At 42.8% G+C, this 72,089-nt stretch overlaps 6 pseudogenes; all 6 read left to right on the top strand.

The window, feature by feature from the left end:
• Positions 1-2,684: 2,684 nt before the first annotated feature.
• On the top strand, positions 2,685-3,819 carry LOC133101247 (E3 ubiquitin-protein ligase KCMF1-like; annotated as a pseudogene).
• Positions 3,820-11,655: 7,836 nt separating this feature from the next.
• On the top strand, positions 11,656-12,790 carry LOC133101251 (E3 ubiquitin-protein ligase KCMF1-like; annotated as a pseudogene).
• A 28,126-nt stretch (positions 12,791-40,916) lies between these two features.
• LOC133101718 (E3 ubiquitin-protein ligase KCMF1-like) lies at positions 40,917-42,051 on the top strand (annotated as a pseudogene).
• An 8,341-nt stretch (positions 42,052-50,392) lies between these two features.
• Positions 50,393-51,794, top strand: LOC133101717 (E3 ubiquitin-protein ligase KCMF1-like; annotated as a pseudogene).
• Positions 51,795-60,411: 8,617 nt separating this feature from the next.
• LOC133101206 (E3 ubiquitin-protein ligase KCMF1-like) lies at positions 60,412-61,545 on the top strand (annotated as a pseudogene).
• An 8,349-nt stretch (positions 61,546-69,894) lies between these two features.
• LOC133101716 (E3 ubiquitin-protein ligase KCMF1-like) lies at positions 69,895-71,296 on the top strand (annotated as a pseudogene).
• Positions 71,297-72,089: the final 793 nt, after the last annotated feature.

Raw genomic sequence — 72,089 nt, 5'->3', positions numbered from 1 at the left:
GAGAAAATATTTCAAATGGATCAGAGGACAAAGGATTAATCTCCAAAACATATAAAAAGCTCATGCAGCTCAATAGTAAAAAAAAAAAGAAAACCACCCCAGCAAAAAATGGGCAGAAGAGCTAAATACACATTTTTTGAAAGAAGACATACAGATGGCCAAGAAGCACATGAAAAGCTGCCCAACACCACTAATTGTTAGAGAAAAGCAAATCGAAACTACAATGAGGTATCACCTCACACCAGTTACAATGGGTATCATCAGAAAATCTACAAACAACAAATGATGGAGAGGGTGTGGAGAAAAGGGAACCCTCTTGCACTGTTGGTTGGAATGTAAATTGATACAGCCACTATGGAGAACAGTATGGAGCTTCCTTAAAAGACTAAAAATAGAATTACCATATGACCCAGCAATACCACTAGTGGGCATATAACCTGAGAATACCATAATTCAAAAAGACACATGCACCCCAGTATTCCTTGCAGCACTACTTACAATAGCCAGGTCATGGAAGCAACCTAAATGCCCATCAACAGACGAATAGTTAAAGAAGATGTGGTACATATGTACAATGGGCTATTACTCAGCCTTAAAAAGAACGAAATTGTGTCATTTGTAGACAAGTGGATGGATCTAGAGACTGTCATACAGAGTGAAGTAAGCCAGAAAGAGAAAAACAATTATGGTATATTAACACATGTATGTGGAACCTAGAAAAATGGTACAGAAGAACGGGTTTGCAGGGCAGAAATAGTGACACAGATGTACAGGAAAAAAGTATGGACAAAAAGAGGGGAAAGTGGCACGAGGGTGGAGGTGGTGTGATGAATTGAGAGACTGACATTGACATATATACACACATATGTATAAATTGGATAACTAATATAATCCTGCTGCATTAAAAAAATTTAAAATTCAAAACTTCAAAAAAAATAATTAAAATTAAAATTAATGTGACTGTTTGAAACAAACAAACAAACAAAAAAACAACCTCAGGAAGACGGTTCTAGGCAGGCTCTCTTTCAATGTGGGTCTGCATAAATGAGGAAAGTGGAGCTGCACTGCAAAAAACCATCGGGACTCCAATTCATTTTGGGAATTCATGCCAGATGTCTCTCATCTTGAAGCAGCGATTAGACTGTAGGACCATCCCGAAATACACTAGAGATTGACCCTGAGCATTGCTACGCATTTGGAACATCCAATGTCACCTAGGTCTACCGGGGGCATTCAGACGATTATGCAATGCAGCAGACGCAGAACACGCCAAGTCCAAAAGTTGCTGCGTGGAAGGGTGAAGTGTGTCCCAAGGGTCATTTTAGCTACTCTGAAGAGATAGGGAAAAATGTCGTGGAATGATTTTGTAATTGGGAAGACTAGGAAGGGCAGTGGTTTCCTCGTTTGAAAACTAGATAGTGGCGGCCACAAGGCTGCATGATGTTGCCTATCTTTTTTGCACTTCTAGGAATGACTCCGTGACGAAAAATGAGTTTTCTCATAAGAAGCCAGAGATCTCCACTGCTTCCTAGGAGTTCATCCTAAGGCGCACCTTACCTATATTGCGAAGTCAATGTGACCCATAGCCTCAAGATAAACCCCAGTGTTTCCCATCAGCAAAGTTTGGTGTGCAGCTGCCTCCAGGATCCTTGAGTGCATCGAGTGTTTTAAGTCCTCTATGCCTTTTCGGAGATTTAAGACAGTGGCATATGAATTCACTTCCGAGGGAGAACGTGTGTCCTGTGGGTCCCTTGTGCATCTTCCAAGCAACATAACGCGAAACAGACTTTAGGATGAACTCTTTCTACGCAGAGGGAAGGGCAATTAATTACTTTCTTGCTTGCATAGCTACCTTTCTACAGCTTAAACCAGTCCCGGGGACAGGGTTCTAGCCAGTCTTGTGTTGAACGTGGCTCTCCATTTGTGAGGACCTCTAAACTCCACTGAAACAATCCCTGTGACTAAAGTACATCCTGGGAACTCATACCAGTCATCACTGTAGCATGGCGGGAAGGTCGACTCTAGGCCCAGCCTGAAAAACAGTACAGAGGTGGTAGTGAGGGGGCGGCCGCCAGGCCGAGGGCGGTTTCGGGCGGTCTCCGGCACCCGGCGCCCGACCGCTGCCTGCTTGTGGGTGCGCGCAGATGACGTGCCCCGAGTCGCTGCGGCCGCGCCGCTCCCACAGTTCCCTCCCGCCCAGGGCACCAGGCGTCTGGGCCCGACGCGGCCAGCGAGAGGCGGGGCTGCAGAGCAGGCGGGGGAATGAGGTGGAGGAGGAGGACGAAGAGGAGGAGAAGGCGGAAGTTGGAGCCCGGGGAGAGTGGCGGTTGGTGGGCCGGGTGTAGGGAGGAGCGGGATTTACGGAGCGCGGCGCCACAACCTGGAACCGGCGGGCCCGAGAGTGACCGAGTCAAGGCATGTGCCAGCGGAACCGCGGCGTCGGACCGCCTCCTGGAGGAGCTCGGCCCCGTCCAGGCCCGGCCTCATTCCCAGCCCGCGCTTCCTCCTGCCGCGGCCGCCGCGCTGCCGCCGGCGCCGTAGCGCTCTGCTGCCCACCCCGTCCCCGCGGCCGAGCCCTGGATTCCAGTGGAAGAAGGCCATCCCACGAGTGCAGGACCAGGACCCCGCGGGGGACACTGCAGCCTGCGCTCGTTAGGGCCCCCGCCGCCACCCTCTGAAATAGGATGTCCCGACATGACGGTGTCAGCTGTGATGCATGTTTCAAGGGAAATTTTCAAGGTCACAGCTATAAGTGTTTAATATGCAACGGTTACGATTTTTGTGCATCTTGTTATGAAAGTGGTGCAACAAGAACAAGGCATACAACTGACCATCCAATTCACTGCATGTTAACAAGGGTAGATGTTGATTTGTACTATGGTTCCTAAGCTTTCTCTGTAGAGCAGCCACAGGCTTTTACTTGTCCCTATTGTGGAAAAATTGGCTATACGGAGACATCTCTTCAAGAACATGCAGAAACATCAACAGAAGTGATGTATACAGTATTTGCAGCATTACCTGGAGGCAGTCCTAATCATGTCACGGATGACCCTGCAGCTCGTCTTACTCTTGAACACAGAGCCCCTAGAGATTTAGATGAATCGAGTGGTGTTCGACATATACATAGAATGAATGCTTCACCTTGGCTGGGGATTGGGAGGTCCTGGTGTACGTAGATCAAACATTCATTCCACTAGCAGTTCTACTGGCAGGCTTTCTTCTTCTCGGACTTCATATTCTCCAAGCAATAGGGAAGCCATTGATCCTATAGGTGAGCTTTGATCCCAGTTATCAGGAGTGAGACGTTCCGCAGGGGGACAGCTTAATTCCTCTGGCCCTTCCGCTTCGCAGTTACAACAACTGCAGATACAGCTGCAGCTAGAATGGCAGCACGCCCGGGCAGCACGGCCACAACTGGACACTGCACGCAACGCAACCCGGCATACTAACACAAGGAGTGTCACCACTACAATCACACATTCCACAGAAACAAACAACACAACTAACACAGAAAGCAGTCAGCAAACTATCCAGAATTCCCAGTTTCTTCTAAAAAGGTTGAACGATCCTAAATTGTCTGAAACAGTGCACCAGTCCGTAGAAAGTGAGTGCACAGACCGCACCCTCTTTATTCAAGAGCGCCTTCGATCAACTTTATTTCGTGAAGAGAGCTCGTCCTCAGACGAGAATGAACGGGGTGAATTGGCAGATTTTGGTGCTTTGGGCTGTGTAGATATTATGCCTTTAGATGTTGCTTTAGAAAACCTAAATTTAAAAGAGAGTACTATAGGAAATGAACCTCCACCACCTCCTCTTTGATGACACCCCAATTCACAGACCATGTCCTCTGTGCTGTATTTCCCAATGAATGTGGACAACAACTATCTTGGGTTTGATTGGTGATTGTAATTTCAGGTCTGTCACTCTTGTTTTATTGTGTACATTCAAAAGGAAGAGCGAAAATCTATATGATAATCCTTTCCACTTAACTAATTTTTACCTCTAGCTGGAAAATATAGGTAGCAGTGCAGGGTGATCTCTGCTTCCTGTACCTTGACATGCAAAAGCTTCTGCTAATACTCCACAATCAAACTGAAGAGGAAAATTGAAATATCTAATGAAGCTGCTGTGTGTGATTATGAATATTAATCGATAAAAACTGTTGGGATGGTTTACCTTAAAAAAAAAAAAAAAAAAAAGTCTACCTATATACCGGTAACACTCCGAGGCATTTGGGTGATCCAAAGTCTCCTAGGCCTGAATAGGTCATTACATGCATAATGCTATTCACCACACGCAGAAAGCCCAGCCTCAAACGTGTCATCGTGGAAGGTCCCAGTGTGTCCCAAATGTCTCCAGTAGTCAGGAAGAGAGTGCCTGTAAATGACCTGTGGGATCAAATTGGTAACTGGAGAATGTCAGGAAAGCCCACGTTTCCCCCTTTGGAAAGCGACATGGTTTTGGCCTCCAAGGTGTCTCTAACACACACTGCCCATCTATTCGTCACTCTACAAATATTTATGCGAGGAACAGTGAGATTTGCGTAAAGAAACCACGTGCTTTCGATTTCTTTCTTGGAGCTCATCCCACAGCATTCTGTAGCTAATGTGCCAACCAAATGTGACCTCTAGTTTAGAGGTAAGGTGCACATTTTCCCATCACAAAAGATAGGGTGCAACAGTTTCCAGGAAACCTTAGTCAATGGACTGCTTTAGCTCCAGTATTCCTCACAGTGCTTAGGACTCTCGCGTGTGTACTTTTCCCGTGGAAGTACACTGTGGCCCAAAAGCCATCTTAGCACCATCCGGGGAAACACATCTCTGGGAACCGCCCTTTCTGTTCAGTTTGAAGGGCTAGGAGCAGCTTGCTTAATTCAATGGCTTGCATTCCTCAGCTTTCAAACAACCTCAGGAAGACAATTCTTGGTAGGCTTTCTTTCAATGTGGGTGTGCCAAAGTGAGGAAACCTGAGCTGCAATGTAAAAACACCGGGTCTCCAATTCATTTTGAGAACTCATGACAGACGTCTCTCTAACTGAAGAGGAAACCAGACATTAGGTCCAGCCAAAAATAATGCAGAGATTTACTTTGAGCGCTGCTCAGCATTTACATCATCCAAAGACACCTAGGCCTACTGAGGGCATTTAGAAGATTCTACAGTTAATTGCTCACAGTACACGTAGCACCCAAAGGTCTCATCGTGCAAGGGCAATCTTTGTTCCAAGTGTCTCTTGTAGCTAGTCAGAAAAGATAAGTAAATGTGCTGTGTGATCTACTTTGTAATTGGGAGGACTAGAAAAGTCAGTATTTTTCCCTTTTTAAAGACAGATAGTGACAACTTCAAGGCTGTCTGACGTTAACCATCTTTTATTCATTTCTGGGAATGCCTCTGTGAATAAAAGCACGTTTTCTCATAAGTAGGGGGGAGGTTTTCACCGCTTGGTCAGAGCTCATGCCACTGCCCACCCTAGATAAAGTGCAAAGTGAACGTGACCCCTAACATCAAGGTAAGCCCCAGTGTTTCCCATAAGCAAAGTTTGGTGTGCAGCAGTCTCCATGAACCCTGAGTCAATCGACTGCTTGAACTCCTCGATGCCTTTTTCTAGGCTTAAGACCGTCATGTATGAATTCATGTGTTTGGGAGACAGTTTTGTCCTGTCAGTTCCTTGGATATCTTCCAAGAGAAATAACACGAGACAGACTGTTGAGATCAGCTATTTCTATGCAGTGGGAAGAGGAATTAATTGCTTTTTGCTTGTATAGCTCGCTTTCTACAGCTTTAAAACAGCCCTGGGGACACAGTTTGACCCATTCTTAAGTTCAACGTTGCTCTCCCTTTTTGAGTGTCACTGAGCTGAAATGAATCAATCCCCGTGGCTAAAGTACCTCCTGGAAACTCCTACTTGTCATCTCTCTTCCATGACGGGAAGGTAGACCTTGGGTGAAGCCAGATAAACGTACCAAAATACCGGTAACACCGCGAGGCATTTGGATGATACAAAGACACCTAGGCCTGCCTAGATCATTACATGGGTAATGCTATTCACCGTATGCAGGACTCTCGGCGTCCAATGTGTCATCATGTAAGGGCCCAGTGTGTCACCAAAGGCTCCAGTAGTCAGGCAGAGAGTGACGGTAAATGTGCTGTGAGGTCAAGTTTGTAATTGGAGAATGTCGGGAATCCCACATATATATATATATAAAACAGTCATAAATGTATATGCACCCAACATAGGACCACTTCAATACATAAGGCAACTGCTAACATCTATAAAAGAGGAAATCGACAGTAACACATAATAGTGGGGGAGTTTAACACCTCACTTACACCAATGGACAGATCATCCAAACAGAAAATTAATAAGGAAACTCGAGCTTTAAATGACACAATAGACCAGATAGATTTAATGGATATTTACAGGACATTCCATTCCAAAACAGCAGATTACACTTTCTTCTCAAGTGCACATGGAACATTCTCTAGGATAGATTACATCACGGGTCACAAATTAAACCTCAGTAAATTTAAGAAAATTGAAATCACATCAATTATCTTTTGGGACCACAATGCTATGAGATTAGAAATCTATTACAGGGGAAAAAACGTAAGAAACACAAAACATATGGAGGCTAAACACTACGTTACTAAATAACCAAGAGATCATTGAAGAAATCAAAGAGGAAATCAAAAAATACCTAGAGACACATGACAAAGAAAACAAGACGATCCTAAACCTATGGGATGCAGCAAAAGCCGTTCTAAGGGAAGTTTATAGCAATAAAAGCCTACCTCAAGAAACAAGAAAAATCACAAATAAACAATCTAACCTTACACCTCAAAGAACTAGAGAAAGAAAAACAAACAAATTGCAAAGTGAGTAGAAGGAAAGAAATCAAAAAGATCAGAGCAGAAATAAAATAAATAGAAACAAAGAAAGCAATAACAAAGATCAATAAAACTAAAAGCTGCTTCTTTGAGAAGATAAACAAAATTCATATACCATTAACCAGACTCATCAAGAAAAACAGAGAGAGGACTCAGATCAATAAAAATAAAATGAAAACGGAGAAGTTACAACAGACAATGCAGAAATACAAAGCATCCTAAGAGACTACTACAAGCAAATCTATGCAAATAAAATGGACAAACTGGAAGAAATGGACAAATTCTTAGAAAGATATCACCTTCCAAGACTGAACCAGGAAGAAACGGAAAATATGAACAGACAAATCACAAGTAATGAAATTGAAACCGTGATTTAAAAACTTCCAACAAGCAAAAGTCCAGGTCCAGATGGCTTCACAGGTGACTTCTATCAAACATTTAGAGAAGAGCTAACACCCATCCTTCTCAAACTCTTCCAAAAATTTGCGGAGGAAGGAAGACTCCCAAACTCATTCTATGAGGCCACCATCACCCTGATACCAAAACCAGGCAAAGATACTACAAAAAAAGGAAATTACAGACCAATATCACTCTTGAATATACATGCAAAAATCCTCAACCAAATACTGGCAAACAGAATCCAACAACACATTAATAGAATTATACACCATGTCAAGTGGGATTTATCCCAGGGATGCAAGGATTCTTCAATATACACAAATCAATCAATGTGATACACCAAATTAGCAAATTGAAGAAGAAACACCATATGATCATCACAATAGATGTAGAAAAAGCTTTTGACTTTTCAACACCCATTTATGATAAAAACTCTCCAGAGAGTGGGCATAGAGGAAACCTACCTCAACATCATAAAGGCCGTATATGAAAAACCCAAAGCAAACATCATTCTCAAAGGTGAAAAACTGAAAGAATTTCCTCTCAGATCAGGAACAAGACAAGGGTGTGCACTCTCACCACTATTATTCAACATAGTTTTCGAAGTCCTAGCCACGGCCATCAGAGAAGAAAAAGAAATATACAGAATACAAATTGGGAAAGAATAAGCGAAACTGTCACTGTTTGCAGACGACATGATACTATACATAGAGAATCCTAAAGATGCCACCAGAAAACTACTAGAGCTAATCAATAAATCTGGTAAAGTTGAAGGATACAAGTTTAATGCATAGAAATCTCTTGCATTCCTATATACTAATGATGAAAAATCTGAAAGAGAAATTAAGGAAACACTCCCATTTACCATTGCAACAACAACAAAAAATTACCTAGGAAGAAACCTACATAGGGAGGCAACTATGCCGAAAACTATAAGACACTGATGAAAGAAATTAAAGATGATACCAACAGATGGAGAGATATACCATATTTTTGGATTGGAAGAATCAATATTGTGAAAATGAGTATACTACCCACAGCAATCTAAAGATTCAATGCAATCCCTATCAAATTACCAATGACATTTTATACAGAAGTAGAACAAAAAAATCTTAAAATTTCTATGGAGACACAAAAGACCCCAAATAGCCAAAGCAGGCTTGTGGGAAAAAAATGGAGTTGGAGGAATCAGACTCCCTGACTTCAGACTATACTACAAAGCTACAGTAATCAAGGCAATATGGTACTGGCAGAAAAACAGAAATAGAGATCAACGGAACAGGATGGAAAGCCCAGAGATAAACAAACGCACCTGTAGTCAACTAATCTATGACAGAGTAGGCAAGGATATACAATAGAGAAAAGACAGTCTCTTCAATAAGTGGTGCTGGGAAAACTGGACAGCTACATGTAAAAGAAGGAAATTAGAACACTCCATAACACCATACCCAAAAATAAACTCAAAATGGATTAGAGACCTAAATGTCAGACTGGGCAATATAAAAGTCTTAGAGGAAAACGTAGGAGGAACACTCTTTGACATAAATCACAGCAAGATCTTTTTTGATCCACTGCCTAGAGTAATGGAAATAAAACAAAAATAAACAAATGGGACCGAATGAAACATAAAAGCTTTTGCACAGCAAAGGAAACCATAAACAAGAGGAAAAGACAACCCTCAGAATGGGAGAAAATATTTCAAATGGATCAGAGGACAAAGGATTAATCTCCAAAACATATAAAAAGCTCATGCAGCTCAATAGTAAAAAAAAAAAGAAAACCACCCCAGCAAAAAATGGGCAGAAGAGCTAAATACACATTTTTTGAAAGAAGACATACAGATGGCCAAGAAGCACATGAAAAGCTGCCCAACACCACTAATTGTTAGAGAAAAGCAAATCGAAACTACAATGAGGTATCACCTCACACCAGTTACAATGGGTATCATCAGAAAATCTACAAACAACAAATGATGGAGAGGGTGTGGAGAAAAGGGAACCCTCTTGCACTGTTGGTTGGAATGTAAATTGATACAGCCACTATGGAGAACAGTATGGAGCTTCCTTAAAAGACTAAAAATAGAATTACCATATGACCCAGCAATACCACTAGTGGGCATATAACCTGAGAATACCATAATTCAAAAAGACACATGCACCCCAGTATTCCTTGCAGCACTACTTACAATAGCCAGGTCATGGAAGCAACCTAAATGCCCATCAACAGACGAATAGTTAAAGAAGATGTGGTACATATGTACAATGGGCTATTACTCAGCCTTAAAAAGAACGAAATTGTGTCATTTGTAGACAAGTGGATGGATCTAGAGACTGTCATACAGAGTGAAGTAAGCCAGAAAGAGAAAAACAATTATGGTATATTAACACATGTATGTGGAACCTAGAAAAATGGTACAGAAGAACGGGTTTGCAGGGCAGAAATAGTGACACAGATGTACAGGAAAAAAGTATGGACAAAAAGAGGGGAAAGTGGCACGAGGGTGGAGGTGGTGTGATGAATTGAGAGACTGACATTGACATATATACACACATATGTATAAATTGGATAACTAATATAATCCTGCTGCATTAAAAAAATTTAAAATTCAAAACTTCAAAAAAAATAATTAAAATTAAAATTAATGTGACTGTTTGAAACAAACAAACAAACAAAAAAACAACCTCAGGAAGACGGTTCTAGGCAGGCTCTCTTTCAATGTGGGTCTGCATAAATGAGGAAAGTGGAGCTGCACTGCAAAAAACCATCGGGACTCCAATTCATTTTGGGAATTCATGCCAGATGTCTCTCATCTTGAAGCAGCGATTAGACTGTAGGACCATCCCGAAATACACTAGAGATTGACCCTGAGCATTGCTACGCATTTGGAACATCCAATGTCACCTAGGTCTACCGGGGGCATTCAGACGATTATGCAATGCAGCAGACGCAGAACACGCCAAGTCCAAAAGTTGCTGCGTGGAAGGGTGAAGTGTGTCCCAAGGGTCATTTTAGCTACTCTGAAGAGATAGGGAAAAATGTCGTGGAATGATTTTGTAATTGGGAAGACTAGGAAGGGCAGTGGTTTCCTCGTTTGAAAACTAGATAGTGGCGGCCACAAGGCTGCATGATGTTGCCTATCTTTTTTGCACTTCTAGGAATGACTCCGTGACGAAAAATGAGTTTTCTCATAAGAAGCCAGAGATCTCCACTGCTTCCTAGGAGTTCATCCTAAGGCGCACCTTACCTATATTGCGAAGTCAATGTGACCCATAGCCTCAAGATAAACCCCAGTGTTTCCCATCAGCAAAGTTTGGTGTGCAGCTGCCTCCAGGATCCTTGAGTGCATCGAGTGTTTTAAGTCCTCTATGCCTTTTCGGAGATTTAAGACAGTGGCATATGAATTCACTTCCGAGGGAGAACGTGTGTCCTGTGGGTCCCTTGTGCATCTTCCAAGCAACATAACGCGAAACAGACTTTAGGATGAACTCTTTCTACGCAGAGGGAAGGGCAATTAATTACTTTCTTGCTTGCATAGCTACCTTTCTACAGCTTAAACCAGTCCCGGGGACAGGGTTCTAGCCAGTCTTGTGTTGAACGTGGCTCTCCATTTGTGAGGACCTCTAAACTCCACTGAAACAATCCCTGTGACTAAAGTACATCCTGGGAACTCATACCAGTCATCACTGTAGCATGGCGGGAAGGTCGACTCTAGGCCCAGCCTGAAAAACAGTACAGAGGTGGTAGTGAGGGGGCGGCCGCCAGGCCGAGGGCGGTTTCGGGCGGTCTCCGGCACCCGGCGCCCGACCGCTGCCTGCTTGTGGGTGCGCGCAGATGACGTGCCCCGAGTCGCTGCGGCCGCGCCGCTCCCACAGTTCCCTCCCGCCCAGGGCACCAGGCGTCTGGGCCCGACGCGGCCAGCGAGAGGCGGGGCTGCAGAGCAGGCGGGGGAATGAGGTGGAGGAGGAGGACGAAGAGGAGGAGAAGGCGGAAGTTGGAGCCCGGGGAGAGTGGCGGTTGGTGGGCCGGGTGTAGGGAGGAGCGGGATTTACGGAGCGCGGCGCCACAACCTGGAACCGGCGGGCCCGAGAGTGACCGAGTCAAGGCATGTGCCAGCGGAACCGCGGCGTCGGACCGCCTCCTGGAGGAGCTCGGCCCCGTCCAGGCCCGGCCTCATTCCCAGCCCGCGCTTCCTCCTGCCGCGGCCGCCGCGCTGCCGCCGGCGCCGTAGCGCTCTGCTGCCCACCCCGTCCCCGCGGCCGAGCCCTGGATTCCAGTGGAAGAAGGCCATCCCACGAGTGCAGGACCAGGACCCCGCGGGGGACACTGCAGCCTGCGCTCGTTAGGGCCCCCGCCGCCACCCTCTGAAATAGGATGTCCCGACATGACGGTGTCAGCTGTGATGCATGTTTCAAGGGAAATTTTCAAGGTCACAGCTATAAGTGTTTAATATGCAACGGTTACGATTTTTGTGCATCTTGTTATGAAAGTGGTGCAACAAGAACAAGGCATACAACTGACCATCCAATTCACTGCATGTTAACAAGGGTAGATGTTGATTTGTACTATGGTTCCTAAGCTTTCTCTGTAGAGCAGCCACAGGCTTTTACTTGTCCCTATTGTGGAAAAATTGGCTATACGGAGACATCTCTTCAAGAACATGCAGAAACATCAACAGAAGTGATGTATACAGTATTTGCAGCATTACCTGGAGGCAGTCCTAATCATGTCACGGATGACCCTGCAGCTCGTCTTACTCTTGAACACAGAGCCCCTAGAGATTTAGATGAATCGAGTGGTGTTCGACATATACATAGAATGAATGCTTCACCTTGGCTGGGGATTGGGAGGTCCTGGTGTACGTAGATCAAACATTCATTCCACTAGCAGTTCTACTGGCAGGCTTTCTTCTTCTCGGACTTCATATTCTCCAAGCAATAGGGAAGCCATTGATCCTATAGGTGAGCTTTGATCCCAGTTATCAGGAGTGAGACGTTCCGCAGGGGGACAGCTTAATTCCTCTGGCCCTTCCGCTTCGCAGTTACAACAACTGCAGATACAGCTGCAGCTAGAATGGCAGCACGCCCGGGCAGCACGGCCACAACTGGACACTGCACGCAACGCAACCCGGCATACTAACACAAGGAGTGTCACCACTACAATCACACATTCCACAGAAACAAACAACACAACTAACACAGAAAGCAGTCAGCAAACTATCCAGAATTCCCAGTTTCTTCTAAAAAGGTTGAACGATCCTAAATTGTCTGAAACAGTGCACCAGTCCGTAGAAAGTGAGTGCACAGACCGCACCCTCTTTATTCAAGAGCGCCTTCGATCAACTTTATTTCGTGAAGAGAGCTCGTCCTCAGACGAGAATGAACGGGGTGAATTGGCAGATTTTGGTGCTTTGGGCTGTGTAGATATTATGCCTTTAGATGTTGCTTTAGAAAACCTAAATTTAAAAGAGAGTACTATAGGAAATGAACCTCCACCACCTCCTCTTTGATGACACCCCAATTCACAGACCATGTCCTCTGTGCTGTATTTCCCAATGAATGTGGACAACAACTATCTTGGGTTTGATTGGTGATTGTAATTTCAGGTCTGTCACTCTTGTTTTATTGTGTACATTCAAAAGGAAGAGCGAAAATCTATATGATAATCCTTTCCACTTAACTAATTTTTACCTCTAGCTGGAAAATATAGGTAGCAGTGCAGGGTGATCTCTGCTTCCTGTACCTTGACATGCAAAAGCTTCTGCTAATACTCCACAATCAAACTGAAGAGGAAAATTGAAATATCTAATGAAGCTGCTGTGTGTGATTATGAATATTAATCGATAAAAACTGTTGGGATGGTTTACCTTAAAAAAAAAAAAAAAAAAAGACTACCTATATACCGGTAACACTCCGAGGCATTTGGGTGATCCAAAGTCTCCTAGGCCTGAATAGGTCATTACATGCATAATGCTATTCACCACACGCAGAAATCCCAGCCTCAAACGTGTCATCGTGGAAGGTCCCAGTGTGTCCCAAATGTCTCCAGTAGTCAGGAAGAGAGTGCCTGTAAATGACCTGTGGGATCAAATTGGTAACTGGAGAATGTCAGGAAAGCCCACGTTTCCCCCTTTGGAAAGCGACATGGTTTTGGCCTCCAAGGTGTCTCTAACACACACTGCCCATCTATTCGTCACTCTACAAATATTTATGCGAGGAACAGTGAGATTTGCGTAAAGAAACCACGTGCTTTCGATTTCTTTCTTGGAGCTCATCCCACAGCATTCTGTAGCTAATGTGCCAACCAAATGTGACCTCTAGTTTAGAGGTAAGGTGCACATTTTCCCATCACAAAAGATAGGGTGCAACAGTTTCCAGGAAACCTTAGTCAATGGACTGCTTTAGCTCCAGTATTCCTCACAGTGCTTAGGACTCTCGCGTGTGTACTTTTCCCGTGGAAGTACACTGTGGCCCAAAAGCCATCTTAGCACCATCCGGGGAAACACATCTCTGGGAACCGCCCTTTCTGTTCAGTTTGAAGGGCTAGGAGCAGCTTGCTTAATTCAATGGCTTGCATTCCTCAGCTTTCAAACAACCTCAGGAAGACAGTTCTTGGTAGGCTTTCTTTCAATGTGGGTGTGCCAAAGTGAGGAAACCTGAGCTGCAATGTAAAAACACCGGGTCTCCAATTCATTTTGAGAACTCATGACAGACGTCTCTCTAACTGAAGAGGAAACCAGACATTAGGTCCAGCCAAAAATAATGCAGAGATTTACTTTGAGCGCTGCTCAGCATTTACATCATCCAAAGACACCTAGGCCTACTGAGGGCATTTAGAAGATTCTACAGTTAATTGCTCACAGTACACGTAGCATCCAAAGGTCTCATCGTGCAAGGGCAATCTTTGTTCCAAGTGTCTCTTGTAGCTAGTCAGAAAAGATAAGTAAATGTGCTGTGTGATCTACTTTGTAATTGGGAGGACTAGAAAAGTCAGTATTTTTCCCTTTTTAAAGACAGATAGTGACAACTTCAAGGCTGTCTGACGTTAACCATCTTTTATTCATTTCTGGGAATGCCTCTGTGAATAAAAGCACGTTTTCTCATAAGTAGTGGGGAGGTTTTCACCGCTTGGTCAGAGCTCATGCCACTGCCCACCCTAGATAAAGTGCAAAGTGAACGTGACCCCTAACATCAAGGTAAGCCCCAGTGTTTCCCATAAGCAAAGTTTGGTGTGCAGCAGTCTCCATGAACCCTGAGTCGATCGACTGCTTGAACTCCTCGATGCCTTTTTCTAGGCTTAAGACCGTCATGTATGAATTCATGTGTTTGGGAGACAGTTTTGTCCTGTCAGTTCCTTGGATATCTTCCAAGAGAAATAACACGAGACAGACTGTTGAGATCAGCTATTTCTATGCAGTGGGAAGAGGAATTAATTGCTTTTTGCTTGTATAGCTCGCTTTCTACAGCTTTAAAACAGCCCTGGGGACACAGTTTGACCCATTCTTAAGTTCAACGTTGCTCTCCCTTTTTGAGTGTCACTGAGCTGAAATGAATCAATCCCCGTGGCTAAAGTACCTCCTGGAAACTCCTACTTGTCATCTCTCTTCCATGACGGGAAGGTAGACCTTGGGTGAAGCCAGATAAACGTACCAAAATACCGGTAACACCGCGAGGCATTTGGATGATACAAAGACACCTAGGCCTGCCTAGATCATTACATGGGTAATGCTATTCACCGTATGCAGGACTCTCGGCGTCCAATGTGTCATCATGTAAGGGCCCAGTGTGTCACCAAAGGCTCCAGTAGTCAGGCAGAGAGTGACGGTAAATGTGCTGTGAGGTCAAGTTTGTAATTGGAGAATGTCGGGAATCCCACATATATATATATATATATATATAAAACAGTCATAAATGTATATGCACCCAACATAGGACCACTTCAATACATAAGGCAACTGCTAACATCTATAAAAGAGGAAATCGACAGTAACACATAATAGTGGGGGAGTTTAACACCTCACTTACACCAATGGACAGATCATCCAAACAGAAAATTAATAAGGAAACTCGAGCTTTAAATGACACAATAGACCAGATAGATTTAATGGATATTTACAGGACATTCCATTCCAAAACAGCAGATTACACTTTCTTCTCAAGTGCACATGGAACATTCTCTAGGATAGATTACATCACGGGTCACAAATTAAACCTCAGTAAATTTAAGAAAATTGAAATCACATCAATTATCTTTTGGGACCACAATGCTATGAGATTAGAAATCTATTACAGGGGAAAAAACGTAAGAAACACAAAACATATGGAGGCTAAACACTACGTTACTAAATAACCAAGAGATCACTGAAGAAATCAAAGAGGAAATCAAAAAATACCTAGAGACACATGACAAAGAAAACAAGACGATCCTAAACCTATGGGATGCAGCAAAAGCCGTTCTAAGGGAAGTTTATAGCAATAAAAGCCTACCTCAAGAAACAAGAAAAATCACAAATAAACAATCTAACCTTACACCTCAAAGAACTAGAGAAAGAAAAACAAACAAATTGCAAAGTGAGTAGAAGGAAAGAAATCAAAAGGATCAGAGCAGAAATAAAATAAATAGAAACAAAGAAAGCAATAACAAAGATCAATAAAACTAAAAGCTGCTTCTTTGAGAAGATAAACAAAATTCATATACCATTAACCAGACTCATCAAGAAAAACAGAGAGAGGACTCAGATCAATAAAAATAAAAATGAAAACAGAGAAGTTACAACAGACAACGCAGAAATACAAAGCATCCTAAGAGACTACTACAAGCAAATCTATGCAAATAAAATGGACAAACTGGAAGAAATGGACAAATTCTTAGAAAGATATCACCTTCCAAGACTGAACCAGGAAGAAACGGAAAATATGAACAGACAAATCACAAGTAATGAAATTGAAACCGTGATTTAAAAACTTCCAACAAGCAAAAGTCCAGGTCCAGATGGCTTCACAGGTGACTTCTATCAAACATTTAGAGAAGAGCTAACACCCATCCTTCTCAAACTCTTCCAAAAATTTGCGGAGGAAGGAAGACTCCCAAACTCATTCTATGAGGCCACCATCACCCTGATACCAAAACCAGGCAAAGATACTACAAAAAAAGGAAATTACAGACCAATATCACTCTTGAATATACATGCAAAAATCCTCAACCAAATACTGGCAAACAGAATCCAACAACACATTAATAGAATTATACACCATGTCAAGTGGGATTTATCCCAGGGATGCAAGGATTCTTCAATATACACAAATCAATCAATGTGATACACCAAATTAGCAAATTGAAGAAGAAACACCATATGATCATCACAATAGATGTAGAAAAAGCTTTTGACTTTTCAACACCCATTTATGATAAAAACTCTCCAGAGAGTGGGCATAGAGGAAACCTACCTCAACATCATAAAGGCCGTATATGAAAAACCCAAAGCAAACATCATTCTCAAAGGTGAAAAACTGAAAGAATTTCCTCTCAGATCAGGAACAAGACAAGGGTGTGCACTCTCACCACTATTATTCAACATAGTTTTCGAAGTCCTAGCCACGGCCATCAGAGAAGAAAAAGAAATATACAGAATACAAATTGGGAAAGAAGAAGCAAAACTGTCACTGTTTGCAGACGACATGATACTATACATAGAGAATCCTAAAGATGCCACCAGAAAACTACTAGAGCTAATCAATAAATCTGGTAAAGTTGAAGGATACAAGTTTAATGCATAGAAATCTCTTGCATTCCTATATACTAATGATGAAAAATCTGAAAGAGAAATTAAGGAAACACTCCCATTTACCATTGCAACAACAACAAAAAATTACCTAGGAAGAAACCTACATAGGGAGGCAACTATGCCGAAAACTATAAGACACTGATGAAAGAAATTAAAGACGATACCAACAGATGGAGAGATATACCATATTTTTGGACTGGAAGAATCAATATTGTGAAAATGAGTATACTACCCACAGCAATCTAAAGATTCAATGCAATCCCTATCAAATTACCAATGACATTTTATACAGAAGTAGAACAAAAAAATCTTAAAATTTCTATGGAGACACAAAAGACCCCAAATAGCCAAAGCAGGCTTGTGGGAAAAAAATGGAGTTGGAGGAATCAGACTCCCTGACTTCAGACTATACTACAAAGCTACAGTAATCAAGGCAATATGGTACTGGCAGAAAAACAGAAATAGAGATCAACGGAACAGGATGGAAAGCCCAGAGATAAACAAACGCACCTGTAGTCAACTAATCTATGACAGAGTAGGCAAGGATATACAATAGAGAAAAGACAGTCTCTTCAATAAGTGGTGCTGGGAAAAGTGGACAGCTACATGTAAAAGAAGGAAATTAGAACACTCCATAACACCATACCCAAAAATAAACTCAAAATGGATTAGAGACCTAAATGTCAGACTGGGCAATATAAAAGTCTTAGAGGAAAACGTAGGAGGAACACTCTTTGACATAAATCACAGCAAGATCTTTTTTGATCCACTGCCTAGAGTAATGGAAATAAAACAAAAATAAACAAATGGGACCGAATGAAACATAAAAGCTTTTGCACAGCAAAGGAAACCATAAACAAGAGGAAAAGACAACCCTCAGAATGGGAGAAAATATTTCAAATGGATCAGAGGACAAAGGATTAATCTCCAAAACATATAAAAAGCTCATGCAGCTCAATAGTAAAAAAAAAAAAGAAAACCACCCCAGCAAAAAATGGGCAGAAGAGCTAAATACACATTTTTTGAAAGAAGACATACAGATGGCCAAGAAGCACATGAAAAGCTGCCCAACACCACTAATTGTTAGAGAAAAGCAAATCGAAACTACAATGAGGTATCACCTCACACCACTTACAATGGGCATCATCAGAAAATCTACAAACAACAAATGCTGGAGAGGGTGTGGAGAAAAGGGAACCCTCTTGCACTGTTGGTGGGAATGTAAATTGATAGCGCCACTATGAAGAACAATACGGAGGTTCCTTAAAGACCTAAAAACAGAATTACCATATGACCCAGCAATCCAACTACTGGGCATATACCCAGAGAACCATAATTCAAAAAGACACATGCACCCCAAAGTTCATTGCAGCACTATTTACAATAGCCAGGTCACGGAAGCAACCTAAATGCCCATGAAAAGATTAATGGATCTAGAGACTGTCATACAGAGTGAAGTAAGTCAGAAAGAGGAAAACAAATATCGTATATTAAGGCATATATGTGGAACCTAGAAAAATGGTACAGATGAACCACTTAGCAGGGCAGATATTGAGACAAAGATGTAGGGAACAAATGTACAGACACCAAGTGGGGAAAGCAGTGGTGGGGTGGGAGTGGGGGTGTGATGAATTTGGCAATTAGGGTTGACATGTATACACAGATGTGTATACAATTGATGACTAATAAGAACCTGCTGTATAAAAAAATATATATAAAATAAAATTCAAAAATTAAAAAAAAACCACCCAATCAAAAAATGGGCAGAAGAGCTAAGTAGACATTTCTCGAAAAAAGACATACAAATGGCCAATAAGCACATGAAAAGCTGCTCAACATCACTAATTATTAGAGAAAAGCAAATCAAAACTACAATGAGGTATCACCTCACACCAGTTACAATGGGTATCATCAGAAAATCTACAAACAATAAATGATGGAGAGGGTGTGGAGAAAAGGGAACCCTCTTGCACTGTTGGTTGGAATGTAAATTGATACAGCCACTATGGAGAACAGTATGGAGCTTCCTTAAAAGACTAAAAATAGAATTACCATATGACCCAGCAATACCACTAGTGGGCATATAACCTGAGAATACCATAATTCAAAAAGACACATGCACCCCAGTATTCCTTGCAGCACTACTTACAATAGCCAGGTCATGGAAGCAACCTAAATGCCCATCAACAGACGAATAGTTAAAGAAGATGTGGTACATATGTACAATGGGATATTACTCAGCCTTAACAAGAACGAAATTGTGTCATTTGTAGACAAGTGGATGGATCTAGGGACTGTCATACAGAGTGAAGTAAGCCAGAAAGAGAAAAACAATTATGGTATATTAACACATGTATGTGGAACCTAGAAAAATGGTACAGAAGAACGGGTTTGCAGGGCAGAAATAGTGACACAGATGTACAGGAAAAAAGTATGGACAAAAGGAGGGGAAAGTGGCACGAGGGTGGAGGTGGTGTGATGAATTGAGAGACTGACATTGACATATATACACACATATGTATAAACTGGATAACTAATATAATCCTGCTGCATTAAAAAAATTTAAAATTCAAAACTTCAAAAAAAATAATTAAAATTAAAATTAATGTGACTATTTGAAACAAACAAACAAACAAAAAAACAACCTCAGGAAGACGGTTCTAGGCAGGCTCTCTTTCAATGTGGGTCTGCCTAAGTGAGGAAAGTGGAGCTGCACTGCAAAAAACCACCGGGACTCCAATTCATTTGGGGAATTCATGCCAGATGTCTCTCATCTTGAAGCAGCGATTAGACTGTAGGACCATCCCGAAATACACTAGAGATTTACCCTGAGCATTGCTACGCATTTGGAACATCCAATGTCACCTAGGTCTACCGGGGGCATTCAGACGATTATGCAATGCAGCAGACGCAGAACACGCCAAGTCCAAAAGTTGCTGCGTGGAAGGGTGAAGTGTGTCCCAAGGGTCATTTTAGCTACTCTGAAGAGATAGGGAAAAATGTCGTGGAATGATTTTGTAATTGGGAAGACTAGGAAGGGCAGTGGTTTCCTCGTTTGAAAACTAGATAGTGGCGGCCACAAGGCTGCATGATGTTGCCTATCTTTTTTGCACTTCTAGGAATGACTCCGTGACGAAAAATGAGTTTTCTCATAAGAAGCCGGAGATCTCCACTGCTTCCTAGGAGTTCATCCTAAGGCGCACCTTACCTATATTGCGAAGTCAATGTGACCCATAGCCTCAAGATAAACCCCAGTGTTTCCCATCAGCAAAGTTTGGTGTGCAGCTGCCTCCAGGATCCTTGAGTGCATCGAGTGTTTTAAGTCCCCTATGCCTTTTCGGAGATTTAAGACAGTGGCATATGAATTCACTTCCGAGGGAGAACGTGTGTCCTGTGGGTCCCTTGTGCATCTTCCAAGCAACATAACGCGAAACAGACTTTAGGATGAACTCTTTCTACGCAGAGGGAAGGGCAATTAATTACTTTCTTGCTTGCATAGCTACCTTTCTACAGCTTAAACCAGTCCCGGGGACAGGGTTCTAGCCAGTCTTGTGTTGAACGTGGCTCTCCATTTGTGAGGACCTCTAAACTCCACTGAAACAATCCCTGTGACTAAAGTACATCCTGGGAACTCATACCAGTCATCACTGTAGCATGGCGGGAAGGTCGACTCTAGGCCCAGCCTGAAAAACAGTACAGAGGTGGTAGTGAGGGGGCGGCCGCCAGGCCGAGGGCGGTTTCGGGCGGTCTCCGGCACCCGGCGCCCGACCGCTGCCTGCTTGTGGGTGCGCGCAGATGACGTGCCCCGAGTCGCTGCGGCCGCGCCGCTCCCACAGTTCCCTCCCGCCCAGGGCACCAGGCGTCTGGGCCCGACGCGGCCAGCGAGAGGCGGGGCTGCAGAGCAGGCGGGGGAATGAGGTGGAGGAGGAGGACGAAGAGGAGGAGAAGGCGGAAGTTGGAGCCCGGGGAGAGTGGCGGTTGGTGGGCCGGGTGTAGGGAGGAGCGGGATTTACGGAGCGCGGCGCCACAACCTGGAACCGGCGGGCCCGAGAGTGACCGAGTCAAGGCATGTGCCAGCGGAACCGCGGCGTCGGACCGCCTCCTGGAGGAGCTCGGCCCCGTCCAGGCCCGGCCTCATTCCCAGCCCGCGCTTCCTCCTGCCGCGGCCGCCGCGCTGCCGCCGGCGCCGTAGCGCTCTGCTGCCCACCCCGTCCCCGCGGCCGAGCCCTGGATTCCAGTGGAAGAAGGCCATCCCACGAGTGCAGGACCAGGACCCCGCGGGGGACACTGCAGCCTGCGCTCGGTAGGGCCCCCGCCGCCACCTTCTGAAATAGGATGTCCCGACGTGACGGTGTCAGCTGTGATGCATGTTTCAAGGGAAATTTTCAAGGTCACAGCTATAAGTGTTTAATATGCAATGGTTACGATTTTTGTGCATCTTGTTATGAAAGTGGTGCAACAAGAACAAGGCATACAACTGACCATCCAATGCACTGCATGTTAACAAGGGTAGATGTTGATTTGTACTATGGTTCCTAAGCTTTCTCTGTAGAGCAGCCACAGGCTTTTACTTGTCCCTATTGTGGAAAAATTGGCTATACGGAGACATCTCTTCAAGAACATGCAGAAACATCAACAGAAGTGATGTATACAGTATTTGCAGCATTACCTGGAGGCAGTCCTAATCATGTCACGGATGACCCTGCAGCTCGTCTTACTCTTGAACACAGAGCCCCTAGAGATTTAGATGAATCGAGTGGTGTTCGACATATACATAGAATGAATGCTTCACCTTGGCTGGGGATTGGGAGGTCCTGGTGTACGTAGATCAAACATTCATTCCACTAGCAGTTCTACTGGCAGGCTTTCTTCTTCTCGGACTTCATATTCTCCAAGCAATAGGGAAGCCATTGATCCTATAGGTGAGCTTTGATCCCAGTTATCAGGAGTGAGACGTTCCGCAGGGGGACAGCTTAATTCCTCTGGACCTTCCGCTTCGCAGTTACAACAACTGCAGATACAGCTGCAGCTAGAATGGCAGCACGCCCGGGCAGCACGGCCACAACTGGACACTGCACGCAACGCAACCCGGCATACTAACACAAGGAGTGTCACCACTACAATCACACATTCCACAGAAACAAACAACACAACTAACACAGAAAGCAGTCAGCAAACTATCCAGAATTCCCAGTTTCTTCTAAAAAGGTTGAACGATCCTAAATTGTCTGAAACAGTGCACCAGTCCGTAGAAAGTGAGTGCACAGACCGCACCCTCTTTATTCAAGAGCGCCTTCGATCAACTTTATTTCGTGAAGAGAGCTCGTCCTCAGACGAGAATGAACGGGGTGAATTGGCAGATTTTGGTGCTTTGGGCTGTGTAGATATTATGCCTTTAGATGTTGCTTTAGAAAACCTAAATTTAAAAGAGAGTACTATAGGAAATGAACCTCCACCACCTCCTCTTTGATGACACCCCAATTCACAGACCATGTCCTCTGTGCTGTATTTCCCAATGAATGTGGACAACAACTATCTTGGGTTTGATTGGTGATTGTAATTTCAGGTCTGTCACTCTTGTTTTATTGTGTACATTCAAAAGGAAGAGCGAAAATCTATATGATAATCCTTTCCACTTAACTAATTTTTACCTCTAGCTGGAAAATATAGGTAGCAGTGCAGGGTGATCTCTGCTTCCTGTACCTTGACATGCAAAAGCTTCTGCTAATACTCCACAATCAAACTGAAGAGGAAAATTGAAATATCTAATGAAGCTGCTGTGTGTGATTATGAATATTAATCGATAAAAACTGTTGGGATGGTTTACCTTAAAAAAAAAAAAAAAAAAAAAAAGACTACCTATATACCGGTAACACTCCGAGGCATTTGGGTGATCCAAAGTCTCCTAGGCCTGAATAGGTCATTACATGCATAATGCTATTCACCACACGCAGAAATCCCAGCCTCAAACGTGTCATCGTGGAAGGTCCCAGTGTGTCCCAAATGTCTCCAGTAGTCAGGAAGAGAGTGCCTGTAAATGACCTGTGGGATCAAATTGGTAACTGGAGAATGTCAGGAAAGCCCACGTTTCCCCCTTTGGAAAGCGACATGGTTTTGGCCTCCAAGGTGTCTCTAACACACACTGCCCATCTATTCGTCACTCTACAAATATTTATGCGAGGAACAGTGAGATTTGCGTAAAGAAACCACGTGCTTTCGATTTCTTTCTTGGAGCTCATCCCACAGCATTCTGTAGCTAATGTGCCAACCAAATGTGACCTCTAGTTTAGAGGTAAGGTGCACATTTTCCCATCACAAAAGATAGGGTGCAACAGTTTCCAGGAAACCTTAGTCAATGGACTGCTTTAGCTCCAGTATTCCTCACAGTGCTTAGGACTCTCGCGTGTGTACTTTTCCCGTGGAAGTACACTGTGGCCCAAAAGCCATCTTAGCACCATCCGGGGAAACACATCTCTGGGAACCGCCCTTTCTGTTCAGTTTGAAGGGCTAGGAGCAGCTTGCTTAATTCAATGGCTTGCATTCCTCAGCTTTCAAACAACCTCAGGAAGACAGTTCTTGGTAGGCTTTCTTTCAATGTGGGTGTGCCAAAGTGAGGAAACCTGAGCTGCAATGTAAAAACACCGGGTCTCCAATTCATTTTGAGAACTCATGACAGACGTCTCTCTAACTGAAGAGGAAACCAGACATTAGGTCCAGCCAAAAATAATGCAGAGATTTACTTTGAGCGCTGCTCAGCATTTACATCATCCAAAGACACCTAGGCCTACTGAGGGCATTTAGAAGATTCTACAGTTAATTGCTCACAGTACACGTAGCACCCAAAGGTCTCATCGTGCAAGGGCAATCTTTGTTCCAAGTGTCTCTTGTAGCTAGTCAGAAAAGATAAGTAAATGTGCTGTGTGATCTACTTTGTAATTGGGAGGACTAGAAAAGTCAGTATTTTTCCCTTTTTAAAGACAGATAGTGACAACGTCAACGCTGTCTGAAGTTAACCATCTTTTATTCATTTCTGGGGATGCCTCTGTGAATAAAAGCACGTTTTCTCATAAGTAGTGGGGAGGTTTCCACCGCTTGGTCAGAGCTCATGCCACTGCCCACCCTAGATAAAGTGCAAAGTGAACGTGACCCCTAACATCAAGGTAAGCCCCAGTGTTTCCCATAAGCAAAGTTTGGTGTGCAGCAGTCTCCATGAACCCTGAGTCAATCGACTGCTTGAACTCCTCGATGCCTTTTTCTAGGCTTAAGACCGTCATGTATGAATTCATGTGTTTGGGAGACAGTTTTGTCCTGTCAGTTCCTTGGATATCTTCCAAGAGAAATAACACGAGACAGACTGTTGAGATCAGCTATTTCTATGCAGTGGGAAGAGGAATTAATTGCTTTTTGCTTGTATAGCTCGCTTTCTACAGCTTTAAAACAGCCCTGGGGACACAGTTTGACCCATTCTTAAGTTCAACGTTGCTCTCCCTTTTTGAGTGTCACTGAGCTGAAATGAATCAATCCCCGTGGCTAAAGTACCTCCTGGAAACTCCTACTTGTCATCTCTCTTCCATGACGGGAAGGTAGACCTTGGGTGAAGCCAGATAAACGTACCAAAATACCGGTAACACCGCGAGGCATTTGGATGATACAAAGACACCTAGGCCTGCCTAGATCATTACATGGGTAATGCTATTCACCGTATGCAGGACTCTCGGCGTCCAATGTGTCATCATGTAAGGGCCCAGTGTGTCACCAAAGGCTCCAGTAGTCAGGCAGAGAGTGACGGTAAATGTGCTGTGAGGTCAAGTTTGTAATTGGAGAATGTCGGGAATCCCATATATATATATATATATATATATATATATATAAAACAGTCATAAATGTATATGCACCCAACATAGGACCACTTCAATACATAAGGCAACTGCTAACATCTATAAAAGAGGAAATCGACAGTAACACATAATATTGGGGGAGTTTAACACCTCACTTACACCAATGGACAGATCATCCAAACAGAAAATTAATAAGGAAACTCGAGCTTTAAATGACACAATAGACCAGATAGATTTAATGGATATTTACAGGACATTCCATTCCAAAACAGCAGATTACACTTTCTTCTCAAGTGCACATGGAACATTCTCTAGGATAGATTACATCACGGGTCACAAATTAAACCTCAGTAAATTTAAGAAAATTGAAATTACATCAATTATCTTTTGGGACCACAATGCTATGAGATTAGAAATCTATTACAGGGGAAAAAACGTAAGAAACACAAAACATATGGAGGCTAAACACTACGTTACTAAATAACCAAGAGATCACTGAAGAAATCAAAGAGGAAATCAAAAAATACCTAGAGACACATGACAAAGAAAACAAGACGATCCTAAACCTATGGGATGCAGCAAAAGCCGTTCTAAGGGAAGTTTATAGCAATAAAAGCCTACCTCAAGAAACAAGAAAAATCACAAATAAACAATCTAACCTTACACCTCAAAGAACTAGAGAAAGAAAAACAAACAAATTGCAAAGTGAGTAGAAGGAAAGAAATCAAAAGGATCAGAGCAGAAATAAAATAAATAGAAACAAAGAAAGCAATAACAAAGATCAATAAAACTAAAAGCTGCTTCTTTGAGAAGATAAACAAAATTCATATACCATTAACCAGACTCATCAAGAAAAACAGAGAGAGGACTCAGATCAATAAAAATAAAAATGAAAACGGAGAAGTTACAACAGACAACGCAGAAATACAAAGCATCCTAAGAGACTACTACAAGCAAATCTATGCAAATAAAATGGACAAACTGGAAGAAATGGACAAATTCTTAGAAAGATATCACCTTCCAAGGCTGAACCAGGAAGAAACGGAAAATATGAACAGACAAATCACAAGTAATGAAATTGAAACCGTGATTTAAAAACTTCCAACAAGCAAAAGTCCAGGTCCAGATGGCTTCACAGGTGACTTCTATCAAACATTTAGAGAAGAGCTAACACCCATCCTTCTCAAACTCTTCCAAAAAATTGCGGAGGAAGGAAGACTCCCAAACTCATTCTATGAGGCCACCATCACCCTGATACCAAAACCAGGCAAAGATACTACAAAAAAAGGAAATTACAGACCAATATCACTCTTGAATATACATGCAAAAATCCTCAACCAAATACTGGCAAACAGAATCCAACAACACATTAATAGAATTATACACCATGTCAAGTGGGATTTATCCCAGGGATGCAAGGATTCTTCAATATACGCAAATCAATCAATGTGATACACCAAATTAGCAAATTGAAGAAGAAACACCATATGATCATCACAATAGATGTAGAAAAAGCTTTTGACTTTTCAACACCCATTTATGATAAAAACTCTCCAGAGAGTGGGCATAGAGGAAACCTACCTCAACATCATAAAGGCCGTATATGAAAAACCCAAGCAAACATCATTCTCAAAGGTGAAAAACTGAAAGAATTTCCTCTCAGATCAGGAACAAGACAAGGATGTGCACTCTCACCACGATTATTCAACATAGTTTTCGAAGTCCTAGCCACGGCCATCAGAGAAGAAAAAGAAATATACGGAATACAAATTGGGAAAGAAGAAGCAAAACTGTCACTGTTTGCAGACGACATGATACTATACATAGAGAATCCTAAAGATGCCACCAGAAAACTACTAGAGCTAATCAATAAATCTGGTAAAGTTGAAGGATACAAGTTTAATGCATAGAAATCTCTTGCATTCCTATATACTAATGATGAAAAATCTGAAAGAGAAATTAAGGAAACACTCCCATTTACCATTGCAACAACAACAAAAAATTACCTAGGAAGAAACCTACATAGGGAGGCAACTATGCCGAAAACTATAAGACACTGATGAAAGAAATTAAAGACGATACCAACAGATGGAGAGATATACCATATTTTTGGACTGGAAGAATCAATATTGTGAAAATGAGTATACTACCCACAGCAATCTAAAGATTCAATGCAATCCCTATCAAATTACCAATGACATTTTATACAGAAGTAGAACAAAAAAATCTTAAAATTTCTATGGAGACACAAAAGACCCCAAATAGCCAAAGCAGGCTTGTGGGAAAAAAATGGAGTTGGAGGAATCAGACTCCCTGACTTCAGACTATACTACAAAGCTACAGTAATCAAGGCAATATGGTACTGGCAGAAAACCAGAAATAGAGATCAACGGAACAGGATGGAAAGCCCAGAGATAAACAAACGCACCTGTAGTCAACTAATCTATGACAGAGTAGGCAAGGATATACAATAGAGAAAAGACAGTCTCTGCAATAAGTGGTGCTGGGAAAACTGGACAGCTACCTGTAAAAGAAGGAAATTAGAACACTCCATAACACCATACCCAAAAATAAACTCAAAATGGATTAGAGACCTAAATGTCAGACTGGGCAATATAAAAGTCTTAGAGGAAAACATAGGAGGAACACTCTTTGACATAAATCACAGCAAGATCTTTTTTGATCCACTGCCTAGAGTAATGGAAATATAACAAAAATAAACAAATGGGACCGAATGAAACATAAAAGCTTTTGCACAGCAAAGGAAACCATAAACAAGAGGAAAAGACAACCCTCAGAATGGGAGAAAATATTTCAAATGAATCAGAGGACAAAGGATTAATCTCCAAAACATATAAAAAGCTCATGCAGCTCAATAGTAAAAAAAAAAAGAAAACCACCCCAGCAAAAAATGGGCAGAAGAGCTAAATACACATTTTTTGAAAGAAGACATACAGATGGCCAAGAAGCACATGAAAAGCTGCCCAACACCACTAATTGTTAGAGAAAAGCAAATCGAAACTACAATGAGGTATCACCTCACACCACTTACAATGGGCATCATCAGAAAATCTACAAACAACAAATGCTGGAGAAGGTGTGGAGAAAAGGGAACCCTCTTGCACTGTTGGTGGGAATGTAAATTGATACCACCACTATGGAGAACAATACGGAGGTTCCTTAAAGACCTAAAAATAGAATTACCATATGACCCAGCAATCCAACTACTGGGCATATACCCAGAGAACCATAATTCAAAAAGACACATGCACCCCAAAGTTCATTGCAGCACTATTTACAATAGCCAGGTCATGGAAGCAACCTAAATGCCCATGAAAAGATTAATGGATCTAGAGACTGTCATACAGAGTGAAGTAAGTCAGAAAGAGAAAAACAAATATCGTATATTAAGGCATATATGTGGAACCTAGAAAAATGGTACAGATGAACCACTTAGCAGGGCAGATATTGAGACAAAGATGTAGGGAACAAATGTACAGACACCAAGTGGGGAAAGCAGTGGTGGGGTGGGAGTGGGGGTGTGATGAATTGGGCAATTAGGGTTGACATGTATACACAGATGTGTATACAATTGATGACTAATAAGAACCTGCTGTATAAAAAAAATATATAAAATAAAATTCAAAAATTAAAAAAAAACCACCCAATCAAAAAATGGGCAGAAGAGCTAAGTAGACATTTCTCGAAAAAAGACATACAAATGGCCAATAAGCACATGAAAAGCTGCTCAACATCACTAATTATTAGAGAAAAGCAAATCAAAACTACAATGAGGTATCACCTCACACCAGTTACAATGGGTATCATCAGAAAATCTACAAACAACAAATGATGGAGAGGGTGTGGAGAAAAGGGAACCCTCTTGCACTGTTGGTTGGAATGTAAATTGATACAGCCACTATGGAGAACAGTATGGAGCTTCCTTAAAAGACTAAAAATAGAATTACCATATGACCCAGCAATACCACTAGTGGGCATATAACCTGAGAATACCATAATTCAAAAAGACACATGCACCCCAGTATTCCTTGCAGCACTACTTACAATAGCCAGGTCATGGAAGCAACCTAAATGCCCATCAACAGACGAATAGTTAAAGAAGATGTGGTACATATGTACAATGGGATATTACTCAGCCTTAAAAAGAACGAAATTGTGTCATTTGTAGACAAGTGGATGGATCTAGAGACTGTCATACAGAGTGAAGTAAGCCAGAAAGAGAAAAACAGTTATGGTATATTAACACATGTATGTGGAACCTAGAAAAATGGTACAGAAGAACGGGTTTGCAGGGCAGAAATAGTGACACAGATGTACAGGAAAAAAGTATGGACAAAAAGAGGGGAAAGTGGCACGAGGGTGGAGGTGGTGTGATGAATTGAGAGACTGACATTGACATATATACACACATATGTATAAATTGGATAACTAATATAATCCTGCTGCATTAAAAAAATTTAAAATTCAAAACTTCAAAAAAAATACTTAAAATTAAAATTAATGTGACTGTTTGAAACAAACAAACAAACAAAAAAACAACCTCAGGAAGACGGTTCTAGGCAGGCTCTCTTTCAATGTGGGTCTGCATAAATGAGGAAAGTGGAGCTGCACTGCAAAAAACCATCGGGACTCCAATTCATTTTGGGAATTCATGCCAGATGTCTCTCATCTTGAAGCAGCGATTAGACTGTAGGACCATCCCGAAATACAGTAGAGATTTACCCTGAGCATTGCTACGCATTTGGAACATCCAATGTCACCTAGGTCTACCGGGGGCATTCAGACGATTATGCAATGCAGCAGACGCAGAACACGCCAAGTCCAAAAGTTGCTGCGTGGAAGGGTGAAGTGTGTCCCAAGGGTCATTTTAGCTACTCTGAAGAGATAGGGAAAAATGTCGTGGAATGATTTTGTAATTGGGAAGACTAGGAAGGGCAGTGGTTTCCTCGTTTGAAAACTAGATAGTGGCGGCCACAAGGCTGCATGATGTTGCCTATCTTTTTTGCACTTCTAGGAATGACTCTGTGACGAAAAATGAGTTTTCTCATAAGAAGCCAGAGATCTCCACTGCTTCCTAGGAGTTCATCCTAAGGCGCACCTTACCTATATTGCGAAGTCAATGTGACCCATAGCCTCAAGATAAACCCCAGTGTTTCCCATCAGCAAAGTTTGGTGTGCAGCTGCCTCCAGGATCCTTGAGTGCATCGAGTGTTTTAAGTCCTCTATGCCTTTTCGGAGATTTAAGACAGTGGCATATGAATTCACTTCCGAGGGAGAACGTGTGTCCTGTGGGTCCCTTGTGCATCTTCCAAGCAACATAACGCGAAACAGACTTTAGGATGAACTCTTTCTACGCAGAGGGAAGGGCAATTAATTACTTTCTTGCTTGCATAGCTACCTTTCTACAGCTTAAACCAGTCCCGGGGACAGGGTTCTAGCCAGTCTTGTGTTGAACGTGGCTCTCCATTTGTGAGGACCTCTAAACTCCACTGAAACAATCCCTGTGACTAAAGTACATCCTGGGAACTCATACCAGTCATCACTGTAGCATGGCGGGAAGGTCGACTCTAGGCCCAGCCTGAAAAACAGTACAGAGGTGGTAGTGAGGGGGCGGCCGCCAGGCCGAGGGCGGTTTCGGGCGGTCTCCGGCACCCGGCGCCCGACCGCTGCCTGCTTGTGGGTGCGCGCAGATGACGTGCCCCGAGTCGCTGCGGCCGCGCCGCTCCCACAGTTCCCTCCCGCCCAGGGCACCAGGCGTCTGGGCCCGACGCGGCCAGCGAGAGGCGGGGCTGCAGAGCAGGCGGGGGAATGAGGTGGAGGAGGAGGACGAAGAGGAGGAGAAGGCGGAAGTTGGAGCCCGGGGAGAGTGGCGGTTGGTGGGCCGGGTGTAGGGAGGAGCGGGATTTACGGAGCGCGGCGCCACAACCTGGAACCGGCGGGCCCGAGAGTGACCGAGTCAAGGCATGTGCCAGCGGAACCGTGGCGTCGGACCGCCTCCTGGAGGAGCTCGGCCCCGTCCAGGCCCGGCCTCATTCCCAGCCCGCGCTTCCTCCTGCCGCGGCCGCCGCGCTGCCGCCGGCGCCTTAGCGCTCTGCTGCCCACCCCGTCCCCGCGGCCGAGCCCTGGATTCCAGTGGAAGAAGGCCATCCCACGAGTGCAGGACCAGGACCCCGCGGGGGACACTGCAGCCTGCGCTCGGTAGGGCCCCCGCCGCCACCCTCTGAAATAGGATGTCCCGACATGACGGTGTCAGCTGTGATGCATGTTTCAAGGGAAATTTTCAAGGTCACAGCTATAAGTGTTTAATATGCAACGGTTACGATTTTTGTGCATCTTGTTATGAAAGTGGTGCAACAAGAACAAGGCATACAACTGACCATCCAATGCACTGCATGTTAACAAGGGTAGATGTTGATTTGTACTATGGTTCCTAAGCTTTCTCTGTAGAGCAGCCACAGGCTTTTACTTGTCCCTATTGTGGAAAAATTGGCTATACGGAGACATCTCTTCAAGAACATGCAGAAACATCAACAGAAGTGATGTATACAGTATTTGCAGCATTACCTGGAGGCAGTCCTAATCATGTCACGGATGACCCTGCAGCTCGTCTTACTCTTGAACACAGAGCCCCTAGAAATTTAGATGAATCGAGTGGTGTTCGACATATACATAGAATGAATGCTTCACCTTGGCTGGGGATTGGGAGGTCCTGGTGTACGTAGATCAAACATTCATTCCACTAGCAGTTCTACTGGCAGGTTTTCTTCTTCTCGGACTTCATATTCTCCAAGCAATAGGGAAGCCATTGATCCTATAGGTGAGCTTTGATCCCAGTTATCAGGAGTGAGACGTTCCACAGGGGGACAGCTTAATTCCTCTGGCCCTTCCACTTCGCAGTTACAACAACTGCAGATACAGCTGCAGCTAGAATGGCAGCACGCCCGGGCAGCACGGCCACAACTGGACACTGCACGCAACGCAACCCGGCATACTAACACAAGGAGTGTCACCACTACAATCACACATTCCACAGAAACAAACAACACAACTAACACAGAAAGCAGTCAGCAAACTATCCAGAATTCCCAGTTTCTTCTAAAAAAGTTGAACGATCCTAAATTGTCTGAAACAGTGCACAAGTCCATAGAAAGTGAGTGCACAGACCGCACCCTCTTTATTCAAGAGCGCCTTCGATCAACTTTATTTCGTGAAGAGAGCTCGTCCTCAGACGAGAATGAACGGGGTGAATTGGCAGATTTTGGTGCTTTGGGCTGTGTAGATATTATGCCTTTAGATGTTGCTTTAGAAAACCTAAATTTAAAAGAGAGTACTATAGGAAATGAACCTCCACCACCTCCTCTTTGATGACACCCCAATTCACAGACCATGTCCTCTGTGCTGTATTTCCCAATGAATGTGGACAACAACTATATTGGGTTTGATTGGTGATTGTAATTTCAGGTCTGTCACTCTTGTTTTATTGTGTACATTCAAAAGGAAGAGTGAAAATCTATATGATAATCCTTTCCACTTAACTAATTTTTACCTCTAGCTGGAAAATATAGGTAGCAGTGCAGGGTGATCTCTGCTTCCTGTACCTTGACATGCAAAAGCTTCTGCTAATACTCCACAATCAAACTGAAGAGGAAAATTGAAATATCTAATGAAGCTGCTGTGTGTGATTATGAATATTAATCGATAAAAACTGTTGGGATTGTTTACCTTAAAAAAAAAAAAAAAAAAGACTACCTATATACCGGTAACACTCCGAGGCATTTGGGTGATCCAAAGTCTCCTAGGCCTGAATAGGTCATTACATGCATAATGCTATTCACCACACGCAGAAATCCCAGCCTCAAACGTGTCATCGTGGAAGGTCCCAGTGTGTCCCAAATGTCTCCAGTAGTCAGGAAGAGAGTGCCTGTAAATGACCTGTGGGATCAAATTGGTAACTGGAGAATGTCAGGAAAGCCCACGTTTCCCCCTTTGGAAAGCGACATGGTTTTGGCCTCCAAGGTGTCTCTAACACACACTGCCCATCTATTCGTCACTCTACAAATATTTATGCGAGGAACAGTGAGATTTGCGTAAAGAAACCACGTGCTTTCGATTTCTTTCTTGGAGCTCATCCCACAGCATTCTGTAGCTAATGTGCCAACCAAATGTGACCTCTAGTTTAGAGGTAAGGTGCACATTTTCCCATCACAAAAGATAGGGTGCAACAGTTTCCAGGAAACCTTAGTCAATGGACTGCTTTAGCTCCAGTATTCCTCACAGTGCTTAGGACTCTCGCGTGTGTACTTTTCCCGTGGAAGTACACTGTGGCCCAAAAGCCATCTTAGCACCATCCGGGGAAACACATCTCTGGGAACCGCCCTTTCTGTTCAGTTTGAAGGGCTAGGAGCAGCTTGCTTAATTCAATGGCTTGCATTCCTCAGCTTTCAAACAACCTCAGGAAGACAGTTCTTGGTAGGCTTTCTTTCAATGTGGGTGTGCCAAAGTGAGGAAACCTGAGCTGCAATGTAAAAACACCGGGTCTCCAATTCATTTTGAGAACTCATGACAGACGTCTCTCTAACTGAAGAGGAAACCAGACATTAGGTCCAGCCAAAAATAATGCAGAGATTTACTTTGAGCGCTGCTCAGCATTTACATCATCCAAAGACACCTAGGCCTACTGAGGGCATTTAGAAGATTCTACAGTTAATTGCTCACAGTACACGTAGCACCCAAAGGTCTCATCGTGCAAGGGCAATCTTTGTTCCAAGTGTCTCTTGTAGCTAGTCAGAAAAGATAAGTAAATGTGCTGTGTGATCTACTTTGTAATTGGGAGGACTAGAAAAGTCAGTATTTTTCCCTTTTTAAAGACAGATAGTGACAACTTCAAGGCTGTCTGACGTTAACCATCTTTTATTCATTTCTGGGGATGCCTCTGTGAATAAAAGCACGTTTTCTCATAAGTAGTGGGGAGGTTTTCACCGCTTGGTCAGAGCTCATGCCACTGCCCACCCTAGATAAAGTGCAAAGTGAACGTGACCCCTAACATCAAGGTAAGCCCCAGTGTTTCCCATAAGCAAAGTTTGGTGTGCAGCAGTCTCCATGAACCCTGAGTCGATCGACTGCTTGAACTCCTCGATGCCTTTTTCTAGGCTTAAGACCGTCATGTATGAATTCATGTGTTTGGGAGACAGTTTTGTCCTGTCAGTTCCTTGGATATCTTCCAAGAGAAATAACACGAGACAGACTGTTGAGATCAGCTATTTCTATGCAGTGGGAAGAGGAATTAATTGCTTTTTGCTTGTATAGCTCGCTTTCTACAGCTTTAAAACAGCCCTGGGGACACAGTTTGACCCATTCTTAAGTTCAACGTTGCTCTCCCTTTTTGAGTGTCACTGAGCTGAAATGAATCAATCCCCGTGGCTAAAGTACCTCCTGGAAACTCCTACTTGTCATCTCTCTTCCATGACGGGAAGGTAGACCTTGGGTGAAGCCAGATAAACGTACCAAAATACCGGTAACACCGCGAGGCATTTGGATGATACAAAGACACCTAGGCCTGCCTAGATCATTACATGGGTAATGCTATTCACCGTATGCAGGACTCTCGGCGTCCAATGTGTCATCATGTAAGGGCACAGTGTGTCACCAAAGGCTCCAGTAGTCAGGCAGAGAGTGACGGTAAATGTGCTGTGAGGTCAAGTTTGTAATTGGAGAATGTCGGGAATCCCATATATATATATATATATATATATATATATATATATATATATATATAAAACAGTCATAAATGTATATGCACCCAACATAGGACCACTTCAATACATAAGGCAACTGCTAACATCTATAAAAGAGGAAATCGACAGTAACACATAATGGTGGGGGAGTTTAACACCTCACTTACACCAATGGACAGATCATCCAAACAGAAAATTAATAAGGAAACTCGAGCTTTAAATGACACAATAGACCAGATAGATTTAATGGATATTTACAGGACATTCCATTCCAAAACAGCAGATTACACTTTCTTCTCAAGTGCACATGGAACATTCTCTAGGATAGATTACATCACGGGTCACAAATTAAACCTCAGTAAATTTAAGAAAATTGAAATCACATCAATTATCTTTTGGGACCACAATGCTATGAGATTAGAAATCTATTACAGGGGAAAAAACGTAAGAAACACAAAACATATGGAGGCTAAACACTACATTACTAAATAACCAAGAGATCACTGAAGAAATCAAAGAGGAAATCAAAAAATACCTAGAGACACATGACAAAGAAAACAAGACGATCCTAAACCTATGGGATGCAGCAAAAGCCGTTCTAAGGGAAGTTTATAGCAATAAAAGCCTACCTCAAGAAACAAGAAAAATCACAAATAAACAATCTAACCTTACACATCAAAGAACTAGAGAAAGAAAAACAAACAAATTTCAAAGTGAGTAGAAGGAAAGAAATCAAAAGGATCAGAGCAGAAATAAAATAAATAGAAACAAAGAAAGCAATAACAAAGATCAATAAAACTAAAAGCTGCTTCTTTGAGAAGATAAACAAAATTCATATACCATTAACCAGACTCATCAAGAAAAACAGAGAGAGGACTCAGATCAATAAAAATAAAATGAAAACGGAGAAGTTACAACAGACAATGCAGAAATACAAAGCATCCTAAGAGACTACTACAAGCAAATCTATGCAAATAAAATGGACAAACTGGAAGAAATGGACAAATTCTTAGAAAGATATCACCTTCCAAAACTGAACCAGGAAGAAACGGAAAATATGAACAGACAAATCACAAGTAATGAAATTGAAACCGTGATTTAAAAACTTCCAACAAGCAAAAGTCCAGGTCCAGATGGCTTCACAGGTGACTTCTATCAAACATTTAGAGAAGAGCTAACACCCATCCTTCTCAAACTCTTCCAAAAAATTGCGGAGGAAGGAAGACTCCCAAACTCATTCTATGAGGCCACCATCACCCTGATACCAAAACCAGGCAAAGATACTACAAAAAAAGGAAATTACAGACCAATATCACTCTTGAATATACATGCAAAAATCCTCAACCAAATACTGGCAAACAGAATCCAACAACACATTAATAGAATTATACACCATGTCAAGTGGGATTTATCCCAGGGATGCAAGGATTCTTCAATATACGCAAATCAATCAATGTGATACACCAATTTAGCAAATTGAAGAAGAAACACCATATGATCATCACAATAGATGTAGAAAAAGCTTTTGACTTTTCAACACCCATTTATGATAAAAACTCTCCAGAGAGTGGGCATAGAGGAAACCTACCTCAACATCATAAAGGCCGTATATGAAAAACCCAAAGCAAACATCATTCTCAAAGGTGAAAAACTGAAAGAATTTCCTCTCAGATCAGGAACAAGACAAGGATGTGCACTCTCACCACGATTATTCAACATAGTTTTCGAAGTCCTAGCCACGGCCATCAGAGAAGAAAAAGAAATATACAGAATACAAATTGGGAAAGAAGAAGCAAAACTGTCACTGTTTGCAGACGACATGATACTATACATAGAGAATCCTAAAGATGCCACCAGAAAACTACTAGAGCTAATCAATAAATCTGGTAAAGTTGAAGGATACAAGTTTAATGCATAGAAATCTCTTGCATTCCTATATACTAATGATGAAAAATCTGAAAGAGAAATTAAGGAAACACTCCCATTTACCATTGCAACAACAACAAAAAATTACCTAGGAAGAAACCTACATAGGGAGGCAACTATGCAGAAAACTATAAGACACTGATGAAAGAAATTAAAGACGATACCAACAGATGGAGAGATATACCATATTTTTGGATTGGAAGAATCAATATTGTGAAAATGAGTATACTACCCACAGCAATCTAAAGATTCAATGCAATCCCTATCAAATTACCAATGACATTTTATACAGAAGTAGAACAAAAAAATCTTAAAATTTCTATGGAGACACAAAAGACCCCAAATAGCCAAAGCAGGCTTGTGGGAAAAAAATGGAGTTGGAGGAATCAGACTCCCTGACTTCAGACTATACTACAAAGCTACAGTAATCAAGGCAATATGGTACTGGCAGAAAACCAGAAATAGAGATCAACGGAACAGGATGGAAAGCCCAGAGATAAACAAACGCACCTGTAGTCAACTAATCTATGACAGAGTAGGCAAGGATATACAATAGAGAAAAGACAGTCTCTGCAATAAGTGGTGCTGGGAAAACTGGACAGCTACATGTAAAAGAAGGAAATTAGAACACTCCATAACACCATACCCAAAAATAAACTCAAAATGGATTAGAGACCTAAATGTCAGACTGGGCAATATAAAAGTCTTAGAGGAAAACATAGGAGGAACACTCTTTGACATAAATCACAGCAAGATCTTTTTTGATCCACTGCCTAGAGTAATGGAAATAAAACAAAAATAAACAAATGGGACCGAATGAAACATAAAAGCTTTTGCACAGCAAAGGAAACCATAAACAAGAGGAAAAGACAACCCTCAGAATGGGAGAAAATATTTCAAATGAATCAGAGGACAAAGGATTAATCTCCAAAACATATAAAAAGCTCATGCAGCTCAATAGTAAAAAAAAAAAAGAAAACCACCCCAGCAAAAAATGGGCAGAAGAGCTAAATACACATTTTTTGAAAGAAGACATACAGATGGCCAAGAAGCACATGAAAAGCTGCCCAACACCACTAATTGTTAGAGAAAAGCAAATCGAAACTACAATGAGGTATCACCTCACACCACTTACAATGGGCATCATCAGAAAATCTACAAACAACAAATGCTGGAGAGGGTGTGGAGAAAAGGGAACCCTCTTGCACTGTTGGTGGGAATGTAAATTGATAGCGCCACTATGGAGAACAATACGGAGGTTCCTTAAAGACCTAAAAATAGAATTACCATATGACCCAGCAATCCAACTACTGGGCATATACCCAGAGAACCATAATTCAAAAAGACACATGCACCCCAAAGTTCATTGCAGCACTATTTACAATAGCCAGGTCATGGAAGCAACCTAAATGCCCATGAAAAGATTAATGGATCTAGAGACTGTCATACAGAGTGAAGTAAGTCAGAAAGAGAAAAACAAATATCGCATATTAAGGCATATATGTGGAACCTAGAAAAATGATACAGATGAACCACTTAGCAGGGCAGATATTGAGACAAAGATGTAGGGAACAAATGTACAGACACCAAGTGGGGAAAGCAGTGGTGGGGTGGGAGTGGGGGTGTGATGAATTGGGCAATTAGGGTTGACATGTATACACAGATGTGTATACAATTGATGACTAATAAGAACCTGCTGTATAAAAAAAATATATAAAATAAAATTCAAAAATTAAAAAAAAACCACCCAATCAAAAAATGGGCAGAAGAGCTAAGTAGACATTTCTCGAAAAAAGACATACAAATGGCCAATAAGCACATGAAAAGCTGCTCAACATCACTAATTATTAGAGAAAAGCAAATCAAAACTACAATGAGGTATCACCTCACACCAGTTACAATGGGTATCATCAGAAAATCTACAAACAACAAATGATGGAGAGGGTGTGGAGAAAAGGGAACCCTCTTGCACTGTTGGTTGGAATGTAAATTGATACAGCCACTATGGAGAACAGTATGGAGCTTCCTTAAAAGACTAAAAATAGAATTACCATATGACCCAGCAATACCACTAGTGGGCATATCACCTGAGAATACCATAATTCAAAAAGACACATGCACCCCAGTATTCCTTGCAGCACTACTTACAATAGCCAGGTCATGGAAGCAACCTAAATGCCCATCAACAGACGAATAGTTAAAGAAGATGTGGTACATATGTACAATGGGATATTACTCAGCCTTAAAAAGAACGAAATTGTGTCATTTGTAGACAAGTGGATGGATCTAGAGACTGTCATACAGAGTGAAGTAAGCCAGAAAGAGAAAAACAGTTATGGTATATTAACACATGTATGTGGAACCTAGAAAAATGGTACAGAAGAACGGGTTTGCAGGGCAGAAATAGTGACACAGATGTACAGGAAAAAAGTATGGACAAAAAGAGGGGAAAGTGGCACGAGGGTGGAGGTGGTGTGATGAATTGAGAGACTGACATTGACATATACACACATATGTATAAATTGGATAACTAATATAATCCTGCTGCATTAAAAAAATTTAAAATTCAAAACTTCAAAAAAAATAATTAAAATTAAAATTAATGTGACTATTTGAAACAAACAAACAAACAAAAAAACAACCTCAGGAAGACGGTTCTAGGCAGGCTCTCTTTCAATGTGGGTCTGCCTAAGTGAGGAAAGTGGAGCTGCACTGCAAAAAACCACCGGGACTCCAATTCATTTGGGGAATTCATGCCAGATGTCTCTCATCTTGAAGCAGCGATTAGACTGTAGGACCATCCCGAAATACACTAGAGATTTACCCTGAGCATTGCTACGCATTTGGAACATCCAATGTCACCTAGGTCTACCGGGGGCATTCAGACGATTATGCAATGCAGCAGACGCAGAACACGCCAAGTCCAAAAGTTGCTGCGTGGAAGGGTGAAGTGTGTCCCAAGGGTCATTTTAGCTACTCTGAAGAGATAGGGAAAAATGTCGTGGAATGATTTTGTAATTGGGAAGACTAGGAAGGGCAGTGGTTTCCTCGTTTGAAAACTAGATAGTGGCGGCCACAAGGCTGCATGATGTTGCCTATCTTTTTTGCACTTCTAGGAATGACTCCGTGACGAAAAATGAGTTTTCTCATAAGAAGCCGGAGATCTCCACTGCTTCCTAGGAGTTCATCCTAAGGCGCACCTTACCTATATTGCGAAGTCAATGTGACCCATAGCCTCAAGATAAACCCCAGTGTTTCCCATCAGCAAAGTTTGGTGTGCAGCTGCCTCCAGGATCCTTGAGTGCATCGAGTGTTTTAAGTCCTCTATGCCTTTTCGGAGATTTAAGACAGTGGCATATGAATTCACTTCCGAGGGAGAACGTGTGTCCTGTGGGTCCCTTGTGCATCTTCCAAGCAACATAACGTGAAACAGACTTTAGGATGAACTCTTTCTACGCAGAGGGAAGGGCAATTAATTACTTTCTTGCTTGCATAGCTACCTTTCTACAGCTTAAACCAGTCCCGGGGACAGGGTTCTAGCCAGTCTTGTGTTGAACGTGGCTCTCCATTTGTGAGGACCTCTAAACTCCACTGAAACAATCCCTGTGACTAAAGTACATCCTGGGAACTCATACCAGTCATCACTGTAGCATGGCGGGAAGGTCGACTCTAGGCCCAGCCTGAAAAACAGTACAGAGGTGGTAGTGAGGGGGCGGCCGCCAGGCCGAGGGCGGTTTCGGGCGGTCTCCGGCACCCGGCGCCCGACCGCTGCCTGCTTGTGGGTGCGCGCAGATGACGTGCCCCGAGTCGCTGCGGCCGCGCCGCTCCCACAGTTCCCTCCCGCCCAGGGCACCAGGCGTCTGGGCCCGACGCGGCCAGCGAGAGGCGGGGCTGCAGAGCAGGCGGGGGAATGAGGTGGAGGAGGAGGACGAAGAGGAGGAGAAGGCGGAAGTTGGAGCCCGGGGAGAGTGGCGGTTGGTGGGCCGGGTGTAGGGAGGAGCGGGATTTACGGAGCGCGGCGCCACAACCTGGAACCGGCGGGCCCGAGAGTGACCGAGTCAAGGCATGTGCCAGCGGAACCGCGGCGTCGGACCGCCTCCTGGAGGAGCTCGGCCCCGTCCAGGCCCGGCCTCATTCCCAGCCCGCGCTTCCTCCTGCCGCGGCCGCCGCGCTGCCGCCGGCGCCGTAGCGCTCTGCTGCCCACCCCGTCCCCGCGGCCGAGCCCTGGATTCCAGTGGAAGAAGGCCATCCCACGAGTGCAGGACCAGGACCCCGCGGGGGACACTGCAGCCTGCGCTCGGTAGGGCCCCCGCCGCCACCTTCTGAAATAGGATGTCCCGACGTGACGGTGTCAGCTGTGATGCATGTTTCAAGGGAAATTTTCAAGGTCACAGCTATAAGTGTTTAATATGCAATGGTTACGATTTTTGTGCATCTTGTTATGAAAGTGGTGCAACAAGAACAAGGCATACAACTGACCATCCAATGCACTGCATGTTAACAAGGGTAGATGTTGATTTGTACTATGGTTCCTAAGCTTTCTCTGTAGAGCAGCCACAGGCTTTTACTTGTCCCTATTGTGGAAAAATTGGCTATACGGAGACATCTCTTCAAGAACATGCAGAAACATCAACAGAAGTGATGTATACAGTATTTGCAGCATTACCTGGAGGCAGTCCTAATCATGTCACGGATGACCCTGCAGCTCGTCTTACTCTTGAACACAGAGCCCCTAGAGATTTAGATGAATCGAGTGGTGTTCGACATATACATAGAATGAATGCTTCACCTTGGCTGGGGATTGGGAGGTCCTGGTGTACGTAGATCAAACATTCATTCCACTAGCAGTTCTACTGGCAGGCTTTCTTCTTCTCGGACTTCATATTCTCCAAGCAATAGGGAAGCCATTGATCCTATAGGTGAGCTTTGATCCCAGTTATCAGGAGTGAGACGTTCCGCAGGGGGACAGCTTAATTCCTCTGGCCCTTCCGCTTCGCAGTTACAACAACTGCAGATACAGCTGCAGCTAGAATGGCAGCACGCCCGGGCAGCACGGCCACAACTGGACACTGCACGCAACGCAACCCGGCATACTAACACAAGGAGTGTCACCACTACAATCACACATTCCACAGAAACAAACAACACAACTAACACAGAAAGCAGTCAGCAAACTATCCAGAATTCCCAGTTTCTTCTAAAAAGGTTGAACGATCCTAAATTGTCTGAAACAGTGCACCAGTCCGTAGAAAGTGAGTGCACAGACCGCACCCTCTTTATTCAAGAGCGCCTTCGATCAACTTTATTTCGTGAAGAGAGCTCGTCCTCAGACGAGAATGAACGGGGTGAATTGGCAGATTTTGGTGCTTTGGGCTGTGTAGATATTATGCCTTTAGATGTTGCTTTAGAAAACCTAAATTTAAAAGAGAGTACTATAGGAAATGAACCTCCACCACCTCCTCTTTGATGACACCCCAATTCACAGACCATGTCCTCTGTGCTGTATTTCCCAATGAATGTGGACAACAACTATCTTGGGTTTGATTGGTGATTGTAATTTCAGGTCTGTCACTCTTGTTTTATTGTGTACATTCAAAAGGAAGAGCGAAAATCTATATGATAATCCTTTCCACTTAACTAATTTTTACCTCTAGCTGGAAAATATAGGTAGCAGTGCAGGGTGATCTCTGCTTCCTGTACCTTGACATGCAAAAGCTTCTGCTAATACTCCACAATCAAACTGAAGAGGAAAATTGAAATATCTAATGAAGCTGCTGTGTGTGATTATGAATATTAATCGATAAAATCTGTTGGGATGGTTTACCTTAAAAAAAAAAAAAAAAGACTACCTATATACCGGTAACACTCCGAGGCATTTGGGTGATCCAAAGTCTCCTAGGCCTGAATAGGTCATTACATGCATAATGCTATTCACCACACGCAGAAATCCCAGCCTCAAACGTGTCATCGTGGAAGGTCCCAGTGTGTCCCAAATGTCTCCAGTAGTCAGGAAGAGAGTGCCTGTAAATGACCTGTGGGATCAAATTGGTAACTGGAGAATGTCAGGAAAGCCCACGTTTCCCCCTTTGGAAAGCGACATGGTTTTGGCCTCCAAGGTGTCTCTAACACACACTGCCCATCTATTCGTCACTCTACAAATATTTATGCGAGGAACAGTGAGATTTGCGTAAAGAAACCACGTGCTTTCGATTTCTTTCTTGGAGCTCATCCCACAGCATTCTGTAGCTAATGTGCCAACCAAATGTGACCTCTAGTTTAGAGGTAAGGTGCACATTTTCCCATCACAAAAGATAGGGTGCAACAGTTTCCAGGAAACCTTAGTCAATGGACTGCTTTAGCTCCAGTATTCCTCACAGTGCTTAGGACTCTCGCGTGTGTACTTTTCCCGTGGAAGTACACTGTGGCCCAAAAGCCATCTTAGCACCATCCGGGGAAACACATCTCTGGGAACCGCCCTTTCTGTTCAGTTTGAAGGGCTAGGAGCAGCTTGCTTAATTCAATGGCTTGCATTCCTCAGCTTTCAAACAACCTCAGGAAGACAGTTCTTGGTAGGCTTTCTTTCAATGTGGGTGTGCCAAAGTGAGGAAACCTGAGCTGCAATGTAAAAACACCGGGTCTCCAATTCATTTTGAGAACTCATGACAGACGTCTCTCTAACTGAAGAGGAAACCAGACATTAGGTCCAGCCAAAAATAATGCAGAGATTTACTTTGAGCGCTGCTCAGCATTTACATCATCCAAAGACACCTAGGCCTTCTGAGGGCATTTAGAAGATTCTACAGTTAATTGCTCACAGTATACGTAGCACCCAAAGGTCTCATCGTGCAAGGGCAATCTTTGTTCCAAGTGTCTCTTGTAGCTAGTCAGAAAAGATAAGTAAATGTGCTGTGTGATCTACTTTGTAATTGGGAGGACTAGAAAAGTCAGTATTTTTCCCTTTTTAAAGACAGATAGTGACAACTTCAAGGCTGTCTGACGTTAACCATCTTTTATTCATTTCTGGGGATGCCTCTGTGAATAAAAGCACGTTTTCTCATAAGTAGTGGGGAGGTTTTCACCGCTTGGTCAGAGCTCATGCCACTGCCCACCCTAGATAAAGTGCAAAGTGAACGTGACCCCTAACATCAAGGTAAGCCCCAGTGTTTCCCATAAGCAAAGTTTGGTGTGCAGCAGTCTCCATGAACCCTGAGTCGATCGACTGCTTGAACTCCTCGATGCCTTTTTCTAGGCTTAAGACCGTCATGTATGAATTCATGTGTTTGGGAGACAGTTTTGTCCTGTCAGTTCCTTGGATATCTTCCAAGAGAAATAACACGAGACAGACTGTTGAGATCAGCTATTTCTATGCAGTGGGAAGAGGAATTAATTGCTTTTTGCTTGTATAGCTCGCTTTCTACAGCTTTAAAACAGCCCTGGGGACACAGTTTGACCCATTCTTAAGTTCAACGTTGCTCTCCCTTTTTGAGTGTCACTGAGCTGAAATGAATCAATCCCCGTGGCTAAAGTACCTCCTGGAAACTCCTACTTGTCATCTCTCTTCCATGACGGGAAGGTAGACCTTGGGTGAAGCCAGATAAACGTACCAAAATACCGGTAACACCGCGAGGCATTTGGATGATACAAAGACACCTAGGCCTGCCTAGATCATTACATGGGTAATGCTATTCACCGTATGCAGGACTCTCGGCGTCCAATGTGTCATCATGTAAGGGCCCAGTGTGTCACCAAAGGCTCCAGTAGTCAGGCAGAGAGTGACGGTAAATGTGCTGTGAGGTCAAGTTTGTAATTGGAGAATGTCGGGAATCCCATATATATATATATATATATATATATACAAAACAGTCATAAATGTATATGCACCCAACATAGGACCACTTCAATACATAAGGCAACTGCTAACATCTATAAAAGAGGAAATCGACAGTAACACATAATAGTGGGGGAGTTTAACACCTCACTTACACCAATGGACAGATCATCCAAACAGAAAATTAATAAGGAAACTCGAGCTTTAAATGACACAATAGACCAGATAGATTTAATGGATATTTACAGGACATTCCATTCCAAAACAGCAGATTACACTTTCTTCTCAAGTGCACATGGAACATTCTCTAGGATAGATTACATCACGGGTCACAAATTAAACCTCAGTAAATTTAAGAAAATTGAAATCACATCAATTATCTTTTGGGACCACAATGCTATGAGATTAGAAATCTATTACAGGGGGAAAAACGTAAGAAACACAAAACATATGGAGGCTAAACACTACGTTACTAAATAACCAAGAGATCACTGAAGAAATCAAAGAGGAAATCAAAAAATACCTAGAGACACATGACAAAGAAAACAAGACGATCCTAAACCTATGGGATGCAGCAAAAGCCGTTCTAAGGGAAGTTTATAGCAATAAAAGCCTACCTCAAGAAACAAGAAAAATCACAAATAAACAATCTAACCTTACACCTCAAAGAACTAGAGAAAGAAAAACAAACAAATTGCAAAGTGAGTAGAAGGAAAGAAATCAAAAGGATCAGAGCAGAAATAAAATAAATAGAAACAAAGAAAGCAATAACAAAGATCAATAAAACTAAAAGCTGCTTCTTTGAGAAGATAAACAAAATTCATATACCATTAACCAGACTCATCAAGAAAAACAGAGAGAGGACTCAGATCAATAAAAATAAAAATGAAAACGGAGAAGTTACAACAGACAACGCAGAAATACAAAGCATCCTAAGAGACTACTACAAGCAAATCTATGCAAATAAAATGGACAAACTGGAAGAAATGGACAAATTCTTAGAAAGATATCACCTTCCAAGGCTGAACCAGGAAGAAACGGAAAATATGAACAGACAAATCACAAGTAATGAAATTGAAACCGTGATTTAAAAACTTCCAACAAGCAAAAGTCCAGGTCCAGATGGCTTCACAGGTGACTTCTATCAAACATTTAGAGAAGAGCTAACACCCATCCTTCTCAAACTCTTCCAAAAAATTGCGGAGGAAGGAAGACTCCCAAACTCATTCTATGAGGCCACCATCACCCTGATACCAAAACCAGGCAAAGATACTACAAAAAAAGGAAATTACAGACCAATATCACTCTTGAATATACATGCAAAAATCCTCAACCAAATACTGGCAAACAGAATCCAACAACACATTAATAGAATTATACACCATGTCAAGTGGGATTTATCCCAGGGATGCAAGGATTCTTCAATATACGCAAATCAATCAATGTGATACACCAATTTAGCAAATTGAAGAAGAAACACCATATGATCATCACAATAGATGTAGAAAAAGCTTTTGACTTTTCAACACCCATTTATGATAAAAACTCTCCAGAGAGTGGGCATAGAGGAAACCTACCTCAACATCATAAAGGCCGTATATGAAAAACCCAAAGCAAACATCATTCTCAAAGGTGAAAAACTGAAAGAATTTCCTCTCAGATCAGGAACAAGACAAGGATGTGCACTCTCACCACGATTATTCAACATAGTTTTCGAAGTCCTAGCCACGGCCATCAGAGAAGAAAAAGAAATATACAGAATACAAATTGGGAAAGAAGAAGCAAAACTGTCACTGTTTGCAGACGACATGATACTATACATAGAGAATCCTAAAGATGCCACCAGAAAACTACTAGAGCTAATCAATAAATCTGGTAAAGTTGAAGGATACAAGTTTAATGCATAGAAATCTCTTGCATTCCTATATACTAATGATGAAAAATCTGAAAGAGAAATTAAGGAAACACTCCCATTTACCATTGCAACAACAACAAAAAATTACCTAGGAAGAAACCTACATAGGGAGGCAACTATGCCGAAAACTATAAGACACTGATGAAAGAAATTAAAGACGATACCAACAGATGGAGAGATATACCATATTTTTGGATTGGAAGAATCAATATTGTGAAAATGAGTATACTACCCACAGCAATCTAAAGATTCAATGCAATCCCTATCAAATTACCAATGACATTTTATACAGAAGTAGAACAAAAAAATCTTAAAATTTCTATGGAGACACAAAAGACCCCAAATAGCCAAAGCAGGCTTGTGGGAAAAAAATGGAGTTGGAGGAATCAGACTCCCTGACTTCAGACTATACTACAAAGCTACAGTAATCAAGGCAATATGGTACTGTCAGAAAACCAGAAATAGAGATCAACGGAACAGGATGGAAAGCCCAGAGATAAACAAACGCACCTGTAGTCAACTAATCTATGACAGAGTAGGCAAGGATATACAATAGAGAAAAGACAGTCTCTGCAATAAGTGGTGCTGGGAAAACTGGACAGCTACCTGTAAAAGAAGGAAATTAGAACACTCCATAACACCATACCCAAAAATAAACTCAAAATGGATTAGAGACCTAAATGTCAGACTGGGCAATATAAAAGTCTTAGAGGAAAACATAGGAGGAACACTCTTTGACATAAATCACAGCAAGATCTTTTTTGATCCACTGCCTAGAGTAATGGAAATATAACAAAAATAAACAAATGGGACCGAATGAAACATAAAAGCTTTTGCACAGCAAAGCAAACCATAAACAAGAGGAAAAGACAACCCTCAGAATGGGAGAAAATATTTCAAATGAATCAGAGGACAAAGGATTAATCTCCAAAACATATAAAAAGCTCATGCAGCTCAATAGTAAAAAAAAAAAGAAAACCACCCCAGCAAAAAATGGGCAGAAGAGCTAAATACACATTTTTTGAAAGAAGACATACAGATGGCCAAGAAGCACATGAAAAGCTGCCCAACACCACTAATTGTTAGAGAAAAGCAAATCGAAACTACAATGAGGTATCACCTCACACCACTTACAATGGGCATCATCAGAAAATCTACAAACAACAAATGCTGGAGAGGGTGTGGAGAAAAGGGAACCCTCTTGCACTGTTGGTGGGAATGTAAATTGATACCGCCACTATGGAGAACAATACGGAGGTTCCTTAAAGACCTAAAAATAGAATTACCATATGACCCAGCAATCCAACTACTGGGCATATACCCAGAGAACCATAATTCAAAAAGACACATGCACCCCAAAGTTCATTGCAGCACTATTTACAATAGCCAGGTCATGGAAGCAACCTAAATGCCCATGAAAAGATTAATGGATCTAGAGACTGTCATACAGAGTGAAGTAAGTCAGAAAGAGAAAAACAAATATCGTATATTAAGGCATATATGTGGAACCTAGAAAAATGGTACAGATGAACCACTTAGCAGGGCAGATATTGAGACAAAGATGTAGGGAACAAATGTACAGACACCAAGTGGGGAAAGCAGTGGTGGGGTGGGAGTGGGGGTGTGATGAATTGGGCAATTAGGGTTGACATGTATACACAGATGTGTATACAATTGATGACTAATAAGAACCTGCTGTATAAAAAAATATATAAAATAAAATTCAAAAATTAAAAAAAAACCACCCAATCAAAAAATGGGCAGAAGAGCTAAGTAGACATTTCTCGAAAAAAGACATACAAATGGCCAATAAGCACATGAAAAGCTGCTCAACATCACTAATTATTAGAGAAAAGCAAATCAAAACTACAATGAGGTATCACCTCACACCAGTTACAATGGGTATCATCAGAAAATCTACAAACAACAAATGATGGAGAGGGTGTGGAGAAAAGGGAACCCTCTTGCACTGTTGGTTGGAATGTAAATTGATACAGCCACTATGGAGAACAGTATGGAGCTTCCTTAAAAGACTAAAAATAGAATTACCATATGACCCAGCAATACCACTAGTGGGCATATAACCTGAGAATACCATAATTCAAAAAGACACATGCACCCCAGTATTCCTTGCAGCACTACTTACAATAGCCAGGTCATGGAAGCAACCTAAATGCCCATCAACAGACGAATAGTTAAAGAAGATGTGGTACATATGTACAATGGGATATTACTCAGCCTTAAAAAGAACGAAATTGTGTCATTTGTAGACAAGTGGATGGATCTAGAGACTGTCATACAGAGTGAAGTAAGCCAGAAAGAGAAAAACAGTTATGGTATATTAACACATGTATGTGGAACCTAGAAAAATGGTACAGAAGAACGGGTTTGCAGGGCAGAAATAGTGACACAGATGTACAGGAAAAAAGTATGGACAAAAAGAGGGGAAAGTGGCACGAGGGTGGAGGTGGTGTGATGAATTGAGAGACTGACATTGACATATATACACACATATGTATAAATTGGATAACTAATATAATCCTGCTGCATTAAAAAAATTTAAAATTCAAAACTTCAAAAAAAATAATTAAAATTAAAATTAATGTGACTATTTGAAACAAACAAACAAACAAAAAAACAACCTCAGGAAGACGGTTCTAGGCAGGCTCTCTTTCAATGTGGGTCTGCCTAAGTGAGGAAAGTGGAGCTGCACTGCAAAAAACCACCGGGACTCCAATTCATTTTGGGAATTCATGCCACATGTCTCTCATCTTGAAGCAGCGATTAGACTGTAGGACCATCCCGAAATACAGTAGAGATTTACCCTGAGCATTGCTACGCATTTGGAACATCCAATGTCACCTAGGTCTACCGGGGGCATTCAGACGATTATGCAATGCAGCAGACGCAGAACACGCCAAGTCCAAAAGTTGCTGCGTGGAAGGGTGAAGTGTGTCCCAAGGGTCATTTTAGCTACTCTGAAGAGATAGGGAAAAATGTCGTGGAATGATTTTGTAATTGGGAAGACTAGGAAGGGCAGTGGTTTCCTCGTTTGAAAACTAGATAGTGGCGGCCACAAGGCTGCATGATGTTGCCTATCTTTTTTGCACTTCTAGGAATGACTCCGTGACGAAAAATGAGTTTTCTCATAAGAAGCCAGAGATCTCCACTGCTTCCTAGGAGTTCATCCTAAGGCGCACCTTACCTATATTGCGAAGTCAATGTGACCCATAGCCTCAAGATAAACCCCAGTGTTTCCCATCAGCAAAGTTTGGTGTGCAGCTGCCTCCAGGATCCTTGAGTGCATCGAGTGTTTTAAGTCCTCTATGCCTTTTCGGAGATTTAAGACAGTGGCATATGAATTCACTTCCGAGGGAGAACGTGTGTCCTGTGGGTCCCTTGTGCATCTTCCAAGCAACATAACGTGAAACAGACTTTAGGATGAACTCTTTCTACGCAGAGGGAAGGGCAATTAATTACTTTCTTGCTTGCATAGCTACCTTTCTACAGCTTAAACCAGTCCCGGGGACAGGGTTCTAGCCAGTCTTGTGTTGAACGTGGCTCTCCATTTGTGAGGACCTCTAAACTCCACTGAAACAATCCCTGTGACTAAAGTACATCCTGGGAACTCATACCAGTCATCACTGTAGCATGGCGGGAAGGTCGACTCTAGGCCCAGCCTGAAAAACAGTACAGAGGTGGTAGTGAGGGGGCGGCCGCCAGGCCGAGGGCGGTTTCGGGCGGTCTCCGGCACCCGGCGCCCGACCGCTGCCTGCTTGTGGGTGCGCGCAGATGACGTGCCCCGAGTCGCTGCGGCCGCGCCGCTCCCACAGTTCCCTCCCGCCCAGGGCACCAGGCGTCTGGGCCCGACGCGGCCAGCGAGAGGCGGGGCTGCAGAGCAGGCGGGGGAATGAGGTGGAGGAGGAGGACGAAGAGGAGGAGAAGGCGGAAGTTGGAGCCCGGGGAGAGTGGCGGTTGGTGGGCCGGGTGTAGGGAGGAGCGGGATTTACGGAGCGCGGCGCCACAACCTGGAACCGGCGGGCCCGAGAGTGACCGAGTCAAGGCATGTGCCAGCGGAACCGCGGCGTCGGACCGCCTCCTGGAGGAGCTCGGCCCCGTCCAGGCCCGGCCTCATTCCCAGCCCGCGCTTCCTCCTGCCGCGGCCGCCGCGCTGCCGCCGGCGCCGTAGCGCTCTGCTGCCCACCCCGTCCCCGCGGCCGAGCCCTGGATTCCAGTGGAAGAAAGCCATCCCACGAGTGCAGGACCAGGACCCCGCGGGGGACACTGCAGCCTGCGCTCGGTAGGGCCCCCGCCGCCACCTTCTGAAATAGGATGTCCCGACGTGACGGTGTCAGCTGTGATGCATGTTTCAAGGGAAATTTTCAAGGTCACAGCTATAAGTGTTTAATATGCAATGGTTACGATTTTTGTGCATCTTGTTATGAAAGTGGTGCAACAAGAACAAGGCATACAACTGACCATCCAATGCACTGCATGTTAACAAGGGTAGATGTTGATTTGTACTATGGTTCCTAAGCTTTCTCTGTAGAGCAGCCACAGGCTTTTACTTGTCCCTATTGTGGAAAAATTGGCTATACGGAGACATCTCTTCAAGAACATGCAGAAACATCAACAGAAGTGATGTATACAGTATTTGCAGCATTACCTGGAGGCAGTCCTAATCATGTCACGGATGACCCTGCAGCTCGTCTTACTCTTGAACACAGAGCCCCTAGAGATTTAGATGAATCGAGTGGTGTTCGACATATACATAGAATGAATGCTTCACCTTGGCTGGGGATTGGGAGGTCCTGGTGTACGTAGATCAAACATTCATTCCACTAGCAGTTCTACTGGCAGGCTTTCTTCTTCTCGGACTTCATATTCTCCAAGCAATAGGGAAGCCATTGATCCTATAGGTGAGCTTTGATCCCAGTTATCAGGAGTGAGACGTTCCGCAGGGGGACAGCTTAATTCCTCTGGCCCTTCCGCTTCGCAGTTACAACAACTGCAGATACAGCTGCAGCTAGAATGGCAGCACGCCCGGGCAGCACGGCCACAACTGGACACTGCACGCAACGCAACCCGGCATACTAACACAAGGAGTGTCACCACTACAATCACACATTCCACAGAAACAAACAACACAACTAACACAGAAAGCAGTCAGCAAACTATCCAGAATTCCCAGTTTCTTCTAAAAAGGTTGAACGATCCTAAATTGTCTGAAACAGTGCACCAGTCCGTAGAAAGTGAGTGCACAGACCGCACCCTCTTTATTCAAGAGCGCCTTCGATCAACTTTATTTCGTGAAGAGAGCTCGTCCTCAGACGAGAATGAACGGGGTGAATTGGCAGATTTTGGTGCTTTGGGCTGTGTAGATATTATGCCTTTAGATGTTGCTTTAGAAAACCTAAATTTAAAAGAGAGTACTATAGGAAATGAACCTCCACCACCTCCTCTTTGATGACACCCCAATTCACAGACCATGTCCTCTGTGCTGTATTTCCCAATGAATGTGGACAACAACTATCTTGGGTTTGATTGGTGATTGTAATTTCAGGTCTGTCACTCTTGTTTTATTGTGTACATTCAAAAGGAAGAGCGAAAATCTATATGATAATCCTTTCCACTTAACTAATTTTTACCTCTAGCTGGAAAATATAGGTAGCAGTGCAGGGTGATCTCTGCTTCCTGTACCTTGACATGCAAAAGCTTCTGCTAATACTCCACAATCAAACTGAAGAGGAAAATTGAAATATCTAATGAAGCTGCTGTGTGTGATTATGAATATTAATCGATAAAATCTGTTGGGCTGGTTTACCTTAAAAAAAAAAAAAAAAGACTACCTATATACCGGTAACACTCCGAGGCATTTGGGTGATCCAAAGTCTCCTAGGCCTGAATAGGTCATTACATGCATAATGCTATTCACCACACGCAGAAATCCCAGCCTCAAACGTGTCATCGTGGAAGGTCCCAGTGTGTCCCAAATGTCTCCAGTAGTCAGGAAGAGAGTGCCTGTAAATGACCTGTGGGATCAAATTGGTAACTGGAGAATGTCAGGAAAGCCCACGTTTCCCCCTTTGGAAAGCGACATGGTTTTGGCCTCCAAGGTGTCTCTAACACACACTGCCCATCTATTCATCACTCTACAAATATTTATGCGAGGAACAGTGAGATTTGCGTAAAGAAACCACGTGCTTTCGATTTCTTTCTTGGAGCTCATCCCACAGCATTCTGTAGCTAATGTGCCAACCAAATGTGACCTCTAGTTTAGAGGTAAGGTGCACATTTTCCCATCACAAAAGATAGGGTGCAACAGTTTCCAGGAAACCTTAGTCAATGGACTGCTTTAGCTCCAGTATTCCTCACAGTGCTTAGGACTCTCGCGTGTGTACTTTTCCCGTGGAAGTACACTGTGGCCCAAAAGCCATCTTAGCACCATCCGGGGAAACACATCTCTGGGAACCGCCCTTTCTGTTCAGTTTGAAGGGCTAGGAGCAGCTTGCTTAATTCAATGGCTTGCATTCCTCAGCTTTCAAACAACCTCAGGAAGACAGTTCTTGGTAGGCTTTCTTTCAATGTGGGTGTGCCAAAGTGAGGAAACCTGAGCTGCAATGTAAAAACACCGGGTCTCCAATTCATTTTGAGAACTCATGACAGACGTCTCTCTAACTGAAGAGGAAACCAGACATTAGGTCCAGCCAAAAATAATGCAGAGATTTACTTTGAGCGCTGCTCAGCATTTACATCATCCAAAGACACCTAGGCCTACTGAGGGCATTTAGAAGATTCTACAGTTAATTGCTCACAGTACACGTAGCACCCAAAGGTCTCATCGTGCAAGGGCAATCTTTGTTCCAAGTGTCTCTTGTAGCTAGTCAGAAAAGATAAGTAAATGTGCTGTGTGATCTACTTTGTAATTGGGAGGACTAGAAAAGTCAGTATTTTTCCCTTTTTAAAGACAGATAGTGACAACTTCAAGGCTGTCTGACGTTAACCATCTTTTATTCATTTCTGGGGATGCCTCTGTGAATAAAAGCACGTTTTCTCATAAGTAGTGGGGAGGTTTTCACCGCTTGGTCAGAGCTCATGCCACTGCCCACCCTAGATAAAGTGCAAAGTGAACGTGACCCCTAACATCAAGGTAAGCCCCAGTGTTTCCCATAAGCAAAGTTTGGTGTGCAGCAGTCTCCATGAACCCTGAGTCGATCGACTGCTTGAACTCCTCGATGCCTTTTTCTAGGCTTAAGACCGTCATGTATGAATTCATGTGTTTGGGAGACAGTTTTGTCCTGTCAGTTCCTTGGATATCTTCCAAGAGAAATAACACGAGACAGACTGTTGAGATCAGCTATTTCTATGCAGTGGGAAGAGGAATTAATTGCTTTTTGCTTGTATAGCTCGCTTTCTACAGCTTTAAAACAGCCCTGGGGACACAGTTTGACCCATTCTTAAGTTCAACGTTGCTCTCCCTTTTTGAGTGTCACTGAGCTGAAATGAATCAATCCCCGTGGCTAAAGTACCTCCTGGAAACTCCTACTTGTCATCTCTCTTCCATGACGGGAAGGTAGACCTTGGGTGAAGCCAGATAAACGTACCAAAATACCGGTAACACCGCGAGGCATTTGGATGATACAAAGACACCTAGGCCTGCCTAGATCATTACATGGGTAATGCTATTCACCGTATGCAGGACTCTCGGCGTCCAATGTGTCATCATGTAAGGGCCCAGTGTGTCACCAAAGGCTCCAGTAGTCAGGCAGAGAGTGACGGTAAATGTGCTGTGAGGTCAAGTTTGTAATTGGAGAATGTCGGGAATCCCATATATATATATATATATATATATATATATATATATAAAACAGTCATAAATGTATATGCACCCAACATAGGACCACTTCAATACATAAGGCAACTGCTAACATCTATAAAAGAGGAAATCGACAGTAACACATAATATTGGGGGAGTTTAACACCTCACTTACACCAATGGACAGATCATCCAAACAGAAAATTAATAAGGAAACTCGAGCTTTAAATGACACAATAGACCAGATAGATTTAATGGATATTTACAGGACATTCCATTCCAAAACAGCAGATTACACTTTCTTCTCAAGTGCACATGGAACATTCTCTAGGATAGATTACATCACGGGTCACAAATTAAACCTCAGTAAATTTAAGAAAATTGAAATCACATCAATTATCTTTTGGGACCACAATGCTATGAGATTAGAAATCTATTACAGGGGAAAAAACGTAAGAAACACAAAACATATGGAGGCTAAACACTACGTTACTAAATAACCAAGAGATCACTGAAGAAATCAAAGAGGAAATCAAAAAATACCTAGAGACACATGACAAAGAAAACAAGACGATCCTAAACCTATGGGATGCAGCAAAAGCCGTTCTAAGGGAAGTTTATAGCAATAAAAGCCTACCTCAAGAAACAAGAAAAATCACAAATAAACAATCTAACCTTACACCTCAAAGAACTAGAGAAAGAAAAACAAACAAATTGCAAAGTGAGTAGAAGGAAAGAAATCAAAAGGATCAGAGCAGAAATAAAATAAATAGAAACAAAGAAAGCAATAACAAAGATCAATAAAACTAAAAGCTGCTTCTTTGAGAAGATAAACAAAATTCATATACCATTAACCAGACTCATCAAGAAAAACAGAGAGAGGACTCAGATCAATAAAAATAAAAATGAAAACGGAGAAGTTACAACAGACAACGCAGAAATACAAAGCATCCTAAGAGACTACTACAAGCAAATCTATGCAAATAAAATGGACAAACTGGAAGAAATGGACAAATTCTTAGAAAGATATCACCTTCCAAGGCTGAACCAGGAAGAAACGGAAAATATGAACAGACAAATCACAAGTAATGAAATTGAAACCGTGATTTAAAAACTTCCAACAAGCAAAAGTCCAGGTCCAGATGGCTTCACAGGTGACTTCTATCAAACATTTAGAGAAGAGCTAACACCCATCCTTCTCAAACTCTTCCAAAAAATTGCGGAGGAAGGAAGACTCCCAAACTCATTCTATGAGGCCACCATCACCCTGATACCAAAACCAGGCAAAGATACTACAAAAAAAGGAAATTACAGACCAATATCACTCTTGAATATACATGCAAAAATCCTCAACCAAATACTGGCAAACAGAATCCAACAACACATTAATAGAATTATACACCATGTCAAGTGGGATTTATCCCAGGGATGCAAGGATTCTTCAATATACGCAAATCAATCAATGTGATACACCAAATTAGCAAATTGAAGAAGAAACACCATATGATCATCACAATAGATGTAGAAAAAGCTTTTGACTTTTCAACACCCATTTATGATAAAAACTCTCCAGAGAGTGGGCATAGAGGAAACCTACCTCAACATCATAAAGGCCGTATATGAAAAACCCAAAGCAAACATCATTCTCAAAGGTGAAAAACTGAAAGAATTTCCTCTCAGATCAGGAACAAGACAAGGATGTGCACTCTCACCACGATTATTCAACATAGTTTTCGAAGTCCTAGCCACGGCCATCAGAGAAGAAAAAGAAATATACAGAATACAAATTGGGAAAGAAGAAGCAAAACTGTCACTGTTTGCAGACGACATGATACTATACATAGAGAATCCTAAAGATGCCACCAGAAAACTACTAGAGCTAATCAATAAATCTGGTAAAGTTGAAGGATACAAGTTTAATGCATAGAAATCTCTTGCATTCCTATATACTAATGATGAAAAATCTGAAAGAGAAATTAAGGAAACACTCCCATTTACCATTGCAACAACAACAAAAAATTACCTAGGAAGAAACCTACATAGGGAGGCAACTATGCAGAAAACTATAAGACACTGATGAAAGAAATTAAAGACGATACCAACAGATGGAGAGATATACCATATTTTTGGATTGGAAGAATCAATATTGTGAAAATGAGTATACTACCCACAGCAATCTAAAGATTCAATGCAATCCCTATCAAATTACCAATGACATTTTATACAGAAGTAGAACAAAAAAATCTTAAAATTTCTATGGAGACACAAAAGACCCCAAATAGCCAAAGCAGGCTTGTGGGAAAAAAATGGAGTTGGAGGAATCAGACTCCCTGACTTCAGACTATACTACAAAGCTACAGTAATCAAGGCAATATGGTACTGGCAGAAAACCAGAAATAGAGATCAACGGAACAGGATGGAAAGCCCAGAGATAAACAAACGCACCTGTAGTCAACTAATCTATGACAGAGTAGGCAAGGATATACAATAGAGAAAAGACAGTCTCTGCAATAAGTGGTGCTGGGAAAACTGGACAGCTACATGTAAAAGAAGGAAATTAGAACACTCCATAACACCATACCCAAAAATAAACTCAAAATGGATTAGAGACCTAAATGTCAGACTGGGCAATATAAAAGTCTTAGAGGAAAACATAGGAGGAACACTCTTTGACATAAATCACAGCAAGATCTTTTTTGATCCACTGCCTAGAGTAATGGAAATAAAACAAAAATAAACAAATGGGACCGAATGAAACATAAAAGCTTTTGCACAGCAAAGGAAACCATAAACAAGAGGAAAAGACAACCCTCAGAATGGGAGAAAATATTTCAAATGAATCAGAGGACAAAGGATTAATCTCCAAAACATATAAAAAGCTCATGCAGCTCAATAGTAAAAAAAAAAAGAAAACCACCCCAGCAAAAAATGGGCAGAAGAGCTAAATACACATTTTTTGAAAGAAGACATACAGATGGCCAAGAAGCACATGAAAAGCTGCCCAACACCACTAATTGTTAGAGAAAAGCAAATCGAAACTACAATGAGGTATCACCTCACACCACTTACAATGGGCATCATCAGAAAATCTACAAACAACAAATGCTGGAGAGGGTGTGGAGAAAAGGGAACCCTCTTGCACTGTTGGTGGGAATGTAAATTGATAGCGCCACTATGGAGAACAATACGGAGGTTCCTTAAAGACCTAAAAATAGAATTACCATATGACCCAGCAATCCAACTACTGGGCATATACCCAGAGAACCATAATTCAAAAAGACACATGCACCCCAAAGTTCATTGCAGCACTATTTACAATAGCCAGGTCATGGAAGCAACCTAAATGCCCATGAAAAGATTAATGGATCTAGAGACTGTCATACAGAGTGAAGTAAGTCAGAAAGAGAAAAACAAATATCGTATATTAAGGCATATATGTGGAACCTAGAAAAATGGTACAGATGAACCACTTAGCAGGGCAGATATTGAGACAAAGATGTAGGGAACAAATGTACAGACACCAAGTGGGGAAAGCAGTGGTGGGGTGGGAGTGGGGGTGTGATGAATTGGGCAATTAGGGTTGACATGTATACACAGATGTGTATACAATTGATGACTAATAAGAACCTGCTGTATAAAAAAAATATATAAAATAAAATTCAAAAATTAAAAAAAAACCACCCAATCAAAAAATGGGCAGAAGAGCTAAGTAGACATTTCTCGAAAAAAGACATACAAATGGCCAATAAGCACATGAAAAGCTGCTCAACATCACTAATTATTAGAGAAAAGCAAATCAAAACTACAATGAGGTATCACCTCACACCAGTTACAATGGGTATCATCAGAAAATCTACAAACAACAAATGATGGAGAGGGTGTGGAGAAAAGGGAACCCTCTTGCACTGTTGGTTGGAATGTAAATTGATACAGCCACTATGGAGAACAGTATGGAGCTTCCTTAAAAGACTAAAAATAGAATTACCATATGACCCAGCAATACCACTAGTGGGCATATCACCTGAGAATACCATAATTCAAAAAGACACATGCACCCCAGTATTCCTTGCAGCACTACTTACAATAGCCAGGTCATGGAAGCAACCTAAATGCCCATCAACAGACGAATAGTTAAAGAAGATGTGGTACATATGTACAATGGGATATTACTCAGCCTTAAAAAGAACGAAATTGTGTCATTTGTAGACAAGTGGATGGATCTAGAGACTGTCATACAGAGTGAAGTAAGCCAGAAAGAGAAAAACAGTTATGGTATATTAACACATGTATGTGGAACCTAGAAAAATGGTACAGAAGAACGGGTTTGCAGGGCAGAAATAGTGACACAGATGTACAGGAAAAAAGTATGGACAAAAAGAGGGGAAAGTGGCACGAGGGTGGAGGTGGTGTGATGAATTGAGAGACTGACATTGACATATATACACACATATGTATAAATTGGATAACTAATATAATCCTGCTGCATTAAAAAAATTTAAAATTCAAAACTTCAAAAAAAATAATTAAAATTAAAATTAATGTGACTATTTGAAACAAACAAACAAACAAAAAAACAACCTCAGGAAGACGGTTCTAGGCAGGCTCTCTTTCAATGTGGGTCTGCCTAAGTGAGGAAAGTGGAGCTGCACTGCAAAAAACCACCGGGACTCCAATTCATTTGGGGAATTCATGCCAGATGTCTCTCATCTTGAAGCAGCGATTAGACTGTAGGACCATCCCGAAATACACTAGAGATTTACCCTGAGCATTGCTACGCATTTGGAACATCCAATGTCACCTAGGTCTACCGGGGGCATTCAGACGATTATGCAATGCAGCAGACGCAGAACACGCCAAGTCCAAAAGTTGCTGCGTGGAAGGGTGAAGTGTGTCCCAAGGGTCATTTTAGCTACTCTGAAGAGATAGGGAAAAATGTCGTGGAATGATTTTGTAATTGGGAAGACTAGGAAGGGCAGTGGTTTCCTCGTTTGAAAACTAGATAGTGGCGGCCACAAGGCTGCATGATGTTGCCTATCTTTTTTGCACTTCTAAGAATGACTCCGTGACGAAAAATGAGTTTTCTCATAAGAAGCCGGAGATCTCCACTGCTTCCTAGGAGTTCATCCTAAGGCGCACCTTACCTATATTGCGAAGTCAATGTGACCCATAGCCTCAAGATAAACCCCAGTGTTTCCCATCAGCAAAGTTTGGTGTGCAGCTGCCTCCAGGATCCTTGAGTGCATCGAGTGTTTTAAGTCCTCTATGCCTTTTCGGAGATTTAAGACAGTGGCATATGAATTCACTTCCGAGGGAGAACGTGTGTCCTGTGGGTCCCTTGTGCATCTTCCAAGCAACATAACGTGAAACAGACTTTAGGATGAACTCTTTCTACGCAGAGGGAAGGGCAATTAATTACTTTCTTGCTTGCATAGCTACCTTTCTACAGCTTAAACCAGTCCCGGGGACAGGGTTCTAGCCAGTCTTGTGTTGAACGTGGCTCTCCATTTGTGAGGACCTCTAAACTCCACTGAAACAATCCCTGTGACTAAAGTACATCCTGGGAACTCATACCAGTCATCACTGTAGCATGGCGGGAAGGTCGACTCTAGGCCCAGCCTGAAAAACAGTACAGAGGTGGTAGTGAGGGGGCGGCCGCCAGGCCGAGGGCGGTTTCGGGCGGTCTCCGGCACCCGGCGCCCGACCGCTGCCTGCTTGTGGGTGCGCGCAGATGACGTGCCCCGAGTCGCTGCGGCCGCGCCGCTCCCACAGTTCCCTCCCGCCCAGGGCACCAGGCGTCTGGGCCCGACGCGGCCAGCGAGAGGCGGGGCTGCAGAGCAGGCGGGGGAATGAGGTGGAGGAGGAGGACGAAGAGGAGGAGAAGGCGGAAGTTGGAGCCCGGGGAGAGTGGCGGTTGGTGGGCCGGGTGTAGGGAGGAGCGGGATTTACGGAGCGCGGCGCCACAACCTGGAACCGGCGGGCCCGAGAGTGACCGAGTCAAGGCATGTGCCAGCGGAACCGCGGCGTCGGACCGCCTCCTGGAGGAGCTCGGCCCCGTCCAGGCCCGGCCTCATTCCCAGCCCGCGCTTCCTCCTGCCGCGGCCGCCGCGCTGCCGCCGGCGCCGTAGCGCTCTGCTGCCCACCCCGTCCCCGCGGCCGAGCCCTGGATTCCAGTGGAAGAAGGCCATCCCACGAGTGCAGGACCAGGACCCCGCGGGGGACACTGCAGCCTGCGCTCGGTAGGGCCCCCGCCGCCACCCTCTGAAATAGGATGTCCCGACATGACGGTGTCAGCTGTGATGCATGTTTCAAGGGAAATTTTCAAGGTCACAGCTATAAGTGTTTAATATGCAATGGTTACGATTTTTGTGCATCTTGTTATGAAGTGGTGCAACAAGAACAAGGCATACAACTGACCATCCAATGCACTGCATGTTAACAAGGGTAGATGTTGATTTGTACTATGGTTCCTAAGCTTTCTCTGTAGAGCAGCCACAGGCTTTTACTTGTCCCTATTGTGGAAAAATTGGCTATACGGAGACATCTCTTCAAGAACATGCAGAAACATCAACAGAAGTGATGTATACAGTATTTGCAGCATTACCTGGAGGCAGTCCTAATCATGTCACGGATGACCCTGCAGCTCGTCTTACTCTTGAACACAGAGCCCCTAGAGATTTAGATGAATCGAGTGGTGTTCGACATATACATAGAATGAATGCTTCACCTTGGCTGGGGATTGGGAGGTCCTGGTGTACGTAGATCAAACATTCATTCCACTAGCAGTTCTACTGGCAGGCTTTCTTCTTCTCGGACTTCATATTCTCCAAGCAATAGGGAAGCCATTGATCCTATAGGTGAGCTTTGATCCCAGTTATCAGGAGTGAGACGTTCCGCAGGGGGACAGCTTAATTCCTCTGGCCCTTCCGCTTCGCAGTTACAACAACTGCAGATACAGCTGCAGCTAGAATGGCAGCACGCCCGGGCAGCACGGCCACAACTGGACACTGCACGCAACGCAACCCGGCATACTAACACAAGGAGTGTCACCACTACAATCACACATTCCACAGAAACAAACAACACAACTAACACAGAAAGCAGTCAGCAAACTATCCAGAATTCCCAGTTTCTTCTAAAAAGGTTGAACGATCCTAAATTGTCTGAAACAGTGCACCAGTCCGTAGAAAGTGAGTGCACAGACCGCACCCTCTTTATTCAAGAGCGCCTTCGATCAACTTTATTTCGTGAAGAGAGCTCGTCCTCAGACGAGAATGAACGGGGTGAATTGGCAGATTTTGGTGCTTTGGGCTGTGTAGATATTATGCCTTTAGATGTTGCTTTAGAAAACCTAAATTTAAAAGAGAGTACTATAGGAAATGAACCTCCACCACCTCCTCTTTGATGACACCCCAATTCACAGACCATGTCCTCTGTGCTGTATTTCCCAATGAATGTGGACAACAACTATCTTGGGTTTGATTGGTGATTGTAATTTCAGGTCTGTCACTCTTGTTTTATTGTGTACATTCAAAAGGAAGAGCGAAAATCTATATGATAATCCTTTCCACTTAACTAATTTTTACCTCTAGCTGGAAAATATAGGTAGCAGTGCAGGGTGATCTCTGCTTCCTGTACCTTGACATGCAAAAGCTTCTGCTAATACTCCACAATCAAACTGAAGAGGAAAATTGAAATATCTAATGAAGCTGCTGTGTGTGATTATGAATATTAATCGATAAAATCTGTTGGGCTGGTTTACCTTAAAAAAAAAAAAAAAAGACTACCTATATACCGGTAACACTCCGAGGCATTTGGGTGATCCAAAGTCTCCTAGGCCTGAATAGGTCATTACATGCATAATGCTATTCACCACACGCAGAAATCCCAGCCTCAAACGTGTCATCGTGGAAGGTCCCAGTGTGTCCCAAATGTCTCCAGTAGTCAGGAAGAGAGTGCCTGTAAATGACCTGTGGGATCAAATTGGTAACTGGAGAATGTCAGGAAAGCCCACGTTTCCCCCTTTGGAAAGCGACATGGTTTTGGCCTCCAAGGTGTCTCTAACACACACTGCCCATCTATTCATCACTCTACAAATATTTATGCGAGGAACAGTGAGATTTGCGTAAAGAAACCACGTGCTTTCGATTTCTTTCTTGGAGCTCATCCCACAGCATTCTGTAGCTAATGTGCCAACCAAATGTGACCTCTAGTTTAGAGGTAAGGTGCACATTTTCCCATCACAAAAGATAGGGTGCAACAGTTTCCAGGAAACCTTAGTCAATGGACTGCTTTAGCTCCAGTATTCCTCACAGTGCTTAGGACTCTCGCGTGTGTACTTTTCCCGTGGAAGTACACTGTGGCCCAAAAGCCATCTTAGCACCATCCGGGGAAACACATCTCTGGGAACCGCCCTTTCTGTTCAGTTTGAAGGGCTAGGAGCAGCTTGCTTAATTCAATGGCTTGCATTCCTCAGCTTTCAAACAACCTCAGGAAGACAGTTCTTGGTAGGCTTTCTTTCAATGTGGGTGTGCCAAAGTGAGGAAACCTGAGCTGCAATGTAAAAACACCGGGTCTCCAATTCATTTTGAGAACTCATGACAGACGTCTCTCTAACTGAAGAGGAAACCAGACATTAGGTCCAGCCAAAAATAATGCAGAGATTTACTTTGAGCGCTGCTCAGCATTTACATCATCCAAAGACACCTAGGCCTACTGAGGGCATTTAGAAGATTCTACAGTTAATTGCTCACAGTACACGTAGCACCCAAAGGTCTCATCGTGCAAGGGCAATCTTTGTTCCAAGTGTCTCTTGTAGCTAGTCAGAAAAGATAAGTAAATGTGCTGTGTGATCTACTTTGTAATTGGGAGGACTAGAAAAGTCAGTATTTTTCCCTTTTTAAAGACAGATAGTGACAACTTCAAGGCTGTCTGACGTTAACCATCTTTTATTCATTTCTGGGGATGCCTCTGTGAATAAAAGCACGTTTTCTCATAAGTAGTGGGGAGGTTTTCACCGCTTGGTCAGAGCTCATGCCACTGCCCACCCTAGATAAAGTGCAAAGTGAACGTGACCCCTAACATCAAGGTAAGCCCCAGTGTTTCCCATAAGCAAAGTTTGGTGTGCAGCAGTCTCCATGAACCCTGAGTCGATCGACTGCTTGAACTCCTCGATGCCTTTTTCTAGGCTTAAGACCGTCATGTATGAATTCATGTGTTTGGGAGACAGTTTTGTCCTGTCAGTTCCTTGGATATCTTCCAAGAGAAATAACACGAGACAGACTGTTGAGATCAGCTATTTCTATGCAGTGGGAAGAGGAATTAATTGCTTTTTGCTTGTATAGCTCGCTTTCTACAGCTTTAAAACAGCCCTGGGGACACAGTTTGACCCATTCTTAAGTTCAACGTTGCTCTCCCTTTTTGAGTGTCACTGAGCTGAAATGAATCAATCCCCGTGGCTAAAGTACCTCCTGGAAACTCCTACTTGTCATCTCTCTTCCATGACGGGAAGGTAGACCTTGGGTGAAGCCAGATAAACGTACCAAAATACCGGTAACACCGCGAGGCATTTGGATGATACAAAGACACCTAGGCCTGCCTAGATCATTACATGGGTAATGCTATTCACCGTATGCAGGACTCTCGGCGTCCAATGTGTCATCATGTAAGGGCCCAGTGTGTCACCAAAGGCTCCAGTAGTCAGGCAGAGAGTGACGGTAAATGTGCTGTGAGGTCAAGTTTGTAATTGGAGAATGTCGGGAATCCCATATATATATATATATATATATATATATATATATAAAACAGTCATAAATGTATATGCACCCAACATAGGACCACTTCAATACATAAGGCAACTGCTAACATCTATAAAAGAGGAAATCGACAGTAACACATAATATTGGGGGAGTTTAACACCTCACTTACACCAATGGACAGATCATCCAAACAGAAAATTAATAAGGAAACTCGAGCTTTAAATGACACAATAGACCAGATAGATTTAATGGATATTTACAGGACATTCCATTCCAAAACAGCAGATTACACTTTCTTCTCAAGTGCACATGGAACATTCTCTAGGATAGATTACATCACGGGTCACAAATTAAACCTCAGTAAATTTAAGAAAATTGAAATCACATCAATTATCTTTTGGGACCACAATGCTATGAGATTAGAAATCTATTACAGGGGAAAAAACGTAAGAAACACAAAACATATGGAGGCTAAACACTACGTTACTAAATAACCAAGAGATCACTGAAGAAATCAAAGAGGAAATCAAAAAATACCTAGAGACACATGACAAAGAAAACAAGACGATCCTAAACCTATGGGATGCAGCAAAAGCCGTTCTAAGGGAAGTTTATAGCAATAAAAGCCTACCTCAAGAAACAAGAAAAATCACAAATAAACAATCTAACCTTACACCTCAAAGAACTAGAGAAAGAAAAACAAACAAATTGCAAAGTGAGTAGAAGGAAAGAAATCAAAAGGATCAGAGCAGAAATAAAATAAATAGAAACAAAGAAAGCAATAACAAAGATCAATAAAACTAAAAGCTGCTTCTTTGAGAAGATAAACAAAATTCATATACCATTAACCAGACTCATCAAGAAAAACAGAGAGAGGACTCAGATCAATAAAAATAAAAATGAAAACGGAGAAGTTACAACAGACAACGCAGAAATACAAAGCATCCTAAGAGACTACTACAAGCAAATCTATGCAAATAAAATGGACAAACTGGAAGAAATGGACAAATTCTTAGAAAGATATCACCTTCCAAGGCTGAACCAGGAAGAAACGGAAAATATGAACAGACAAATCACAAGTAATGAAATTGAAACCGTGATTTAAAAACTTCCAACAAGCAAAAGTCCAGGTCCAGATGGCTTCACAGGTGACTTCTATCAAACATTTAGAGAAGAGCTAACACCCATCCTTCTCAAACTCTTCCAAAAAATTGCGGAGGAAGGAAGACTCCCAAACTCATTCTATGAGGCCACCATCACCCTGATACCAAAACCAGGCAAAGATACTACAAAAAAAGGAAATTACAGACCAATATCACTCTTGAATATACATGCAAAAATCCTCAACCAAATACTGGCAAACAGAATCCAACAACACATTAATAGAATTATACACCATGTCAAGTGGGATTTATCCCAGGGATGCAAGGATTCTTCAATATACGCAAATCAATCAATGTGATACACCAATTTAGCAAATTGAAGAAGAAACACCATATGATCATCACAATAGATGTAGAAAAAGCTTTTGACTTTTCAACACCCATTTATGATAAAAACTCTCCAGAGAGTGGGCATAGAGGAAACCTACCTCAACATCATAAAGGCCGTATATGAAAAACCCAAAGCAAACATCATTCTCAAAGGTGAAAAACTGAAAGAATTTCCTCTCAGATCAGGAACAAGACAAGGATGTGCACTCTCACCACGATTATTCAACATAGTTTTCGAAGTCCTAGCCACGGCCATCAGAGAAGAAAAAGAAATATACAGAATACAAATTGGGAAAGAAGAAGCAAAACTGTCACTGTTTGCAGACGACATGATACTATACATAGAGAATCCTAAAGATGCCACCAGAAAACTACTAGAGCTAATCAATAAATCTGGTAAAGTTGAAGGATACAAGTTTAATGCATAGAAATCTCTTGCATTCCTATATACTAATGATGAAAAATCTGAAAGAGAAATTAAGGAAACACTCCCATTTACCATTGCAACAACAACAAAAAATTACCTAGGAAGAAACCTACATAGGGAGGCAACTATGCCGAAAACTATAAGACACTGATGAAAGAAATTAAAGACGATACCAACAGATGGAGAGATATACCATATTTTTGGATTGGAAGAATCAATATTGTGAAAATGAGTATACTACCCACAGCAATCTAAAGATTCAATGCAATCCCTATCAAATTACCAATGACATTTTATACAGAAGTAGAACAAAAAAATCTTAAAATTTCTATGGAGACACAAAAGACCCCAAATAGCCAAAGCAGGCTTGTGGGAAAAAAATGGAGTTGGAGGAATCAGACTCCCTGACTTCAGACTATACTACAAAGCTACAGTAATCAAGGCAATATGGTACTGGCAGAAAACCAGAAATAGAGATCAACGGAACAGGATGGAAAGCCCAGAGATAAACAAACGCACCTGTAGTCAACTAATCTATGACAGAGTAGGCAAGGATATACAATAGAGAAAAGACAGTCTCTGCAATAAGTGGTGCTGGGAAAACTGGACAGCTACATGTAAAAGAAGGAAATTAGAACACTCCATAACACCATACCCAAAAATAAACTCAAAATGGATTAGAGACCTAAATGTCAGACTGGGCAATATAAAAGTCTTAGAGGAAAACATAGGAGGAACACTCTTTGACATAAATCACAGCAAGATCTTTTTTGATCCACTGCCTAGAGTAATGGAAATAAAACAAAAATAAACAAATGGGACCGAATGAAACATAAAAGCTTTTGCACAGCAAAGGAAACCATAAACAAGAGGAAAAGACAACCCTCAGAATGGGAGAAAATATTTCAAATGAATCAGAGGACAAAGGATTAATCTCCAAAACATATAAAAAGCTCATGCAGCTCAATAGTAAAAAAAAAAAAGAAAACCACCCCAGCAAAAAATGGGCAGAAGAGCTAAATACACATTTTTTGAAAGAAGACATACAGATGGCCAAGAAGCACATGAAAAGCTGCCCAACACCACTAATTGTTAGAGAAAAGCAAATCGAAACTACAATGAGGTATCACCTCACACCACTTACAATGGGCATCATCAGAAAATCTACAAACAACAAATGCTGGAGAGGGTGTGGAGAAAACGGAACCCTCTTGCACTGTTGGTGGGAATGTAAATTGATAGCGCCACTATGGAGAACAATACGGAGGTTCCTTAAAGACCTAAAAATAGAATTACCATATGACCCAGCAATCCAACTACTGGGCATATACCCAGAGAACCATAATTCAAAAAGACACATGCACCCCAAAGTTCATTGCAGCACTATTTACAATAGCCAGGTCATGGAAGCAACCTAAATGCCCATGAAAAGATTAATGGATCTAGAGACTGTCATACAGAGTGAAGTAAGTCAGAAAGAGAAAAACAAATATCGTATATTAAGGCATATATGTGGAACCTAGAAAAATGGTACAGATGAACCACTTAGCAGGGCAGATATTGAGACAAAGATGTAGGGAACAAATGTACAGACACCAAGTGGGGAAAGCAGTGGTGGGGTGGGAGTGGGGGTGTGATGAATTGGGCAATTAGGGTTGACATGTATACACAGATGTGTATACAATTGATGACTAATAAGAACCTGCTGTATAAAAAAAATATATAAAATAAAATTCAAAAATTAAAAAAAAACCACCCAATCAAAAAATGGGCAGAAGAGCTAAGTAGACATTTCTCGAAAAAAGACATACAAATGGCCAATAAGCACATGAAAAGCTGCTCAACATCACTAATTATTAGAGAAAAGCAAATCAAAACTACAATGAGGTATCACCTCACACCAGTTACAATGGGTATCATCAGAAAATCTACAAACAACAAATGATGGAGAGGGTGTGGAGAAAAGGGAACCCTCTTGCACTGTTGGTTGGAATGTAAATTGATACAGCCACTATGGAGAACAGTATGGAGCTTCCTTAAAAGACTAAAAATAGAATTACCACATGACCCAGCAATACCACTAGTGGGCATATAACCTGAGAATACCATAATTCAAAAAGACACATGCACCCCAGTATTCCTTGCAGCACTACTTACAATAGCCAGGTCATGGAAGCAACCTAAATGCCCATCAACAGACGAATAGTTAAAGAAGATGTGGTACATATGTACAATGGGATATTACTCAGCCTTAAAAAGAACGAAATTGTGTCATTTGTAGACAAGTGGATGGATCTAGAGACTGTCATACAGAGTGAAGTAAGCCAGAAAGAGAAAAACAGTTATGGTATATTAACACATGTATGTGGAACCTAGAAAAATGGTACAGAAGAACGGGTTTGCAGGGCAGAAATAGTGACACAGATGTACAGGAAAAAAGTATGGACAAAAAGAGGGGAAAGTGGCACGAGGGTGGAGGTGGTGTGATGAATTGAGAGACTGACATTGACATATATACACACATATGTATAAATTGGATAACTAATATAATCCTGCTGCATTAAAAAAATTTAAAATTCAAAACTTCAAAAAAAATAATTAAAATTAAAATTAATGTGACTATTTGAAACAAACAAACAAACAAAAAAACAACCTCAGGAAGACGGTTCTAGGCAGGCTCTCTTTCAATGTGGGTCTGCCTAAGTGAGGAAAGTGGAGCTGCACTGCAAAAAACCACCGGGACTCCAATTCATTTGGGGAATTCATGCCAGATGTCTCTCATCTTGAAGCAGCGATTAGACTGTAGGACCATCCCGAAATACACTAGAGATTTACCCTGAGCATTGCTACGCATTTGGAACATCCAATGTCACCTAGGTCTACCGGGGGCATTCAGACGATTATGCAATGCAGCAGACGCAGAACACGCCAAGTCCAAAAGTTGCTGCGTGGAAGGGTGAAGTGTGTCCCAAGGGTCATTTTAGCTACTCTGAAGAGATAGGGAAAAATGTCGTGGAATGATTTTGTAATTGGGAAGACTAGGAAGGGCAGTGGTTTCCTCGTTTGAAAACTAGATAGTGGCGGCCACAAGGCTGCATGATGTTGCCTATCTTTTTTGCACTTCTAGGAATGACTCCGTGATGAAAAATGAGTTTTCTCATAAGAAGCCGGAGATCTCCACTGCTTCCTAGGAGTTCATCCTAAGGCGCACCTTACCTATATTGCGAAGTCAATGTGACCCATAGCCTCAAGATAAACCCCAGTGTTTCCCATCAGCAAAGTTTGGTGTGCAGCTGCCTCCAGGATCCTTGAGTGCATCGAGTGTTTTAAGTCCTCTATGCCTTTTCGGAGATTTAAGACAGTGGCATATGAATTCACTTCCGAGGGAGAACGTGTGTCCTGTGGGTCCCTTGTGCATCTTCCAAGCAACATAACGCGAAACAGACTTTAGGATGAACTCTTTCTACGCAGAGGGAAGGGCAATTAATTACTTTCTTGCTTGCATAGCTACCTTTCTACAGCTTAAACCAGTCCCGGGGACAGGGTTCTAGCCAGTCTTGTGTTGAACGTGGCTCTCCATTTGTGAGGACCTCTAAACTCCACTGAAACAATCCCTGTGACTAAAGTACATCCTGGGAACTCATACCAGTCATCACTGTAGCATGGCGGGAAGGTCGACTCTAGGCCCAGCCTGAAAAACAGTACAGAGGTGGTAGTGAGGGGGCGGCCGCCAGGCCGAGGGCGGTTTCGGGCGGTCTCCGGCACCCGGCGCCCGACCGCTGCCTGCTTGTGGGTGCGCGCAGATGACGTGCCCCGAGTCGCTGCGGCCGCGCCGCTCCCACAGTTCCCTCCCGCCCAGGGCACCAGGCGTCTGGGCCCGACGCGGCCAGCGAGAGGCGGGGCTGCAGAGCAGGCGGGGGAATGAGGTGGAGGAGGAGGACGAAGAGGAGGAGAAGGCGGAAGTTGGAGCCCGGGGAGAGTGGCGGTTGGTGGGCCGGGTGTAGGGAGGAGCGGGATTTACGGAGCGCGGCGCCACAACCTGGAACCGGCGGGCCCGAGAGTGACCGAGTCAAGGCATGTGCCAGCGGAACCGCGGCGTCGGACCGCCTCCTGGAGGAGCTCGGCCCCGTCCAGGCCCGGCCTCATTCCCAGCCCGCGCTTCCTCCTGCCGCGGCCGCCGCGCTGCCGCCAGCGCCGTAGCGCTCTGCTGCCCACCCCGTCCCCGCGGCCGAGCCCTGGATTCCAGTGGAAGAAGGCCATCCCACGAGTGCAGGACCAGGACCCCGCGGGGGACACTGCAGCCTGCGCTCGGTAGGGCCCCCGCCGCCACCTTCTGAAATAGGATGTCCCGACGTGACGGTGTCAGCTGTGATGCATGTTTCAAGGGAAATTTTCAAGGTCACAGCTATAAGTGTTTAATATGCAATGGTTACGATTTTTGTGCATCTTGTTATGAAAGTGGTGCAACAAGAACAAGGCATACAACTGACCATCCAATGCACTGCATGTTAACAAGGGTAGATGTTGATTTGTACTATGGTTCCTAAGCTTTCTCTGTAGAGCAGCCACAGGCTTTTACTTGTCCCTATTGTGGAAAAATTGGCTATACGGAGACATCTCTTCAAGAACATGCAGAAACATCAACAGAAGTGATGTATACAGTATTTGCAGCATTACCTGGAGGCAGTCCTAATCATGTCACGGATGACCCTGCAGCTCGTCTTACTCTTGAACACAGAGCCCCTAGAGATTTAGATGAATCGAGTGGTGTTCGACATATACATAGAATGAATGCTTCACCTTGGCTGGGGATTGGGAGGTCCTGGTGTACGTAGATCAAACATTCATTCCACTAGCAGTTCTACTGGCAGGCTTTCTTCTTCTCGGACTTCATATTCTCCAAGCAATAGGGAAGCCATTGATCCTATAGGTGAGCTTTGATCCCAGTTATCAGGAGTGAGACGTTCCGCAGGGGGACAGCTTAATTCCTCTGGCCCTTCCGCTTCGCAGTTACAACAACTGCAGATACAGCTGCAGCTAGAATGGCAGCACGCCCGGGCAGCACGGCCACAACTGGACACTGCACGCAACGCAACCCGGCATACTAACACAAGGAGTGTCACCACTACAATCACACATTCCACAGAAACAAACAACACAACTAACACAGAAAGCAGTCAGCAAACTATCCAGAATTCCCAGTTTCTTCTAAAAAGGTTGAACGATCCTAAATTGTCTGAAACAGTGCACCAGTCCGTAGAAAGTGAGTGCACAGACCGCACCCTCTTTATTCAAGAGCGCCTTCGATCAACTTTATTTCGTGAAGAGAGCTCGTCCTCAGACGAGAATGAACGGGGTGAATTGGCAGATTTTGGTGCTTTGGGCTGTGTAGATATTATGCCTTTAGATGTTGCTTTAGAAAACCTAAATTTAAAAGAGAGTACTATAGGAAATGAACCTCCACCACCTCCTCTTTGATGACACCCCAATTCACAGACCATGTCCTCTGTGCTGTATTTCCCAATGAATGTGGACAACAACTATCTTGGGTTTGATTGGTGATTGTAATTTCAGGTCTGTCACTCTTGTTTTATTGTGTACATTCAAAAGGAAGAGCGAAAATCTATATGATAATCCTTTCCACTTAACTAATTTTTACCTCTAGCTGGAAAATATAGGTAGCAGTGCAGGGTGATCTCTGCTTCCTGTACCTTGACATGCAAAAGCTTCTGCTAATACTCCACAATCAAACTGAAGAGGAAAATTGAAATATCTAATGAAGCTGCTGTGTGTGATTATGAATATTAATCGATAAAATCTGTTGGGCTGGTTTACCTTAAAAAAAAAAAAAAAAAGACTACCTATATACCGGTAACACTCCGAGGCATTTGGGTGATCCAAAGTCTCCTAGGCCTGAATAGGTCATTACATGCATAATGCTATTCACCACACGCAGAAATCCCAGCCTCAAACGTGTCATCGTGGAAGGTCCCAGTGTGTCCCAAATGTCTCCAGTAGTCAGGAAGAGAGTGCCTGTAAATGACCTGTGGGATCAAATTGGTAACTGGAGAATGTCAGGAAAGCCCACGTTTCCCCCTTTGGAAAGCGACATGGTTTTGGCCTCCAAGGTGTCTCTAACACACACTGCCCATCTATTCATCACTCTACAAATATTTATGCGAGGAACAGTGAGATTTGCGTAAAGAAACCACGTGCTTTCGATTTCTTTCTTGGAGCTCATCCCACAGCATTCTGTAGCTAATGTGCCAAC

Source organism: Eubalaena glacialis, chromosome 11, assembly GCF_028564815.1.
Source record: "Eubalaena glacialis isolate mEubGla1 chromosome 11, mEubGla1.1.hap2.+ XY, whole genome shotgun sequence".
NCBI classification, from domain to species: Eukaryota; Metazoa; Chordata; class Mammalia; order Artiodactyla; family Balaenidae; genus Eubalaena; species Eubalaena glacialis.
The sequence above is the reverse complement of the archived record's forward strand: the minus strand, read 5'-3'. Positions and strand labels throughout refer to the sequence as shown.